The sequence below is a fragment of the Durio zibethinus genome, chromosome 12, assembly GCF_047325235.1.
Source record: "Durio zibethinus cultivar Kanyao isolate XHJ-2024 chromosome 12, ASM4732523v1, whole genome shotgun sequence".
In the NCBI taxonomy this organism is placed as follows: Eukaryota; Viridiplantae; Streptophyta; class Magnoliopsida; order Malvales; family Malvaceae; genus Durio; species Durio zibethinus.
Genome location: NC_143173.1, coordinates 8,185,559 through 8,257,647, shown reverse-complemented (window position 1 = coordinate 8,257,647; position 72,089 = coordinate 8,185,559). Strand labels below are relative to the sequence as shown.

At 29.2% G+C, this 72,089-nt stretch overlaps 5 protein-coding genes and 2 pseudogenes across 6 annotated transcripts; 5 read left to right on the top strand and 2 right to left on the bottom strand.

The window, feature by feature from the left end:
• The first annotated feature begins 15,154 nt into the window (after nucleotides 1–15,154).
• LOC111297100 (P-loop nucleoside triphosphate hydrolases superfamily protein with CH (Calponin Homology) domain-containing protein) lies at nucleotides 15,155–24,069 on the top strand. The gene is made up of 20 exons (XM_089740504.1): nucleotides 15,155–15,440; nucleotides 15,612–15,702; nucleotides 15,917–16,074; nucleotides 16,167–16,313; nucleotides 16,418–16,667; nucleotides 17,172–17,263; nucleotides 17,378–17,449; nucleotides 18,046–18,147; nucleotides 18,717–18,791; nucleotides 19,386–19,467; nucleotides 19,899–19,994; nucleotides 20,080–20,253; nucleotides 20,349–20,455; nucleotides 20,689–20,869; nucleotides 20,986–21,148; nucleotides 21,307–21,557; nucleotides 21,765–21,928; nucleotides 22,437–23,110; nucleotides 23,363–23,544; nucleotides 23,669–24,069. Exons 2-20 carry the CDS (start codon nucleotides 15,636–15,638, stop codon nucleotides 23,749–23,751), a joined length of 3,120 nt encoding a protein of 1,039 aa, XP_089596630.1. The 5' UTR covers nucleotides 15,155–15,440; nucleotides 15,612–15,635; the 3' UTR covers nucleotides 23,752–24,069.
• Nucleotides 24,070–26,590: 2,521 nt separating this feature from the next.
• Nucleotides 26,591–29,536, bottom strand: LOC111296912 (xylan glycosyltransferase MUCI21-like). Its single transcript, XM_022891390.2, has 3 exons — nucleotides 28,599–29,536; nucleotides 28,443–28,520; nucleotides 26,591–28,188 (listed from the first exon to the last, which is right to left on the bottom strand). The coding sequence occupies exons 1-3, from the start codon at nucleotides 28,798–28,800 to the stop codon at nucleotides 26,858–26,860; spliced, it is 1,611 nt and encodes a 536-aa protein (XP_022747125.2). The 5' UTR covers nucleotides 28,801–29,536; the 3' UTR covers nucleotides 26,591–26,857.
• Nucleotides 29,537–36,858: 7,322 nt separating this feature from the next.
• Nucleotides 36,859–38,469, top strand: LOC111296206 (uncharacterized; annotated as a pseudogene). Its single transcript, XR_016325837.1, has 2 exons — nucleotides 36,859–37,025; nucleotides 37,606–38,469. The product of XR_016325837.1 is annotated as an uncharacterized LOC111296206 (transcript).
• Nucleotides 38,470–40,341: 1,872 nt separating this feature from the next.
• Nucleotides 40,342–46,233, top strand: LOC111296205 (transcription initiation factor IIB-2). Its single transcript, XM_022890365.2, has 7 exons — nucleotides 40,342–40,953; nucleotides 41,955–41,979; nucleotides 43,641–43,770; nucleotides 43,863–43,993; nucleotides 44,167–44,255; nucleotides 45,469–45,545; nucleotides 45,793–46,233. Exons 1-7 carry the CDS (start codon nucleotides 40,601–40,603, stop codon nucleotides 45,924–45,926), a joined length of 939 nt encoding a protein of 312 aa, XP_022746100.1. The 5' UTR covers nucleotides 40,342–40,600; the 3' UTR covers nucleotides 45,927–46,233.
• Nucleotides 46,234–48,764: 2,531 nt separating this feature from the next.
• LOC111297497 (zeatin O-glucosyltransferase-like) lies at nucleotides 48,765–50,305 on the top strand (annotated as a pseudogene).
• An 8,972-nt stretch (nucleotides 50,306–59,277) lies between these two features.
• Nucleotides 59,278–62,222, top strand: LOC111297221 (Mitochondrial glycoprotein family protein). Its single transcript, XM_022891871.2, has 3 exons — nucleotides 59,278–59,458; nucleotides 60,599–60,927; nucleotides 61,693–62,222. Exons 1-3 carry the CDS (start codon nucleotides 59,345–59,347, stop codon nucleotides 61,856–61,858), a joined length of 609 nt encoding a protein of 202 aa, XP_022747606.2. The 5' UTR covers nucleotides 59,278–59,344; the 3' UTR covers nucleotides 61,859–62,222.
• A 465-nt stretch (nucleotides 62,223–62,687) lies between these two features.
• LOC111297219 (UDP-URONIC ACID TRANSPORTER 1-like) lies at nucleotides 62,688–67,437 on the bottom strand. Its single transcript, XM_022891870.2, has 4 exons — nucleotides 66,809–67,437; nucleotides 65,263–65,366; nucleotides 63,881–64,109; nucleotides 62,688–63,078 (listed from the first exon to the last, which is right to left on the bottom strand). The coding sequence occupies exons 1-4, from the start codon at nucleotides 67,280–67,282 to the stop codon at nucleotides 62,932–62,934; spliced, it is 954 nt and encodes a 317-aa protein (XP_022747605.2). The 5' UTR covers nucleotides 67,283–67,437; the 3' UTR covers nucleotides 62,688–62,931.
• Nucleotides 67,438–72,089: the final 4,652 nt, after the last annotated feature.

Genomic DNA, 72,089 nt, shown 5'->3' with positions numbered 1-72,089 from the left:
GATTAAGAGGTGATAGAGTATTACAATAACATAAAAGCATTATGAAAAGAGTTGGACTTCTACTATAAAGAAAAGTAGAGGTGTGTAGATAATAGTGTGAGATACATGAAAAGGATGAAAAATAATAGAGTATATATTTTTTTGGTAGGGCTAAACAAGAACCTAAATAAGGTCAAAGGCTGAATTCTTGATAGAAAACTATAGCCAACTTTTCGTGAAGTGTTTGCTGAAGTAAAAAAAGAAAAAGGCCAATGAAAGGCGATGTTTAAAAAGAATAACAAACCTTCTACTAAAGCTTCTACTCTCGCCACTAAGACCTAATCTTATGCTCAATCTAGACAAACACGATAAAATAAAAAGGCAAAAAAGTGTGGTGTGATCATTGCCACAAGCCATGATACACAAGAGATACATGTTGAAAACTACATGAAAAACCATAGAATTGGAAGCTAATATCATCCAATCATGAATCACGAGCATTTTTCATAGGTGTCAAGGAACAAATTAATCTTAATGGCTTAGGAAGAACCACTAAGACATCTTTTTTTAATAAGGAATAGTTAGACCAGTTATATAAACTATTTCAATCCATACAATTCTAAAACAATGTGTCTTCCTCTTGTTCTTTAGCTAAAAAAGGTAATCATCTTTAAGTTGTTGCTTTTAATGTGTCCTCCATTACTAGTTATCCACAAATCATTGATTCTAGTGCAATGGACCATATGATAGGTTGTTTTAAATTGATTTTTTTCTTATAACCCATGTATAAAAAATCAAAAAATAAAAATTATTGATGTTCCCTTTCAACAATTGTTGGAAAAATATCAATAACTATGTCAAAATTTCTTGTTCTTCATATTCCAAACCTCTCTTGCAATTTTTTATCTATTAGTAAATTAATTCGTGATTTAAAATATTGTGCTAAATTTTTCTCAACAACTGTGAATTTCAAGAATTGAACTTAAAGAGGATAGTTAGAAATGCTAAGAAAAATGATGGACTCTATTATTTTGAAGATGGAAACACCATGTATGGATAAGCTTAAGTGACTCGTCTTAGGTCAATCTCTGTCTTTAGTAACAATGACATAATATTGTGACATTTTAGGTTAGGCCATCATAATTTTCACTATTTGAAGTACTTGTTTCTAAATTTATTTAGTAATAAAAATCCATATTTTTTCAATGTTGATATTTGTCAAACTGCTAAGCATCATCATGCATCATTTTTTATTCAGCTTTATAAGTTTTTTAAGCCATTTGCTCTTATTCATAGTGATGTATGGGGTTCATATAGAACACCAACAATTTCTAGAAAAAAATAGTTTTTAACATTAATTGATGATCATAAAGGATTTGTTAGGTTTATCTACTTAAAGAAAAATCAGATGTTAAACATGTTTTCAAAAATTTTTATAATATAGTTTAAACACAATTTCAAGAAAAACATCAAGTGTTTCGAAGTGATAATAGTAAAAAATACTTTAATCAAATTCTTGGAACATATTTTTTAGAAAAAGGAATTATTCATCAAAGTTTTTGTATTGACACTCTACAGTAGAATGGAGTATCATAAAAGAAAAATAAACATCTCTTGAAAGTGGCTAAGTCTTTAATGTTTACAACTAAAATACATAAATACCTATGGGGCAACTATTTTTATTGCTACTTACCCGATTAATAAAATACCATCAAGAATTTTGAACTTCCAAACACCATTAAAAATGTTTAAAAAATGTTTTTCAATATCATGTTTAGTATCTAATTCATCTCTTAAAATATTTGGATGTGTTGCTTTCATGTATGTACATGACTATAATCGTAGAAAATTAGACCCACAAGTTATAAAATATGTTTTTATTGGATACTTTTTAACATAAAAAGAGTATCGTTATTTTCATCCTCAAACAAAAATTTTTTTTATAACTATGGATGTCACTTTTTTATATTCTCAAAGGTTTTTTTTTCTACACTTCTTTTGAAGGGGAGAATAATTGTGAAGACTTATTCTTGAAACTTAAAAGTAAAAACACAAAATTTATACTACAACCAAATACTTTAATCAATTTGGATTTTGGAGTTTCAAATCTAAAAGTGGGATAGCTTACTTCACTACCTATAAGTGAAATAGAAATTAGAACAAAAAATAATTCATAAAATAAAAAGAAAGCTTCTAAGCTTATTGTCTACTAAAAGAAAAAACAGATTCAAAAGAAATATGACATCATAACCTTACAAAGCCAAAAATCTAATACAAGGCCAGATCCAAATAAAATAGCTTCTTCAAGTCCAAATACCTCTTCTGAATTTGATCCTTTAAAAATTGATATTTTTAATTCTATTGGTATTTTGATTGCTCTTAGGAAAGATGTTAGAACATGTACTAAGCATTCAATTTCCAAGTATGTGTCATATAAAAATCTATCACCATTCCTTCTCTACTTTTAACTCACAATTGTTTAATGTGGATATTCCTGAGAATATATAGAAGACTCCAATTGTTTCTGAATGGAATGAGGCTATCTTTTAAGAAATGAAAGTTATGGAGAAGAATGACACATGGGAAAAGTTTAGTTTGTTGAAAGAAAAGATGCCTATGAGATTTAAATGGGTGTTCACAATAAAATTCAAATCAAATGAGACTTTGGAATGTTACAAGGCAAAGTTGGTAGCTAATGATTTTACATAGACATATGGGATCAACTACAAGGAAACGTTTACTCCAGTTGCAAAATTAAATATAAAAGCATGTATTTTCATCCATGGTTATGAACTTAGACTGGTCATTACAACGATTAGATGTTAAGAACACATTTCTTAATAGTAACTTAAAAGAAGAAGTCTTTATGGATGATCCACTCGGAATTGAAGATAATTTTTGGTCTAAAGCATACAAGTTAAAAAAGTCCTTATATGGTTTAAAGCAATCTCCAAAGGCATGGTTCGAATGATTCACAAGGTTAGTCAAGAATTAAGGCTATAGTCAAGGATAAACAGATCATACAATGTTCATGAAGCATAAGGAAGATTGCAATTTTAATTGTCTATATAGATGACATTTGCACTAGAAAAGACATAGTAGGTAATAACTTGAGCACCACAAACCAAAGAAAACATGATACTTTCGGTGGGATTTTAAATAACCACAACTACAAAACTCAAACAAGCTAAAGGAATCGAAGTTAGAATTTAACAAGAAAGATTTTTTTAACCTAAGAACTTACCTAAATTGTCATGCTCTTACACTATTCTATCATATTTTCTTGGTGTTAAAAAGAGACCTTCCAATATAAAGCACGAATCTTTTAGCAAAGACACCTCCTATTCAAATAGATCTCTCTTGAAGAAAATGCTCTAATTATAATGCTTAAAGTTACCATTCGATGAATATTCAACCACCTTTTGCAACTTTATCTACAATTAAAGAAAACAATCTTAGGAAAACCTTTTTTAATAGTCTATTAGTAACCCACCTATATACTAGAATAAAACATCCTTTCTCAACCCAATAATCCACCTACAAGACTCTACTCTAATAAAGTTTTTAAATTTCTTCTCGTCTGAAAGATTAACAATCTTTTGCCATGCTAAAACACTTTTCTTCTGTTTTTATCAGCGGCGCCCATCTCTTACAACTCTCCCTATATTTGGCAACCATGAGCTTTCTTCATAAATCTTTCTCATTAGCATATCTCCACCACTACTTGGCCAATAGAACATAGTTCTTAATATGAAGGTTTTATATCACAAGACCATTGTCCTTTCTAGGTTGACATATTTTTGTCCATTTAACCTTTAACATTTTCCTTTATGTTTTGGTTTCCCCCCACAAGATGACACTCTTTACTTTATCGATTCTCTTAATCACTTCTTTAGTAGCTTTAAACACTGTCATATAATATATTTAGAAACATGAAATGACAAAAAGTTTTGTTTATGAGATAATGCCATTTTGAATTCTATTATATAATACTCACTCATCCGTAAAATGATAAGAAGTTTCTTTTCCACAATGCCAATTTTAGTTTGATTCTTTCAATAACAACATCTCAAGTCACCAACCTCTTAGGACTAGCACCAAGAATGAGCTTCAAGTATTTGAAAAAGAACTATCACCTAATACATCCAAAACCTTGTAACATCTCTTTAGCCAAATCATATTCCACCATTACCATAACTAAAGAAGATTTGTCCCAATTCAACTTCAACCCAAATGCCAACTCAAAGCACTTCACTTTTTTTAACATTCTTTACCGCATCAATTTTGCTTTTAGAAACATAATAGTATATCTGTAAGCTGTAAATAAGATATAAAAAGGTTAACAGAGGCAAATGAAATTCCTTTAAGCAAGTTTTTTTCTTCAGTTTTCACCAAAAACAAGTGTAATGCTTCTAAAATTAATGTGTATGAAAAAGGCAATAGGAGATCTCCTTGTCGCAACCCTTATTCCAAATGAAATTATTTTGTAAATGCACCATTTACCAACATAGCCACCCAAGCTATAAAAACAAACTCCCATATTCATTTCCTGCAAATTGCCTCGAACTCCATTAATTTCATAGCTTTGTTTAAAAACTCCCACTATATTGAATCATAAGCCTTTTCAAAGTCTAGCTTCAAAATTATTCTACCCCTTCCATTTTTCTTATCCTTTTTAATGGTATCAATCACCTTATTTGCCAAAAAAACACCATATAAAATCTACCTACCAACTATAAAAGCACATTGTATGTCACTTATTAGCTTAGCCATCATCATTTTTAGCTTTTTATAAAGAATTTTTGCCAAAATTTTGTACAAAGAATTAATTAGTGAGATTGGCATATACTCTTTTAAAAATTTTAGGTTATCAAATTTACGAATAAGTGCAATGAAATAAACATTAATACCCTTTTCAAGTTTACTTGTATGGTAGAATTTCATCAAAAATTTCAATACATCTTTTTTTATATTTTTCCAACCTTTTTTTTAAAATACCAAAATTAAACCCATTTAGACCTAGCACTTTAGATCTTTCACAATTCCAGATAGGTTTTTCCATTTCATCTATGAAAAATGCTACCTTCAGACCTTTCACCTCTATTAAAGACAATATTTTAAACGAAAATGATATATTCACCTCCCACTCATGCTTTACTCCTTAAAGTTTATTTTAAAATTTTCAAAAACTAAACTCCTGATTTTTTTAAGAGAAAAACTAGCATCCATTTCTAGATAATCCCAGGATAAAGTTTCTTTTGGCTCTAACATTCACATGAAGATGAAAGAATGGCATGTTCCTATCCCTCTCATTTAACCATAACTCTCTAGATTTTTTTCTTCAAATGGATTCTTTGCATCTTAAAGCATCCCATTATTTTTGCACTATTTCATTCTTATCCTCTAGCTCTGTTGGATTCAAGCCCTTACTATTAAAGATATTATCCAACTATTCAATTTTTTCCTCTAGTACCATAATGTTTTCATTGATGTCACCAAAAACCTATCTAATCCACCTCTTAAAAACACTCTTAGATGGCTTAATTTCTTCATCAAACAGTAACTTGGCCCCTAAAACCTTTTTGTTAATCCATTCCTTCTCAATTTCTTAAAAAAAATTTTTTTTGTCATCTAACAATTTAAAATTTTAAAAGGTTTTTGTCCTTTATTTACTAACTTAAATTGTAACAAAAATATAACAAGATCGAAAATTAACCTTTTTAGCCCTCTTTAACATAAATCTCTAAACTTATTAACCCATTCTATAGACACAAGGAACCTATCCAATCTACATCTTTTTTACTACCATATTTGAACCATGTAAAGCTCTTACCATTAAGCAATATAAAAATGAGTTCACAAGAATTTATAAACTCATTGAAATCCAAGATCCTAATTTCATCACTAACATAGCCTATCTTCTCCTCCTACGACCTAACTGTGATAAAATTTCTCACTATACACTAATTGATTTTCACTATCTTAAGACACTAAAATATTTTATCCCATAAATTCTTTTTGTCATCTCTATCACAAGGAGCATACACATTACATAAAATACAATCAAAGTCAATCCTAACCTAAAACCTTACCAAATATAACATATTTCTCTTAGAGACATAATTATCCTAAAAGTTTTTTTATCTCATATCATTAACAAACCACCTGAATTACTAGAGGTAGAAAGAAAAAAAAAAAACACCAATCATAATTACCATTTAGCCATACCCTTTTTATCAACCTATCCAACACATCTTCAAAATTTGTCCCTTAAATTAATGCCACATCAACTTTATGCAAAAGCATGAATTTTTTAAGCACAGTACATTTTGACATACTACCTATCCCTTTTATGTTCCAAGATAATATTCTCATCTTATCTTACAAATCCTCCTATTACTCATAAACCCCTACCCACACAAAAACTACTCACCCTAACATACCTGACTTTTTAATCCCTTTTCCAATCCCGATCTTTAAACTTTTTTAGTTTTTCAATCATAAAGTCATATTTGTTGCTTGTCAACATCCTAAAACTCTTCCTTATTTCCCACATTAATCTTACCTTTTTTCATTCTAATAATTTTTTTTATTTTGAAAATATTTATCTGATAATGAGGTGTTTGCAATTGGGCCTTCACTTTCTTCGCAACTTTACAATTCCTAGCAATTTTTTACTTTTTCCCCTCATTTTTCTTTCATAAGATCTACTAAGGATCTTTTTATTAATAGATATTAATATTCTATCTCTTCTTTTTTTTTCTTTTATTATTTTATATTTAACCTTATAGTTGTTTGAATTTTTTTTTAGTAAAACGTGATTGTCCTTCAAACCCAACAGGTAACTATTTTTCTTCATGGACTCTACATAGTTGGGCTCATCATAGTCAGGCTTAAAATCCCCTTTTAGGCCAACTCAAGATCTATTAAATCTTTGTAATTACTGAACTAGTTAGGCCCAATGCACTGTCTTTGACTGGACTTTTTAGTACACTTTCACATTTTCCTAACTCTTTCCCACAATGACTTTTACCTTATAAAACCTCTCACATCTTTACCTATCCCACTTCCTTTCAAAACTAAGTCAACCTCGTTCAGAATGACCAATCTATCTCCATCCCAACATTCTTTTACAATTTTTATTTCATCCAGCCTATCAATCTCAGGCAGATATTCATTTTCGTTGAGTACCAATATTATTTCCTCAGACTCAACCATAACTTCATCAGATGCAATAGATGCATCATCTATTTTTTGTCTTTCCATGATCCCATGCGATTATTCATCTCTTTTAACCTTAGAACTTTCATGTTTTATATTTTTTTATTGATTAGAATCACCATCGTTGCCACATTTATTATTGAAACCCTTATAGCAACAACAAAACAATGATAAAAACTCCTTGCCAACTTTTAAAACTCCAATATGGTAAGTTTTTTCATTGCACTTTAAATCAATTTTCTAATCTATTTTATCAAGATGGTCAGTCATCAAACTCATCGTACCCCAACTAAAATCTTTATACCAAAGGGTCTTACCATTAAAACTTAAGAGCTTTCCCTCCTATATTCACAATATTCTTAAAAGTTGAGTAATTCTACACATGCAATAAGACTCCAAAGCACTTAACCTATGTTACTTAATGTTTTCACTAAATCTATTATGTCCATGGCTATAGGCTTACAAACCATTCTTTCAACCATAACCAACCTAGATTTCTCATAGTTTCATTGTTTTTAGATCTTCAAACTTAATAAGTACTATTTCACTGAGATTTTTCTTTTTGTAATATCAAAAACTCTGTTTATTTTAAAATTCTCCATCAACCTATATGTGTCATAGCATACCATTTAATTACACCAATCAAATACTTTTCTAATCTCATAATTGTCTCTTTTTTTACTACTCCATAACACCACCTTACCTATGCTAAACCCACACCAATCTTTTTAGGTTGAACATTCCTAATACTTCATTGCCCTCTTAACCTCCCATTTTATTGCTCATCAATGCCTAGAGATAAGTTCTATGTCTTCAATGTACATCATTACTCACATATTCTTTATTATTACTCCCATTTCCTGTTGACTTTCATTTTTACCTTAGTCCATTTTGTTTTTTTTTTTTTTATTTATTGAATTATTTAGAAACTAGAAACTTTAGGCAAAACACTAGTGTATGATATTGACTAACACAAACAAATTAACAAAGATGAAGAAACTTTAGGCAAGACACTAATTTCTACACTTATATGCAAATTAACTCTTGAAAACGTTATCTTCAAGATACATTATCTAAATCCTAAATAATAAGATTTCACTTCAAATGTTTTTTTAACACACTTAAACCAAACATAAAAAATGAATATGAGAAAGAATAATTTAAATCTTCAAGTGATTGCATGTAAAATTATGTTAAATGAACACTAATATAAGTATTTATAAGTTTAATCGATGTTTGAAATACTCTTTTATGAATAAATCTCGTAGATGATGGAGTATATCTTCATTTTTTTTACCACCACATCTAAGACATGTATGCTACATTTTAAGCATAAGATTACTTGAAGGATAGGATATTAATTATCTTATCACATGTTTGTTATACACTTAAATAAAATGATTGGATTATTGAAAGGATTAGATATCCTATGCCAATAAGATAACTCTATCCTTCGAAAAAGTAAATGATTGTTTTCAATCCATAGAATTAGATAGTTTATCCAAAATTTTAAATAATAAATTTTTTGTTCTACTCTTAAATTTAAAAACTTAAATTTTAAATTATCAAATATTTGAATATATTATCCACTCTCTAAATTTTCTTCGCTTTCCATCAATGGAGAAAATCCATTTGTTCTCTACAAAAAAAAAAATACTCTATTTTTCAAACTTTCCAACTTTGCTAATTTGTAATTTATAATTTTTTAATTACAAATTTTGTAATTAAAACTTTGGTATTTTTTAAATTATAAGCTATAAGCTTTTTAATAATTTTTTAATATTAATAATATTTAATTTTATTTGAATTTATATTTATTTATTATTTATTTGATGTATTTATTTGTTTATTATGAGTATTTTTTACGTCAAATTTATTAAAGAAATTTATCAATTAAAAAGGCATTTGGGTAACTTTTAATTAATTGATAGATGATCTCTGGAAAAATTAATTGAGACGTTATATCACTTGTGACTACATCAAAATCAATTTAATATATAAAAGATAATTTTAACCAATAAAAAATGTCAACCTATCCTAATCTTAATCTTGCACATAACAAACATGATAAATGATAAAATAATATTTTATCTCGTTATTAATCTTTGCATACACAAAACATGGCATAAGATAATTTAATTTAATTTAATCCTATTTATAATCTTATATTAACTTATCCTATCTTAATTGTTTACACCAAACATAGCCGTAATATTACTAAGCAAATTGATATTTGATATAAGCTTCCCTCGTTGAAATGCAATTATGGCACCCAACCGAAGAAAATTACAAATTTTAAAAAGAATATCGAAGTGCCAATTAAGAACATTGCCAAATAAAACTTAATGAAGGAGCACGTGCCTATTAATGTCAACAAATTATATGATGATTTATGTAAGAAAAGCGTTAGAAGAACAACGCCAAAAAGAACTATCTTCCCTTTAATTAACAAGTTGCTTGTTGCATATTAACAAACCTGATCTAGGATGTTTTTTAGCAATTTAGATAAATGTAATTATTATCAATTTGGAGCCTCCAAGTACTCTAAAGGCTAACTTAAACAAAAATATTAGGTTCAATATATGAATTTTAAATAAAAATATATTTAAAAAATAAATCAAATCTTTATTTTAATATTTAAGACATGAATCCAATCAATTCGGCATAACAATTATATAAGAGATATATATATATGTATATATGTATGTATTATTTTTTATATTTATATTATATGAAGTATAGGTAAATATAATTTTGTTGTATAAGTACTAAAAAATGTGTTAAGCTATTTATGTTTTAAAACCTTAATAAAAGAATCCTTAAAAAAAAAACCTTAATAAAAGAAAAGACAAAAATATTAAGATTAAATAAAACACACCATGAATTTATTGTTTTAGAAAAACAAATTCTAAACGACATGAACCGTATTATTTATTAAATGGACAGTCCTATACAAAATTTAAGGTTCCAATTTTTTTTTTTTTATAGTGAGGTTCAAATTTTGGTTGAGTTAGATTTATTAAACAAATTTGTAAGATGTGATGCCATGTTTAAGTCTGATTCACTAACATCTCTATTTACAAAATAATAAATGATAATATAAGGTAGTTTGAAGCAAGGTATATATTAAATATCAAAGTAATAAATGATAATACCCTGTCGAGTGAGCAATATTGAAAGGATTTTTAAATTGGAAGAGACAATTTTTTACATAATTTATACTCCTATTTAATATTTTATAATATTTAAGATAATTTTTATTAACTAAATAATTGAAAAAATTAATCAAATTAATTTTAAAAAATTATCTCATATATTGTTGGTAAAGTTTTTAAAATTCATTGAATTAAAGAATTGTCACATATGCTATTAGGATATATTTAAAATAATAAATAAATTATTATGCTAAATAAGATTATAACAAATTTTATAATTTGAATTCGATCTTTATAAATTATCGATGGAGTTTTTAAATTTCACTAATAAAATTAAAATATTGACATGTGTACTTTTTTATTATATTAATTTTATTTTTTCAATATACCTTAAAAAAGATATATATATATATAATATTTTAATGGGTTAAATATAAAATTGATCCATAAACTATACATTTTCAGTTAATTTGTTACTTAGAAAAGTAAAATTATTAGTTTGATATTGTTAGCTTCATAGATAAGATGGTGATCAAAAAGAGGGGGTGAATTGGATTTCTTCAAATTCTTCCCAAACAAATTATTTCAATATAATTGAATGAAAATTAAAACAATAAGCACTTTTAATGAAAATATAATGCTAACAATAACAATTAATGAATCTAAAATCAAATATAAGCAATAATAAATTGTAAGGAGATAGGGATAGAGAAATCAAATACAATGATTTATAGAGGTTCGATCCTTCTCCACAAGACACATACGTCCTTTCTCTTGGTTGTCCATACCAAGGCTTCAATCCACTAATTGAAAAAAAAATTCTAACAAGATATAAACCTATCTTGTACTAAATCTTTATCTTTTTTTCAAGGCTTAAATAGCAACCTCTACCCTTATAATATCAAAAGGATATACCTCACCTCTTGTTCTCTTCCACCCTTGTGTATCAAAGATAATTTTACAAGCAATAGAACAACCTCTCTAAGACTAAGTGTTTGCTAAGTTTAAGTATAATAAAATGATTAATGAACAATAAATATAATTTGGATACAATAAATACAAAGATATGGACTTTGAAGCTTTAAAAACTCTTGATTCTTTGAGAGAATGAAAATATGGCTTATTGGCTCTTACTCTCTTGATTCATTAATCCTCTTGGTGTGTTATAGTGTCCAATTTATAAAGAAATTGAAGAAGTAGCTGTTGGGGAAGCTTGGAGTGAAGAAATGCCCATTGGAATCATGAAAAAGTAGCCGTTGGTGTGCTTGTGCCAAGAACCGATCGATTCCTTGCTTGAGGGGATCAATTGGTTCATGTTTGGAACCATTTTTTACTTGAAAATAGCCTAACTGATCGATCCTTTTTTGTAGGGGATCGATTGGTTAAGAGGGTGATTGATCTCCTATATGGGGAGATCGATCCCTTTTCTAAATTTCAGTCCTATGAGCATTCTGTATGAAAAAGCAATCGATCCCTTCTAGAAGGGATCGATCCTGTCCATGCTAGGAGGTAGTTTTTCATTTTGCACTCTACTTACTAATTTCATCATAACTTGAGTTATACAAATCCAAATCACAAAATGTTTGAAGATTTAGAAACTAGACTTAAAGGGCTTTATATCCATATAAAGTTCATCACCTAATTCATTGAGTATGAATTATAGTGAATTTTAAAAGTTACCCCTTATGCAGTTTTTTTGATAACTATAGAGTGTCTAGTAAAAATTCAAAATCTTTTTTTAAAAAATTTGAATTTTGATTTTGCTTAATCCATTAGAAAGTATACTCAAAAAGCTTTCCAACCATATAACATTCAAATATTAAAAAATTTTGAATTAATACAGAAAAACAAAATAATTTCAATGTTGAAAAACTTTGTTCTTGTAAAACAGCTTTTTTAAGTTAATCTTTTTCTCAAAATCAATTTTATCAAAATTGTATTAAGTTCAAAATAAATAAATTCACTTTAAAAACAATAATTTGACTTTTCATTTAAGCTCAAATAAATAATTCTTAAAGATAGATTTGGTTTAAGAAATATGAAACCAAAAAAGGTTTGTTTTAAACTTTGAAAATCATATTATTTATTTAGTATCAAAATATAAAACTTAAGAACATGTACTAAATAAATCTTTTTTAAAATTTTGATCAAGTTTATTTATCTTTAATGTTTTGTAATTTCAAAATAAAGATCGATTCAAGGCTAACAGATATTTAAACTTTTATTATGTTATTATGTTAGTATCTTAGACTAATGACATTACTACGAAATGTTAATGTGACATAAACATCAATAAGATACCATATTATCAATGCCATGTCAGCATAAAAGATTTTCAATTTTAAAAAAAATTTTAAAATTTTTTTAAAAATCTAAAAAATTCTAAAACTTCTTCGAAAATTATAATTTTTTTCATTTTATTAAAATTCAAAAAAATTTAAGAATTTTTAAAATTATAAAAAACTTAAAAATTTTTAAAACTCATAAAAATTCTAAATTTTTTTTTAAAAATAAAAAAAATTCTAAAAAGTTTTGAAAATTTTTTAAAAATTTATAAAATTCTTATAAATTATAAAAAAACTATTTAAAAAATTCTTAAAATATCAAAAAATTCTAAAATTTATAAAAAATTCTAAAAATTTCAAACTTTATAAAAATTTTTTAAAATTTTCTACAAGCTTTTCTGAAATTCTAAAAACTTAAAAAAAAAAAAAAACTAAAAATTTTTAATTTTTAATTTTTTTGAAAATTTTAGAAAATTTAAATTAAATATAAAAGTTTTTTAAAATTTCCAAAAATTTCCAAAAATTTTTTAAATAATTTCAAAATTTTGAAACATTCTAAAAAAATTTTAAAAAATAAAAATTAGAAACTTTAAAATATAATAGAAATCCAAATAATTCAAATAATTGTTTTTGAAAAATTCAAAAAATATGTAAAGAATTAAAATTATAAGATTAAAAAGTGAAAATTTTTAGAATTTTTTTAAAAAAATTTTAAATTTTTACAAAAAAAAGTTTAGATTTTTTATTTTAAATTTTTTTAAGTTTTAAGATTTTTTATAAAGTTATGAAATTGTATTTTTGTTAAAATTTTCATTTTTCTGAATTTTTGGAATTTTTTGGATTTTTTTATTAAAATTTTGTGTTTTTTATATTTTTATTTTTAAAAAATATTTTTTTTTAATTTTAATTTTTATTAAAATTTGATTTTTTTTATTTTGGAGAGTTTTTAAGAATTTTTTTAAAAAAAATTTTAGAATTGTTTTAAGTTTCAAAATTTTTTAGAATTTTTAAAAAGTTTTAGAAATTTTTTTTAATTTTTTTATAAAGTTTTAGAATTACTTTAGAATTTTTTTCTAAAATTTTTAGATTTTTTTAGAATTTTTAGAAAATTTTTTAATTTTCTTTTTATATTAAGATATTATTGATGATGTGGTGCTAATTGAACTTTTTGATTCATGTCAGTATCTTATTATATATTTATGCTACACTAGTATTTTAAACTAACAACGTTAGTCTGAAATATCAATGTGATAACAAAATAAAAGTTGAAATATCAAACTGATAATTTTATTTTTTTATATACCAAATTGACAAAAAAATAAAGGATTTTTTTTATGGCTTCGTTTAATAACTAGAAATTGATCTCCTAATATATTTTAAAGATGATTATTTAATATATATTAGAGATTATTTAAGATATTTTTTTGACTAAAAATAATATTAAAAAAAGTTTTAAATAATCCATTTTATTTTTTTATTAATGATATTTTATAAATAAAAATAACAATCAAATATAATATATATTTTTTTATCGCTAAAAACATCATTTGTCGTTTAGGTATTTATTATCCATAAAAGCTAATAAAAAGTTATCATCATATATGTTATGAAGATTATAATAATTATTCAAGAATTAATATATGTAGATTCTTTCAATTAAATGAATAAATCTGAATATAAAATATCTTGAAAATAAAAAAAAATCAAATATCACACTTTTTTAAAATCATATTTTTTTTAGTCTAAAATTTTAGAAACCAAACTTTCCTTAAAAGATATTTTTGTGGAATACGTGTTTCAAAGAAAAAAAATATTTTTTAATGTTGGATGACATTGAAAAAATCATTTTTTATTGTTTGGATCATGTTATGAAAAAAAAATTACACCATGGATAATACACATGAAAAAAGAAAATTTAAATCTGAAGCAGAACTTGGATATGGAGCAAGAGTTCTTTATCCAAAAAAGAAAATATGTGAAAAACAAAGAAAAAGAGAAGAACAAAGAAAGAAAGAAAGTGAAGAATCAAAGGAGATTTGTTTTTACAAAAAAATCTTTAAAAAGATGAATAACACTGACAAACACGGAAATAAATCAAACGATGGCCATAAAGAATCTCAAAAGTTGTTTTGCCCATTAAATGTTAATAATAACTAGAATATATGAGTATCCCTAAATTGTTGTACTTCATATGCATGTTAACACCATACTTACCTCACGCGTACATACGGTTCGTGTCATATACGAACATTAATTCATTAGCGAAGTGTCCTCCACGCCCTATCGAAATTGTCGCTACATTCTAAAAGACAAAAATCGCCAAAACAAAAAAGAACACAATACCAAAAGCCCCATTTTAAAGCCCTAAACACTTTCCATTACACGATAAATCCTATCCGTCGATTCAGATCTCGCACGTGGCGGAACAAACGGATAGGATTATCCCCCGCGTGGACCTACCCATTTGAATTCAAATTCTGCTCATAAACATAAAGTTAACGTTACGATTTTGAAGACCTCAGCTTCGGATCCGAGCCAAACACCGAATCAAAGGACATTGGAAGGAAGAACCAAAAAAAACAAAACTGAAGATTGCAATATCAACGCAAAGCCAAATACCGAGAGAGAGAGAGATAGCCCACAAAAAAGAATTAAACAGCCTTTGATTTTGGTCGTACTTTGACTGTCGAGTACAATATTTTCTCTCCCGAAATCCCCTTCCTTTCTGGGTTTTCTTTGGTTTTTTTTTTTTTCCTTCATTATTTTTCTTAAAGAAAGATACCCATAAAAGATTACCAAAGTATGTTCCTTTTCTCAAGTTTTTTGGTCCAAGTTTTAGTTTTTAATGTATTGGGAGATGAATGGGATGATGGGTATTTATTGCATTGTCATGATATGATTTAAAGGTTGGATTTTTTCTTTTTCTTTTTCTTTTTACTTTGTTCTGATAAGTTTATTTGATATTTGAAAGGAAGAAGAAGGTAGAGGGGTTTGAATGGAGTGTGTTACAAGAAATGGATTCCATGACCTCAATTTGGCTTCAAGAAAAGCTGAAGAAGCAGGTTGGTTTTCTTTCTTGTTTTCTTTTTATGTTAGCAAAGGGAAGGAAAAGAAACAAGAAAGTAAATTTTCTATTTTTCTTTTTCATTGCAAATAAAGTTTCCTTTTAAAAAAAATAAAATGTATGCAACTGCTTACGGCTTTAGTTCTTTCTTCTTTCTTTTTTATATCGAAGAATTTGTTCAACATTACCATTTTGTTCATTGGTTTTTGTAGCTTTAAGAAGATATGTGGCTGTTGCTTGGTTAGAAACCTTAGTTGGTCCACTGGGGATATCAAGCCAGCCATCAGAGAAAGAGTTCATTTCTTGCTTGAGAAATGGTTTGATTCTTTGCAACGTCATCAACAAGATCCACCCTGGTGCAGTTCCCAAGGTACCATCACATTTGCTATCTTGGTTTCACGTATGGTTAAGCCTCACTCCTATCTTATAAAATTTACACTTTTTTTTCATATAAATTTTAAGGTTGTGAAGAGTAATTCACATGCACAATCACTCACTCGGGAGTTCCAGCCACCACCAGCCTATCAATACTTTGAAAATGTCAGGAATTTTCTTGTTGCCATTGAAGAGCTAAAACTGCCAGCCTTTGAAGCTTGTGATCTCGAAAGAGTAAATTCCCAATACTAAATTGAACAATATTAGTAATTTCTTGTTGCAGCTTTATGTGAAAGTCATCTTAAACTAAGTTAATTCTTGGCTTGTAATTTTTGAAGGATAACTTGGAAGCAGGGTCTGCAGCAAAGGTTGTTGATTGCATATTAACTCTTAAGTCATATCATGAATGTAAGCAGATTAATTGTGGGAATGGAAATGGATACTATAAGCTTACTAGGTCCCCCATGGTTATGCATTCTGCCACTAAGATTCGCCCAGGAGCCTCATCAGAATCTTGTAGGCGCTTGGACATGTCTGCTGCTTGTGATAAACAACCACCTGCCAATGGCGAAATCCATAAACTTGAAGGTCTTATTTTAATGTATTTCTTTCCCCATTTTTATCTAATATATGAATAGTAGCATAGGTTTTTTTATTTGCAAATTAGCAACTAAACATGAAATATGCATTAGACAATTTAAGTTGGTTAAAAATGCATTCTGGTTTCATTTGGATTTGAATTACCATTAAAAGCTTTCAAGCCTTCTACAGCAAGATTACTTTTGAAGCTGTTGGCAATTAATGAAGTCAAATATTGCATATTGGTATGGTCACTTTAGGAAACCACTGTGCAATGGTTATTGGTCTATATTCTATATGCACATAATTAAAGGGAGGCTTATTTAACTACTAGCTGCTTAGTACTTTGTTTCTTTTTACTTGAACATATGCATTCCTCAGAGACAATTTTGTTCTTTGGAGAATGTTAATCAAATTCCCCATTAATTAAATATATTGTTCCTAATGATCTTCAAACTTTTGTTTGGCATTTTACTTTTTATCCTCACTCTATGTGATGCATGGTGTTTGTAGATACAATTGTGAAGGTACTTGCTGACTACATGGTTGACACAAAGGAAAACATTGATGACAGCCTTTTGGGTTCTTTCCATAAGAAAAATTCGGTAATATTAATTGTTTTTGTATATTAACCTTGTTCTTAACCAAATGTATGTATAAAGAACTAAACTTTGGTAGATATTTATGTTTCTTCTGTACTTATTCTCTTCTGCTAACAGGATTCAGTCAAATTATTGAGCAAGATGATTTCAAGTTGTTTGGAGGAACAACATCAGAAAAAGTTCCCTGAGGTGAGAGTTCACTGCAGCCAAGAAAAAATTATCATCTTCTCTTGCAAATTCCATATAATCTATATTCCTAAAAGATATTTCCTCCTTAAGAATGCTTTATCTGGAGGAAATTCTAAAATTATCTGTCAGAGTAAGCAGCTGAGCAACGTTAGAAGGTGGATACTTTGAAACTTGTTTCCTCAGTAGTCAGTACCAGCTGATTCCCTGTCTTTAATTTCATCCTTTTTCTTTAGTAGCAAAGTTCAAAAAGTAGCTCTCACACATATGTTAATAACTTGCTTAAGGAAAACCAATTTAGTTGAATGAATCAATAGTGTAGGTCACATATCATTTTGCAATCAACTAAAAGTGAGCATCCTATATAGCACTAAGCTTTGGCCCGATCTTTTTATCGCCCTGCCTTAAATTATATATTCTACTGCCTAGATATCCCAACTCCAACTCACGGTTATATGGACTCATTGTGTACTTGAGCAGATCAAGATTTACGTATTAGCTTTTGAACAAACTTTTCTCTATTTTTTCTGCTCATTCTTATGTTTTTAATAAAATGATCTTTAACTAATTATAGTCATGTCCTTTGCATTCCAAAACAGCTGAAATCAGTGTTTAAAGATTTTCTAAAAGAAAGAAATGGCTCAACTGTTCACTCTACTCCTAATCCTCTGGAGGATGTATCATCATTTGGACAATATAAGGTATAATATTTTTATCCTCACCATCTACTTAGTCTTTTGAATTTACCAGACTTACAAATTTTTAGTAATCATCTGCTGGAAAAAAAAAAAAGCATTTTGACTTTGTTTGAGTAAATAATTTTTTTACTAACGTTACCCTCAACTTAGCTATCTATTTAAGCAGAAAAAATGCTAACTTTCCCAGGTAAATGGTAATTTTATAAACCCTTTATTTAGATATGACAGCAAATAGTTTTACTTGTTTATAACTATAGTATATGACAGCAAATAGTTTTACTTGTTTATAACTATAGTAATAGTAATTTTTCAAGGTAAATAGCTTTTTATTCCAACTTTGTAAAATGAAAGAATTCATATGTACATGAAAATATTCATTAAAAGTTTGTTGGTAGTTTTGCTCGAGTATCATTATGTGTAAGTGACGATGTAGATATTTAGCTCTCCTTCACCTGTTTGGTGTCAGTCTATATAATTTTGCTGTTCGCAGATTTGTTTATGTGCAACTTTGGCAGTAATAACTATGTTTATTGTTGCAAAATATGATGAGTCCTACATCATCTTTTTTACAGGGATCAAGAGCTCCCATGAAAAGGGCTAATTGGAACAACAGGAATTTATTACAAATGCAGGAAAAAGAACTTTCAGTATGTATTTGCTTCGCCTATATTTTACTAGTTGCAATGTAACATTATGGAAAATGTTACATTCTACCACTAGTTGGATATCCCAGTTAACCAAAATGGCAAGGATTCATTCTCAGTTTTGGATTTCTCTAATATATGAGGTGCCTTAAGTTGCACCTGCTGCTTTTGTTCTGAAAGTCCTTATCCTAAAATCTTGTTCAATAAAAAGAATGATGTCTAACAGTGATGGAGATGGTCAAGTATACTGAATCATTTCACTGTTTTAGCTGAAAAGTACTAATTAAAGTTATACTACTCTTCAAATTTATTTGAGATTAAGTTGCGATAGAGCATCATGTAGGTGAAAGTGAAGGTTTTTTGCGAACTTCAGTTCAAGATAGCTACAGAATCAGTTTGCATGGGTTTGGCTGCCCTTGGTTTTGTTTCCATAGAGAATTCCAAACATCCAATAAGCCGATGACTTTAGATCAGTGAACAGGAATTTTGGAAAGTAGAGTTATTTAATATGAAAGAGAGAAAAAAAGTGTCTTATAGTTTCTTTAACTGATAACAAGAAATGTTCATACTATTAATGGTAGCTTTGTTTATTTTCAGGTACTCAAGGACTTGTTGTCAACTACAAAGAGAGAGTTTGAAGACTTACAGTTACAACTGCAAATAGATTTGAAAGATCTAGGTATGTTTTGTTAACAATAATCATTTAGCAAAGTTGAGTAACCCTTCTTCAGATTATGAATGTGGTCCATTTCATGATTTTACCTGCTTTCTCATTAGATTTCTTCTAAGATTTTATGGATTCTACTGAGTCATCTTTTTCTCATCAAGAATTCAGCTAAATACTTTGGAATCCGGAAAAGGCAATAAGCAAGGTCACTTTGATGCTTTTGTCTGCATAAAATAATTGTATCAAGAATTGTACTTCCTAATTTCTGTCTAACTGACAGGAACCTTTTTCTTTTTATACATGGACCTTATAAGATAAATGTGTGAATTCTTCTTCTCCGAATTGGTTCCCATCTGTAAATTCACATTATCATTATGTTTCAAGATTTTATTGATAAATTTCTAGATAGAGTTAAATGTGTCCGTTCTTGTGCATGGGCTCAGGAAGTCAAGTAGAAGAGATGTCCACAGCTGCACTTCAGTATCACAAGGTGGTGGAAGAGAACAGGAAGTTATATAATATGGTTCAGGATTTAAAAGGTATAAAATAATGGTTTACTCTATGTCATAGTTTAATTTTTAATTTGGAATCTCTCAATCATGTTCTGATAAAGTTTACCTTCAGGAAATATTCGAGTTTTCTGCAGAATTAGACCTGCTTTCTGTGCTGGAACAAGAAATGCAATAGATTTTATTGGAGAGGATGGTTCACTTGTGATTTTGGACCCGTTGAAACCCCAAAAGGATGGAAGAAAAGTCTTTCAGTTTAATCGTGTTTTTGGTCCAAGTGCAACACAAAGTAAATTATAACAAAATTAAGTCAGTGTCTCTTAGTTCGCTATGCTGTCTTGTACATGGATTTTTTATTCTTTATACATATGACTCTTGCTTCAGATGATGTGTTTAATGACACTCAACCTTTGATTCGATCGGTCATGGATGGTTATAATGTTTGCATCTTTGCATATGGCCAAACTGGATCAGGCAAAACGTATACAATGGTAAGACCTTTAATTTGCTTCATATAAAACAACTTGAACAATGTTTAAATAATCCATTTTCGTCTGGTCTTGGCATTCAATAATTTGGTTGCCAATTGCCTTACAAATTGAAAATATTTTGTTTTTTATTTTTTACCTTTTCTTGTGGTAAAAGATAAAAGGTAGTTACATATTATGGATACTTTCCATGGATTTTAACTTATGTTTCATCTGACTTACCTTTATGGTGACAGAGTGGTCCATCAGGTGGATCAACTAAGGACTTGGGGATTAATTATCTAGCTCTCAATGATCTCTTTGAAATTTCTAATCAAAGGAAGGATATTATAAGTTATGAGATTCAAGTTCAGATGGTAGAGATATATAATGAACAAATCAGAGACCTTCTTTCAGAAGATTCATCATCCACCAAATATCCTTTCTTATTGATTTTTGTTCTTACAGGATAATTTGCCTTGTTCAATGTTATCAGTTCTTCTCTTGCAATTTTTGAGCATTAATGTAAATGCTTTTGCTTAATGTGCATAAATTAGAGATTCGTAGCTGCATTAGTGACAATGGCTTAAGCCTTCCAGATGCTACAATGCGTACAGTGAAGTCCACAAGCGATGTGCTAAATCTAATGAAAATTGGAGAGGTGAATCGTGTTGTCTGTTCCACTGCAATCAACAATAGAAGTAGTCGCTCCCACAGGTCATTTTCTGAGGAGGATTTTTTTATATATATAAAAACTTACATTTTCTAAATTATAGTGAAGAAGATTGGTTTCCATTTAATAGAACAAGCAATGGTAGAAATTAAAGGTTGTTCAAGTTGTTTTCGGATATTGACTGTGTGATTTAAATTTGCAGTATCCTAACAGTACATGTGCATGGGAAAGATGCATCTGGCAACACTCTTCGTAGTTGCTTGCATTTGGTTGACCTGGCAGGAAGTGAGAGGGTGGACAAATCAGAAGTTACAGGAGATAGGCTAAAGGAGGCTCAACATATTAATAAGTCTCTTTCTTGCCTCGGAGATGTCATCACAGCTTTGGCTCAGAAGAATTCTCACATCCCTTACAGAAACAGCAAACTCACACTTCTTTTGCAGGACTCATTAGGTTGTAATATACATTATAACCCCTTTTTCCCAAAATCTCCAACTTATTATTTTCATATGTTTTTGTTGTTTTAATATTGCCTTTCTTGCATATTGTGATTGGAGATGTAACAAGCTTGAGAAGCTTCCTTCCAGAGTGAAAGCTAATTGTTTTCTGCAAAGATTGTAAGAGTTTCATACTGATATGTTTTTTCATGGAAATGTCAAGGTGGACATGCTAAGACATTGATGTTTGCTCATGTGAGTCCGGAAGGAGACTCTTTTGGAGAAACAATTAGTACTTTGAAGTTTGCTCAGAGAGTTTCAACAGTGGAACTTGGTGCTTCTCGTTTGAACAAAGAGAGCAGTGAGGTTATGCAACTCAAAGAGCAGGTAACATCCATTCAAGCTTTGCTTTTCGTAATTTCTTTCTCACCTAGGATGTGTAAATTATTAATTGCATCAATTACTTAAGCAGTTCAACACTGGACATTTTGGTTTCGGTTACACAAGTCTGCTACTCCAATAGCCTTCGTGCAAAATATATTCAATTTAAATGATTAAGATGTTAGGTTGATCATTCAGGTTTCTTGATTACATTGTTAGATACAAATATTTTAAATCTTACTCTCCTCAAGGGTTCTTCTCTATTTGGAAATCATCCTGTAACTCAACAAAACTTTCGAGTTTTCTTTTATGAGTAGGCATCTCATTGCTTAACAAATCATAAAAAAAGCGACATCTCATTTGCTTGAAACTAGTTCTGATTGAATGGTTATGAACAGATGAAACACTTTAGTTCGGTGAAAATCATAAGAATGAGAAATGGCTGTTATTGAGTTGAGCCTTCTTATTTTCTTTTGAAGACACCCTTTGTAACTATTGCAGAAATTTTTTGTAGATTGAATACCTCAAGAAGGCAATGGCAAACAAGGAAGGACAGAATACAGTGTCCCACAAAATGAAGGAACCAAAATCTCCATTTGACAAACAAAAGGTAACAATTGAGAAAACTCCCCCACGGACTCGAAGGTTGAGCATTGAGAATGGTAGCAACATGAAGTCTGAGAAGAAAATGAACCTTGAAGACAGGAAAGGACCAAAAACCCCATCAGTTCCAACACAGGCAAGGAGGTTGAGCTTGGAAGGTTCAAGAAATGGTAAGAAGGACAACAGTCAGTTAAAAGTATCTGAAGATGTTAGCAAGTCCTTGCATGCTGGCACAGTGTCCGTACAGAAATATAGTCAATTCCATGATGCAGAAGCTGTTACAAAGCAGTTTGGGAATCTCAGCAATGGCAGCTCTATGATGGAAATTTATCATTCTAAATCTCCTCGAAGTCCTACTAGTTCTTCCTTTCTAAAGCAAGCACTGAAGACAGATTGTCGGACACAAATTCCTAGACTTCAGCTACCAAATACACCTGAACCACAACTACTTGCTAGAAATGACATTCAGAATATCATGCAAAGTGTACATTCTACCGAGTCCCGAACGGCAAATGGGAAAGGATCTCAAATAAGGAAATCCCTGCGATCAACCATCGGGAAACTGATTAGTGGCTCTGAGAAGAGGTAGGTGAAACTGATTAGTGGCTCATATAGCTGGAAACATACTGAACATAGATCATAATAAGGAATGCTGGCATATTAGGACTTTTTTCTTTTTTCAAGCCATCCTTTTAGAAGAGTCTAATATTTTATGGCAGTTATGTCAAGGTGTGAAACCTCATTTTAACAAGCATGATTTGATGATGCTACTAAATTATCAGCAAAAGTGCCTTCTTGAATGTGCTCCAACCTGAAGATCTCTGCACAAAATTACAGGAACCTACAGAACTCATTGGAATTCAAATCACCCATCAGGGGGGAGGGCAATGTCAATGATTTGAAGTCACCAGTCACTGCTAATGAAAGAGCAGTACGTAGGCAATCACTTACCGGTTCCCGAACATCAGGACCAGACAGGTCTCGAAGATCTTCTCTTGGAGGGAAGCCGATTGACTCAAGTAAGCAACCAAGTGATACATCATTCTTGCCTGACTTTGTGTTGTCTATTTTTAATTACTAGATTTCTTTCAGCACATGTTTTGTGTCTATTATCCATGTTTCTTTCCTTCTTTTCTTATGTAGGTACAACTATGAGCAATAACAGGAATGCCAAGACTCCTCCTCCTGTCCACCCATCAACAAAGACAACAAAGCGGTGGTTGTAATCATCTAATTGTTGAATGAAAGGCTCCAGTGATGCTTTGACTCGAAGCACACTGAGTTGTTGACATTTTCAGAAGGCCTAAAGAATAGCCAGAGCAAATTGGGTATTAGAGTGAGCTAGCCTCTAGTTCATGTACATAGGAAACAATAGAATGTCAGTTGAGGCAGGTTGATCGTAGAATGCCAACTGATTCATAGCTGATTATTGTTGCAAACCCCAGTTTTATCTGCCAGATGAGGCAAACTCTACTTCATTTACTGACTTTGCTATTTTTCATCTATTTCTTAATAAAGTTTGGGTCCATTCAAAGATATCAAAATTTCTTTGTGCAACAAACATTAGACTGGCATTTCCTGTTGGAAATAAGTGTTGTCCACGTTTTATAGTGTCAGACTATATTTGGCTTATTGCTTTCAATTTAGTTCCCTGTCAATACTTGTCAATCTACTTCATCAAGCAGAAATCCAAAGAAATAAAAATTTTTTGTAAAAATTTTGTAAAGGTGCATATTTCTCATTGCTCAGCTGATATTTTTGGCCTGAAGGCTGAGATACTTTGTGAATGTCTGCATACATTTCCTATTGGCTAAATACTTAATTTGAGATTAAAATTTTGAATGATTGTTTAATTCATGGTTAAATATTTTAATTTATATAAATAAAAATCAAACATTTTTAAAACAAAATTTTAGTTGTGAAACATACGTGTTATTATCAAAAGAATAAATTCAAAATGAGTTGATTTTTTTATTGTGATTAAGTGTTTATTTAGATTTCATCGTATTTTCGATGTAATATAGTTGTACTCATTGCATCATTAAATTTAAATGTTAATTTTAATAAAATTTATTTAGTAAATATTTTTTATTGAATTTTTTTTAATAGGATATACAGTAATTTTTAAATTATAATTATAATAATTTTATTTTTTTTTAACATCCTTGCCTATTCAAATGAAGCTTAAATCAAAGAATGGCATGTACGATAATTATGTTCTTACTTTCTCTCTAACAGAGTAATCAAATTTTCTTTTCTCTATAAAATTACTTTTCAGTCCACCCTCAAAACTCAAATTCTCGCTATTGTCCTGTTGCTGTACTAACCCTGATTATGTTGGCTACTAGAGCCACCAAAAAACAGAACTTGAGGAGCTGAGATCTATACCTTGATTATTGCTGACGATGGTGGGGTCGGCACATGACAAAAAGGGCTTGTAAGAATCACACACACCCACTTTTCCGGGAAAGATTAAGACATGAAAATAATTCATTTTAAAATTAAGATTCATTTCCTATCGTAAATATTCACTTGTAACATATTATATTTTAATAGATTAACGTAATTTTTTGACTGCATATACATTCCCAAAATGATGTTATTTTTTTAAAATCAAATTTTGTTGTTCAACATCTTAAGTTACCCATCCCTTAGAAGGTATCGTTAAAAGATCATCACTTCCTAATGAAATGAATGTAACAGTGGCTTGCTGGAAACCTAGAGTTTTTACTTGATCCAAGATATGTGATTTATATGCCATTCCAAAGCGATCTATTAATCTGCTAATAAGTCGTCAAAAAAAACCAAGCAAGCCAAAGGTCCTCACACCAACTGCTACGATTCTGTAAAGAATAAGAGAATTGAAATGAAATGAAATAGGCAAAGAAAAAGAGGCAAAAGCTTTTTGAGAATTGAAAACTTAATTTCACCTCATTTTTATTAGTAATGATTTATAAATTTAATGGTATATATTTTTTGCAGAAAAAATTTTGTTGAAAAAAATCATATATTATTATAAATTGATAACATTTAATTTTTATTTATATAAAATAAAATGATTAATTATAAATTAAATAATCATCCAAATATTTAATCTCAAATCAAATATTTAACCTTCTTGATTTCCTCGACTGACCAGGCAACCCTTTTTATTTCTCTTTGGGCATGGTAATTGACAGTGATCACATTTAAAATATTGGAGTGAGCCCAAGGTTTAAGATTAACATTTGTCTACAAAATTCAAGTCCCTCCTATCCACATACATCCCTGTGATCTATTTTAGTTTAAAAATCAGGTAGAACTATTTTGTCTTAGACCCTTGGACTTGGAATGGAAGAATTGAAGAATACCAAAAAGGATGGTTTATTCTGTTTTTAGCTATTAAGAATATGGGGAGGTAATTACCAGGCTAGTTAAAATGATCCCTTTTTAAAGTAATCAATTTTTTATTTTCGAAATTGGATTTGCCGCCCATAATTCCTGGAACTTTTGTTTGATACAAACAGTTTTCATGTGCCAATCTTGACATGGAAAAGGACAATCTGTTGACAGAGACCATAGTTGGAGTAGCACCATGGGAGTTGCTTAAGCCTATACAACAAATTTGGCTGACCAAGATCCTAATTTAAAGTTGCGGAAAAAAATCTTTAGACAGAAATAGTAGTAGAGAAAGATAAATCTCCTCCAGGCAAAAACTCCATGTTAGGGTAACTTATAGTTTCAGTTTCAGGTAACAGTCCAAACTGATGCAAACCATGTGCCTTCAAAACCGGGATTGCAGAAGAGCCAAATACAGGAAATGCAACGCAAGAAACCACATGCAGTAGTTGCAGAAATCAGATAGGCATAATTTTCCGATGCCAATTGGCAGCACCGTAACTCAACAGTTATTCTTCCATTAAGCCAAGAGTAAGTAAATAAGAAGAAGAAAGAGAGTAATCAATTGTTTAATGGATGAAATCTCTACAAGTATCAGCGATCTAGAGACAATGAATAAATTCCATGAAATAAAGCAGAAATAGAAAACACGTAGTTATGGTGCTGTAAAATGTTTTAGTCAACATATAGAAAGAACTGCTATAACATTTAAGCACAAAAGTTTTACAGAGTGAAAGAGAGGTCGCAATTCATGAATGTCCGATTAGCATTTACCAAAATGAAGTTATTTTTTTATGGTTTTTGCTGCCACCTCTACGGAACAGACAAGTATGTGAAGATTAACTCTCGGCAAAGGAACATTTACAAATTCTGATGTTGTGCTAGCCAATCTACAACAATCAAGTAAATCAAATAATAATCAAGTGCAAAGAATAAGTGATGATCACATTTCATTTATGTTCCATAAAGAAAATTACTGTGAGTGGAGATGTGATTGCGGTTGATTCTGTTGATATAGTCATAAGCATGAACCAGCCGCTTCCGAAATCTTACGAGATCTAATCTCACAGTTTGACCCTCAAGATAGATCTTCTTAGTGTATTGCCATCCTTTTTTGGTCAAATTCGAAGGATTTCTCAGAACAGGATCATCTTTCTCATATTCATCAAACAATGAGCTCTCTCTAAGCATGACTTTGTAGCCAATATACTTCAACCCAAGCTTCCTTGCAGGTTCCCCATAATATGTCTCAGCTGCCCAGTCTGTTCCAAGGGGAATAACTTGAATAAAAACAGAGCCAGGCATCATGAACAGAAAATGAGTCATGGCAGCACCATGTACACCAATCATGACATCACTTGAATTAAGTACCCTGTAAATCTTTGCTAATTCTGTTGTTCGTTCAGGCCTCATAACAAGAACCAGAAACCCAATTTCCTCCGCTGCTTTCACCAAAATGTTCTCATTAGTTATAGCTCTAGAACCATTTCGAGATAAGATAACCAACTTTGGTCTCTTTGCTTCATATGGCACCCTCTTTCCAATATCTAATACAGACCCTGATGTTGGGCGTAAAGAGACTTTCTTCTCTTGTGCTTCTCGTTCCTCATCCTGAATCAAATCTCTAATTCTAGGCCAGTAAGCTCTGTCAAGAAGATTTCGAAAATCAACAATACTCTTGCTGCTTTTCATCAATGAAGAGTCCACAGTGAGCTCATCATGGATCCTCAGACCAACAATTGCCTCAGTGAAGCAATGGGTTCGATTGTCTCCGCTAAAGTCTATTGTTGGATAATCCGAGAGATGTGAAAGGATGTCACCATACTTCGTAACCCACCAGTTATGATATTCAAGAATCACAAACACAACATTCTTGTTAAAATGCTGCGAAGTGATGTACAAAGGCATAATCCCATCATTAAACTCATGATAAACGTTTCCGGTATAGCCTCCAGTTGAGAAGACTACTGCTGGAACATTATGAATCACATCACAAAGATGGTGAACACCCAAATTTCCTCTCTTTGTGATAAGCTCCAATTCACCAATGGTGTCCATCACACTCCTTTCCCATTTTCGGGTATAAGGTTTGATCTTTTCATGTTGAAGTTCATCATCTTCCCCTTCTTCTCCATCATCAACAATACTTGAAACATAATTAAAGAAACCATTGCCTTGTTTTGATGAATAAAGGAATATTGAAGAGGAGGGAGAGTGTGTTCTTACGTCACCCTTCATAAAACAAATATCCGAACGAAAATGGCTTCTGTCACAGCAAATTGTACCTGTATTTAGCCCAGGAAGAACCATTAGATTCATATAAACAGTTGGGACATTGAAAAAAGAATATGATTCCTTTAAAAACAATGAATCAATTAATAACATATACTCCTGTAGTTCAATCTTGTGTTTCAAGCAAGGCAAAAACTATAATATCAAAAGATTTAAAAAAAAATCATTTACAGGCAACCCATTTCCTGATATGAAAGCTAATGTTAGATTATTCCAAGAAGCTGCAAAGAACAATAAAACAACTAACCATTAGAGATTGAAGAACAAAGAGGAGCATTTACATCCATATCACCAACAAGGCCTACATTTCGTACACCAAACGAATCTGCAAAAACCATATAAGAGAAATCAAAACGCAGAAACAGAAGAAAATAAGCAAAACCCAGGAAAGAGAAGAGCTTACAGAGATGAGATATAGCAGAAGAAGAGCTAAAGAAGTGAGGACCCAATATGAAGCTACAAGAGATAAGAGAAAGTAAAAGGACAGAGAAAAGTTTTGGCCTTCTTCTCCTGTAGTAACCAGGGTTTGTCCAAACAAAAACAAGGGTCCCTGCCTCGTCATCTCCACCCTTTTTCAACTGATTATAACGCTGATGGTGCACCATTTCTTATGTTCAAAACCCAATTTAAAAAAATAAATAAATAAATAAGCTTGCTTTCTATGCTCCTGTTTGATCAGCTTTATTTGCTGGGCTTAGCCTTGTAGTTTGCACTACTCAACCCAACAACAAAGAGAGAGAGAAAGGAGCTTGGTTTCCATTCCAAGTATGGTTGGCCAGCTTGGGAACTAGAACCCCAGCTTTTTAAAAGAGAGAGAAGCACATGTGGTCTGAGTTTCTTTGCCTTGGGGAAGCTGTCCTTTTTTTTTTTTTTCTCTTAGAAAAAGATGGAGAAAAGAAAAGAAAGCTGTAGCAGTAAGTATAATAGAAAGATGGCAGAAAAAGAGAGATATTTATATGAATTGTCCTGTTACACGGCAAACAAGCTTTGTTGAATGCATATAGCAGGCAGCAGCCCAGCAGGGAGAAGAACAAGGAATTAGAAATAAAGTAAATCACTTCATACTTAGGAGGCTTTGAAGACAAGGTTTTCGTTTTTTGGGTTTGTCAAATAGGAATTGCGTGTGGAATCAACAAATAAAATAGTTGTGAAAGAGAAAGAAGAAGAAGAAGAAGAAGAAGAGAGTTGAAAGAAACAAAGACTCTGTTCGTTTGGTTTGGTTCCCTGTTGGCTCCTGCTTTGAGTTTTGGCTATTCTGAGGCGATTTCAACTTTCAAAACACTGTTTGCCTGCAAATTCACGCGACTTTCAAGGCTGCTGTGATTTGTCCCATTTGGTTTCACAATAGCCTGCAATTTTATTTATTTTAATATTTTAAATCTTGTGTTTATTCTTTTTTTAATAATTAATAAACCTAATATTAACGGATTATCGTCAGAGTGAAATCCGGACTTCTAAAGATGACATCTTTCGATTAGATAAAATTAAAAATACAATTAACCCAGTAATAATAACTCACTTTTTTTTTTTAAGTTTTTATCTTAAATTATTTGAATATATTTAGAGATGATAAAAACTTTCAGACATAACATGCTACGGCCCATCCCGACTCTAATTTTTTTTTAAATCAAAGTTTATGACAGCTTAGATTTTATCTTTAAATAAAATTAAGTTTGAGAGAGGGTCAAGGATGTTTTGTATTGTATTGGAACATATATTAAAATTATTAATATTGTATGGGATAGTAATTTTTTTTTAATATGATGTATATCTGTATCAATTATTTTAATATATTATTTTAAATTTTTTATTTAATACAAATATATTTATAAATATATATGAATTTGAATATTATAATATTATTAATAATCTATAAAATAATTATATAATATCTTCAAAAACTAAACAAATAAATTTAAAAATATAACAAATACTATCATAAAATTTTTATAATATTTATAAATACTTAATCTGATCATATGATGTTTAAATAAATTTTTTTATTTAAATATTAAGATAAAAATAAAAAAATAAACCAAGGTTTTATGATTGTTAAACTTTATAAATGGAGCATAATTATTTTTTTAAAAGAGATTAAAATATTTATGAAATTTGACTTGAAAAATAAAATATAAAAGAAAACAAGTCATAAAAAAATAAAAGAAACTTAATTTTTAATGATTATTTTATCAATTAATTTTATTTTTATTAGATTAAAAATAGTTAAACAACAAAATACAAATTAAAAAGTACAAAATATATTTCACATTTATATAGGCATTGAAACATGCAAATACATTTAAATTCATCGAAACCAACCGAAAATAACGAAAATAATCGGTATTACTCAATACTAAATTCAGTATAAAAAATCATCTTGAGGTGTATCATATTTTAATATAATTGAGTGTATCAATCGATACGATCGGTACCAAATTGAAATTAACAATTATGATAAATATAAAAATAATATATTTTTAATTTTTAATTTTATATTTAAAAATATGTGCATTAAATTAATAAATTTATTATTTAATGTATTAATTAAAAGATTAACTTAATATATAATGTATTTTATATGTAATGTACATGAAAATAAATTTAAGTTGGATGTAAATTATAAATATAAATTTTAAATCAATACAAGTAATGAAAATAATAACTTAATTCCAAGACAAGTTCAAGTGGATGTATTAAAGAGTCAAGTTGGATTCAAGACAAATAAAAAATCAACTCTCCTTACTTTGATGCTATGGTAGATGTACCGACCAAACTATGTTTGTGAAATAAAATAAAATAAAAAATTGAATCAAACCATTTTGTTAAGGATAATTTTATTTCATTGAGAGATTTATTACAAAAAATTAGTGAATAAAGTTAACGATAAAAAAAGTAACATTATCAAATATTTATTAGTCAGATCATCTAAATAAAATAAAATAATTTTTTTTATAAAACTATGTCAAATCAACAAAGAATGTTTTAACAGAATGTGCAACATTTTGTGATGTAAAAGTTTTCTTTATAAAAAAATAAAAATTCCTGCATGCAATAAAAAATCAAAGGTTTACTCTTAATTTTTTTAGTGAAATTTGTAAATTTATTTGGATATCATCTCAAATTTCATTTCAATTTTTAAATTCAAAAAAGTAAAGAAGCAATTCATTGAATTTTGAGGATAAAAAGGCCACATTGATTTTTTTAAAAAATATTTTTTATATTAATTAGTAACTTTTATACTTCTTCATTTAATTATTTTTGGGTCATGTGAATTTTTTTTATAAGAAAAAATTTGAAGTAAATAAATTATATAATTTTTCATGTCATAACAAAATATATTATATTTTATAACTTAAGATGAGTGATTATATGTTATATATTTAAGATAATTTTAATAAATAATCATAGAAAGAACTTAAATTTAAAATTTTTTTATAAAAAAATAAATTTTAATTAATTAAATTAATTATTTATTGTTGGGTCACGCGAATTACAAAAATGACTTAGGCCCCGCGTTTTCTGCAGCGCGTGAGAAGCGTGCAATTGCAAGAATAAAAGGCAATGGTGGTGTTGTGTGCGCTTCAAACAAAAGCTAAAAAATAAAGATTGCAGGCCATAACGTATTAAAAAATCAATTAAATATGCTTTTAATGTTAATTTTATTGTCAAAAGACAAGATTCTCGAGGAACATAAAACATTATAAGAAAATAAATACGGTATTCAAGAAAAGTGACTTTCAACGATTTTTTTTCGTCTCTATTCAAAGCAAATAAATTCAAACTTTGAATATTTTGGACGGAAAGAAAAAAATGATAGTATCACATGTTGTATGAGGACTGCAAGATTCGAGCAGCATTAATTATCTCCTTTTTCAAGTTTTTTTTTTTAAATAGCAATTGTCCGCTGATTAAGGCTTTATTTTTGGCAGCCAAATATTTTAATATTTTTATTAAAAATAAATTGAAATAAAAATATTAAAAATATTAAAATTTAAATTTCATAAGATATTACTTTTAAAAGAATGAACTAAATTAAATCTTAAATTTAATATAAAACATTTACCAGCAAATAATTGGTGTAATTGATTAAGGTTATTTTTTTCGATAAAAAAATTTTAGATTCTAGTTTTGTCAATGATAATTTATTAAGGTCATTTCAAATGTACAATCTGTAACCATTTGTCTTAAGCTATCAGATATATCACATTTTATCTTGATTTAAAGAATTGAACAATTTATCCCCTTCAAATTTTTTTTTTTTAAGTATAGAACATTTTATTATTCATGTTTGATATTTATTTATTTTTGTAAGAAAATAGATAATTATTTTTGCACCAAAGCTTTTAGTTTTGGGTTTTGTTAACGAATATTTTTAAGGTATTTTAAAAAATTTTTAATTTATTATTCATAATAATAATTGATAAAAAAGAAAAGGAATAACGAGATTAAAATCTACATTCATATATCTTTATTAAAGCTTTTTAATCACCGAATCAAGAAATTGATCGTAGACATTAAAAACTCATAGGTAAAGGCTGTTACAATGAGTCCATCATCTCTACTCCGCTTCCAGACACGTCACGCTGCGGTTGCGCCCAAACTTTAACGCTTTCAATCATTTGCAATGCAATGCGATCGACATAACTGGGAAAAAATTGGTTTTTTTTTTCTTTCACAAATTATGGGTTTTTGATTTGGATTTAATATTTGATATTTGGGTATTATCATTTTTTTTTTAGAAATTAATTGTAACTTGACAAAGAAAAATAAAAAGAGAAAATTGAAAGATATTGAAGTTTGTTGCACCTATTCATTTAATCAACAAGATTAATTTAATCCTCATAATCACTAAGTCAATACATGTCCGATTATTAAATTATCACAAATTAGAGTTTACATTTAGACTACTCATTATAATACGGGCTTTTCCTCATTAAAGGGATATTTGTTAAATACTCCACTAACATCATATTAAAATATCATTTTAAAATAGATAAATTAATCTTCAATTTATTTGAAATTATTAAATATAATTCATAATTATCACGTGACCCTTCCTCAAGCCTCATATACACTCACCATTAACAATTACTTGTTTTGATTATGTTACTGCTCTTTTCTTCTCATATGTAAGACAAATGGAGACCTAAGAACAATAGGAGCTAACAATCCTTTCCCTTTTGAGCTTCCTAAGTATTTGCGGTATACAATCCTCCTCACAAAAATCTCGTACATTTAATTAACTTAAACGTCAAAGTGCGTTACAAAAAACCAACTTTGGTATCTTTTTACCGTGCTTTTTTGCTGTAAATCTTAGCTGTCCTTCACACAATCCACCAAGCTACTTTCTTTCTAACTAACACCAAAAAACACCATCAACAAACTTGAATCATCAAATATTATTGATTATACAGAAAATTAATATGGGAGGATAAAAGAGAGAAGAAAAGAGTTAAGAGTTTTAAATTTTTTTTACAGCGGTCATGTCCCATGCACAAAAATAACACGTCAACAATATATTTCAAGATAAAACGTTATTAAATCTTATGGTTTGATTTAGCCAACTTCATAGCTGATGATGGGCTTATAACTTTATTAATGTGAAATCTTGTTAACCAAAGGCATTATTAAAAAAAATTCTCTTTAAAAACAGTTATTTTTTAGAAAAATATGAGAAAAAGATTTAATGAAAAAGAAAAACAAAGGGCATATGGACATGGGCACATGTTAACCCCGTGTTTGGTGTCAGAAAGCGCACTGAAAGTCTGGGTTGAAAAGAAAGTATGGCATGTTGTATAGTCAATTTTAGTTAGATTGCCCACCCCACCCCTTGCTGTCTACTCTTGTTGAAATGCTTCAAGATTTTATATCAATGGGATATCTCATTGCAAATTAACCTAGTGAAGGTTTTGTTTACAACTACATATCCATGTAGATATTAACAGGTTTCGCCGTTGCATGGACAGTTGTATTCTTTTTTCTTTTCTTGAGAGAAAGCTTCTTTTTCCTTTCAACTCTCCTTCTCTCTTTGTAACAACATTAAACATATTCCGGAAATATATTATTAATCGAACCAACATTACTCATATCAAACCCAAAACCTTTAAAACAGTGAAATAAACAAACTTATGATCTGAATGGCATGTAAGTTGTAATGCATTATTAATTGGTTTTTAATTAGTATTAAATAAATATAATTGAGTCAGGGAAGACTGTATGGATGGCAGTAAGATCAGAGGCTGTATCAGCTATACGCATAGACTACTATTGCCTATACCCTATAGAATTTAACCGTTATGACGAAACAAGAGATTTGGCAGTGACAGGAATGAAAAACAAAGGGATTTTATCCATTTCTACGTCCTTGGGTAAAAGAGGAAAGAGTCACATGCCACCATTTTTTCCTTTTGCTCTCATGGAATCACGTGCACGTTGTCTACTTACTTCCATGATGCATACTTTACTTATATATATATATATATATATTATATATAAAGATCAATTTATATAAGTATCAAATTAAAAAATTTATTTTTTTAATTATTAATTTTAATAGATGTAAAGATTAGAGAAATAAGTGAAAAATATTTAATTTAATCTCTTACATTTAAGAAAATTAATAGTTAAAAAAATATGAGATTAAATCATTTTTTTATTTTTATTTGTTTTTTTCATCTTTTGAATTTATTAAAATTAAAAATTAAAGAAATGAGATTAAATTATTTTTTTATTTATCTCTCTCATATTTTAAATTTATTAAAATCAATAATTAAAAATATGTAAAACTTTAATTTTTTTATACTGTATAAATTGATTTTTCCTCTATATATATAAAAGAAAATCATAGTATGGAGAAAGGGAGAAAGGTTATAAGTCCTAATATTCAAATTTTATACTTATTAAATGTGACAAATTAAGAGTAAATGTATGAATTAATTGCATTAATTTTTGAATTTATTACATAAATTTTTTATTAGAATTCATAATGCATAGTTTATGCAAGGCAATTCTTGTGAGTGCAATGAATTCATCAATTTCGAAGAATGATGCCCTTTCAAATTTCTTTTTTTTTTTTTTTTAATTTTGTTTATAAAAGAAGTTCTAATTTAAAATAAAAAAAATTATAAATATCAAAATTTAAATTTTAGATATATTAAATGTTATTTTTTTAAAAAATAATTATATAAATGATGAACAAAGCTAAATTTCATATTCCCTTTTGTTTCTATATTTAAAATTTTTTTTATTCAAAACATTTGATTATTTAATCAATCTATCGTAAGATTAAACATGAGGATAATGAAGCCATGTTATGCGATATTAGTGTAAATAAAGCATAAGACAAAGGATATGAAAGGGCCAATTTAGCTCATATTTAGTATAAGGGCAAAACTTTACTCATAAATGTTTGGAATAACTTGCAAGAATGATTAAAAAAAAAAACTTACAAGAATGGATTATACATGTAATGGTGAATGAAATAAAATGAACAAAATTAACATTAAACCATAATATAATAATAAATTAAATATTTTATCTAATCTTCTTGTAATTAGTAGTATTTAACATAAAAAAAAAAAAAAAGTTTTGAGAGATTAGAACTCCGCGAATCATGGATAGTACATTGGAGCCAATCACGATTTATTGGTTCACGGCAAAAAATTCCTCGGAATTGGCAATCCCTCGATTTCGGCTTTATTTTTTGAAATGAATCTGTCGTTGACTTATCAACATTTATAGAGGATTTTTTTCATTAATTAAAAAAAAAAAGAAAATAAACTTTGTAAAGATCCTCTTTTTCTGTCATTTTTTTACCAACTGGGAAAAATCGACGTTCAGTAGTCATGCGGTGGCGTATGACAAATTTGAAATTTTTAGATTTAAATTTGAGTAGGAATTTGATTATATCAATGCAAGTATTATACTCTTATTTTCTTTTTTATGCTTGAATCAAAATAATTAATATTTAAAATATTTATTTTGATCCAAACTTAAGGATAAAATATTATAATATTTATACTGTATAAGTAGATTTCTCTCTAAAATTTAAATCATTAATATTTTATTATCTTACTAATTATTTCTAATATGTTGACAGTAAAAATTTTTAATTTTACAAGTGAATTTAAAGTTTAACACATGTTTATTTAGGATGAAAATTATTATTTTATACATTAACAATGGAGATTTTTAATTCTACAAGGAAAATTAAATCATTGGCAAATGTTTATTTAGTAATTATATTGATGGATTTTGAAGGGTTCCATTTTGTAATCTGAAGCCTCTATTTAAGATTTTGACATATGGATGGATAATGTTGATGTTCCAATCTTAAAGTCTATTAGGTTCAAATTCTAAATTTTCATCCCAATGAGTAGATTATATGAAAATTTTGGTTTCAACTTAATTAGGGTAGGGTGTCGCAGAGATCCTGCGTTTGAACCATTACAATGTCGCTGAGACTTTTTTTTTTTTTGGTTGATTATCCAAAACAAGAAGTTACTGTGATTTAAAAAAAATTATATGTTTGAGCCCCGATCCACAAAACCCAACCACATTAACCTGTATCTGCAGTAAGCGGTGGTCCGCGGACTTGATTTGGACTGAAGGATAGTTATGTAATTGCAGTGAAAGACCAGAGGTTCCTTTTGTGTTCATTTCAAAAAACTTGGCTGGCCGATTGCTAGGCTTCTTATTTTGTATCCGGGAAGCAGGCGTTGAAGGGTTGTTCCTGTTAGATAAGCTGTTCTCCCTTCTTCTAATTTCCGATATTTCATCGAACAGTTGAAGGTTTAAAAGCACCCTACGACGCCATGTACGGATCCAGAGGGTAAGTTCGTCAAAACCTCATGTTAATTTTCTTGAATGGAATTAGGGCTTTCTGTGCTCAGTCTGATTTTGTATTGAGTTTGAAAAAACAATTAAAAGAAATTGGAGATAAGAATTTCTTCACTTTCTATGTATAACGTGCCTTAGATTCCAATTTTATTCTAAGGAGTAATTTCAAGGGTATGATGAATTTGCTTTTGTTTTATGAAATGATACATAAGAATATGGAAACAGCTACATTAGTTTGTAGCATGATCACATTTGGTGTCTGTATGATTCTTAATCTTTATGCTGTAATGAAACAGTTTGGGTAAGAGTGAAAAATAGAATTCTGTTCTCTGTAAACCAATCTGTTTGTAAAAATAACTTACGCCACGTGATTTTGACTTTGCCGCATGATTTATTTCTTTATGTTTATGTTTTAAGGAGGGTGATGAATATGAAAATGCTATTAGAATATATATTAATGTGGGAATTTAAGAAACTAGGTGTTCGGGAAGTGTGGGTTGGGTTTGGTTTTATTAACAGGTTTGGTGGGGGACTTATTTTGTTTTTTGCTTTTTGGGTATGGATAATTGAAGGGCAATGTTGGGAAGCCGGGGAGTTTCCGACGGGTACGTGGTCAGCTCAAAGAGATAAAGAATGATGGAATCAAATCCCTACTTGGCAGTGAGCAGCTATTAACCTTACAGTTATGGTTGTGGCTGCCAGTCCCCTCCCTTTCCTGTGGTACGTCTCAGGGGTCTCCCCTTCAACTGCACTAATAATGACATTTTCAAATTCTATGCTGGACTGGACATTGTGGACATTTTGCTGGTCAACAAGAACGGAAAGTTCTCCGGAGTGGCCTTTGTTCTCTTTGCTGGGTCCATGCAGGTTGGGTTTGCTTTGCAAAGAGATCGACAAACCATGGGATGCCACTATGTGGAAGTGTTCAGGTGCAAGAGGCAGGATTATTACCACGGTGTGGCTGCTGAGGTGAATTATGAAGGAATCTATGATAACGATTTCCATGGAAGTCCTCCATCATCTTGAGCGAAGAGATATAACAATAAGGATCAAATTGAATACACTGAGATACTGAAGATGCGCTTCCCTTCTCGGTGAAGAAACCTGAAATTGTTGAATTCTTTGGAGACTTCAAGATTGTGGAAGATGGGTTACACATTGCATGTCTTTTTATGGGCTCGTCTTTACAGATCGACCAAAATTTATGGGCTCGTCTTTACAGATTAACTGTTGGCCCAACGAAAAACCATTTGGAATTCATGCCCATAAACGTTCGAAACGAAATTCTTTACTCCTTCTAGTCCAAATGGCCTAAACTCTGATGATAAAGGCCTAAATATCATTGGGCTTGCCCTAAATTAGCGCTATGCGTAAATCTAATTATGTTCATTAAACACCGTTTTATCGGACAATTTTAAAAAAAATATGTTTCTATTTCTGCATTTAAAATTTTATTATTTTTTAAATACTCCCCCAACAAAATTAAACTTGAATTGATAAAGAAAAAAATAATTAGTCTTTTTATCAACCGAATTAATAAACACATTCTTTTCCATTGAACTTGATTTGATAAAAAAAAAAAAAACCCTTTTTACCAGCTGAATTTTTTATTGCCTTTGGTTATTATAGATGATAATATAATATCTACAATAACCAAAGGCAATAAAACAAAATAGATGATAAAAAAACTTTATAAAAAATCATAATTTAAAAGTAAAAAATTATAGAAAATAAAATTTGAATTATAGACTTATTAAATATTATTTTTTAATTATAATCAATTGATGTAAACTTTTAAATCAATAATCATTATTTCATATATTATACACGTATAAATTTTATATCTTATTAATAAATTAGATGATAATATTTTATTAATAAATAAATATTAATTTTTAAAATAAATTTACATATATTAAAATTTTTAAAAAATTTATTTATTAAAAAATTATTATTAATTAATTTAATATATTAATAAATTATTATAATTTATTTTACTAATAATATATAAAATAACATCTCAAATATAAATTTCATATATAAATGATGCCTATTCGACGACCGAAGCCGTGGCACAACTAAGATTCGGCCTGCCCGCCCTACATAAATATTCCAAACATCTGGCAGCCGGACACTAAAGCCTTCAGCGTTGAATGTTCAAAATCCCATTCGATTCTCTGCCCCAAACATCGTAAAATACTCTTCCATCTTAGCTGGAAACAATCCTCCGTCTGTCTCCAAACACCGCCTTATGTTTCTAATCAATCATACATTATTAATGCCGTTCCTACCAACTCATTACATATGTTACTTCAGCCACGCCCAAAGATTCACTAATCACGCCTCCTCACTCATCCTTAAATGAACCGCAATTAATCTCATCCATCCAGACAAATGTTTTCTCGCTGATCCCGCAAATCCAACGGCTGTTTGGTGGTTAAAAGAATTACCCAATTCTTTTAAAAAGCCTATCATATTTTTAATTTTGTAACTTTCTTTAGCTTTTAATATATACATACATATATATATATATATATATATATTAAAACACTGACCTATTTGTAGTAACATATAATCCATCTGTGGTTATGATTTGAGCTAAATTTTTATAATAAATATTAATTTAATAATTAATTACATTTAAAAATCTTGATTTTTTTTTATAAATCATAAAATTACATTTTTTTCTACTTTTTGTTGATTGCATGAAGAAAACTTATATGAATCCACAATGTTTAATCTAGTTTGTAGAGAGTGAGTTTCCTTATTGTCTATAAAAGCTTAATTTTTGTGAAAAAAATTTTTAAAAATAAAAATTTTAATGCATCACAAACATATAAAAAAAAAATTCTTAAATTATTCAAAATAAAAAAATAAAATCAAACAAAACTAATATTTACAATATATATCTGCATTATAAAAAAAAAAAACTAATTTTTGGGTACAATATATTTTATTTAGTTTAATTAGTAATACTTTTTATACTCCAAAAAAATATATCATTATTTTTTAAATAAAAGATATATCAATTATTAAATTAATATTAAATTAATTTTTTTTAAAAAAATTAAAGATAAATAAATTGCTTAGTACTTAACTCATAAAAAATATATAATATTTGATAATTTAAAATAAATGATTCATATCATTTATTTGAGATAATCTCATTATAAAACTCAAATTTAATATTTTTTTTATAAAAAAAAATAAATTTTAATAAATTGAACAAATTTCTTATTAATTAAATTGAAAACTATATTGACGTGTTAGCAGAACAGAATTTAATAATAGTTCCCTAGAACTCGGGTGTATTGTATCATTTTCTCTTCACCTACGATAAAGTGAGTCCGACTCTCTAACTTTCCGGTTGTTCTCTTCGTTTCGGTTCGAAAACACATTTTCCTGGAAACCAGAAAAAAATCAAAAATAAAATCCGACAAATTAAAGTATAAACATGGAGATTTTAACCTAGCAAGCTTTTCTATATAACTCTTTGAATCAATTTGAAAAACAGAACTTAAGACAAAAAATAAAAACAGAAAACAGAAACGGTTAGCTGCTCCGAAAATGGCGGACGCGTTTTGTTCGGACTGCAAGCGGCACACGGAGGTGGTTTTCGATCACTCGGCGGGCGACACGGTGTGTTCCGAGTGCGGGTTGGTGTTAGAGTCACACTCGATCGATGAGACATCGGAGTGGAGAACCTTCGCCAACGAGTCGGGCGATAATGATCCCGTCCGTGTCGGTGGTCCCACCAACCCACTTTTGGCGGATGGCGGTTTGTCCACCGTTATCGCTAAGCCTAACGGTGCTTCTGGAGAGTTCTTGTCGTCTTCGTTGGGTCGGTGGCAGAATCGTGGATCGAATCCGGATCGTGGGTTGATTCTCGCTTTTAAAACAATTGCTACCATGTCTGATAGGTATTTAATTTCTTTTTTGTTGGTGTTTTGGATGATTTTTTGGAATTGGTCTTTGGTTGGTATTGCGGAGGTTGTTTAGTTGGTCAGAAATTATGGGAAAATAATGGAAAAGTGGATGTTAGGGTTATGGAGCTTGGGTGAAATTATACAGTTTTGTTTTATTGAGCTAAATGAATAAAGTGAGTTTGCAATGTCCATCGTTTCTGGAGACAAATTAATGGAAATGCCTAAGGATTTTGAGGGATTTTGATTTGTTTCTTAATATGGGTTGGCAGTTGGGAAAGGAGATTCTTCAGCTGTTGGTTAAAACTATTTATTATGAGATTATTGTTTTCATATGTCTACTTGCTTGTGCTGGAGAAAATTGTGGAACGAAGTTTGAGGGCTGATTCTAGGAAATTTAGAATTGATTGCCATTGTAATTGATTGGAAAGTGGGATACTTTTGAAATTTATTTTTCTTAGGAAGAATCAAACTAGTATTGAATTGTATGAATTAGATGAATAAGCTGTTCTCTGTTGAATCCAGCTTTATGCGATCCAACTGAATATTAAGATAAAACATTGATGTTTTTAATCTATGATTACTATACGGGCAGTTTAATACTGGTTTTCAATTACTATTCTTTTCCCTTTAGGCGTAAAGATTTGGTCAATTTAGCCCCTCTAGTATTATTTTAAGGAATTTAGTCCTTGTAGTATTGTTTTTTAAGGATTTTAGTTCAATCATTAACAATTCTCAGTGACTAAATTCCTTAAAAAATGATATTATAGGGACTAAATTCCTTAAAAATAATATTACAAGGACTAAATTCCTTTAAATAATACTATAGGGACTAACTTCTTAAAAATCAAAGAGTACAGGGACGTATGACATATTTTAACCTAAAGATTTGCATATTTATTTGCTCCTCCTCCCCTTTCTCCATTATGCGAAGTTTTAGCTTGAGAGATAATAATTTACTATGAAATGTCACTTATTTGGATAAGTTTGTGTTTCAGGTTGGGTCTTGTCGCAACCATCAAGGTATGCTACCCATTTCAGTGTAAATATATTTTGAATCAGATATAGTGTTTCAGTCTATTACTATGGCTGTGGCATGCACATATATGCATAGACTTGGTCTACTCCTTTATTTTAGTGTTTCATGTGTATGTATTATTTAGACTAGTTGGCATTGCTGCCATAGACCAAATAAAGAGTTTATGATGTAATAGACTATATCATGTCATCGACAATACTAAATTGAAACAAAGTTAAATGCGTAGCATGGCAGGCCTTATAAGAATGATTTGTTTGAAATATAATGTCTTAAGTGTAAATACTGATAAATTTGTGATAAATGAGCCAAATAGAAAGAAGTTATAAATATGAAATTTCAATCTTGTGCATGAGTTGAAAGCCTCAAATACATAAAAACATTACCATAATGGCTGCAGCTTCCTTTCCCAATATGTGCAAGAGCAGAAAGGAGTTATAAATTAAAACTCCAATCTTGTGAATGAGTTGGATACAAGATCTCTCTCTCTCTCTCTCTATATATATATATATATATATATAAACATTACCATAGCTGCTGCATATCCCTCTTAGAGTACCAGTGTGCAACAAAAAGAAGTTATAATTTGAACCTCCAATCCTCTGCACGAGTAGAAAGTAGCTTCCCCTGCTCTTAATCACCTTCCAATGAGGAAAAAGAATAAGGTTAGGGTTGGTAGCTGGGCAAGAAAGCATCTTGTACAAAATTGTTGTTAACTGTGATTCGGTAAATAGACATTTAACTAGATCTTAATCATTAACAAATAAGGAAAAGTTACTAGAAAATCATACACTATTGTTCAATTTATTTATTTATTATTTTACTTATTATTTGAATGTCTTTATAACAGATAATGATGTAGTATTTCAGTTGTGTAAGAACAAAGAATTTATCCATAAAGTATACTGGCCGCCAATAAAACTTGATGAATTAAATAACCAAAGAAAGTTGGTACTGCATAGAAGGCTAGGATACTCTATAAACTTTGAAAATTTTAAGGTAACAAGGAGGAGAGAGAGGGAGGGAGAGACATCTAGTGATAGTTTCATTGCTTTGCCTTTTAATGAGTGACTGAGCAACGTGCATTTAACACTAGGAAAATGGATGAACATTCAGTTCGCATTTTAACTTAATTCATTTTTTCATAGGTAGTGATATGTAAAGTTTTTTAAAATATCAAAATAATATGGTAAGGATGAACTCTGCCAGGAATAATTCTTACATTCTTAGCAATGGTTGTGAATTAGAAATTCACTTTCCTCCCGACTTTTAAAAGCTTTTCTTCTTTTATTTTGGAAAGTTTTTTTTTTTTTTTTTTTTAAACTAGCTTCATTTTCAGTTATATTTGTTTTCTTCATCTGGCCACTGAAATTTTCTTGGAATCACTACCCCTAGTAATCTACTTCTCAATGATTTTCTTCTACTAATCACCATTTACTTTTGAGCATGTTTATGCTTCTAAAAGCAAATTATTTTGTATTTGAAGTATTTGTTTAAGCTAAATTGAGAGTTTTCCTATTCATGGCTGGAGCATCTTGTGCTTTACACTTAAATTTTAGCTTGATGACCTTTTCATTCTTTATTATTTTTTGTCTTTTATCAATTTTCATAAGCATGTGATTTATGGGGCTTTTGCCAATGATTGAAGGATCGAGCCAATGAGATATATAAGAAGGTGGAAGACCAGAAGTCTAGTAGAGGAAGAAATCAGGATGCGTTGTTGGCAGCTTGCTTGTACATTGCTTGTCGACAAGAGGACAAGCCACGCACTGTCAAGGGTACAACCTAAGATTCTTTTAACATCTGGATGCTTCATGATTTATCTTTCCTAATGTGTATGAGCTTCCTTGAACCTGTGGATTTCAAATAGAAATTTGCTCTGTCGCCAATGGAGCCACAAAGAAAGAAATTGGTCGAGCAAAGGAATACATAGTGAAACAACTGGGATTGGAGACTGGTCAGTCTGTAGAGATGGGAACCATACATGCTGGTGACTTCATGGTAAGTTCTCTTTTTTTCTTAAAAAACTTGTCTATAACAGTGCTTTCTGTAAACAACTGTGTTTTTGTTTGCCGTATGCTTGGAAGGTTGCACTTCCATTATTGAATATTGTATTGTTCATTTGTGCTAACCATTTTATGGTTGCCACTGACATTAATTTCTTTAATTATCAGAGGCGTTTTTGTTCCAATCTTGGTATGAATAATCAAGCAGTTAAAGCTGCCCAAGAAGCAGTTCAGAAGTCGGAGGAGTTTGATATAAGGTATTTATTATTCTATTTCCATCATGAAGCTGTGAGCCTAAACTGGTTTTTTAAGCTTTTTTCCTTTCAAACAAATTTTAATTTAATGTCCCCTATGACTTGGATAATTCTGTCTGGACCTTTCCAGTTAACAGAATGCATGACTAGGAAGTGGGTATTTAAGTTGATCAATTGACATGATTAGGAAGGAATTAGAGTGTCTGAATTATTGTTTGAATAATGACATGAAGAGAAAGAAGCTGATCAAGTGCTAAAAGACAATTATGGTATTTTGAAATAATTGCCCAAAGTTTTTAAGTACTACTATTACGGAGGTGGATTTTGAGTTATTGGTGACTGAGAGGCAAAACCATTTGGGGATGTGGATGTTAATAAGGATCTTGGTGGTATTCATTTTTAAGTCATGCTTCAACTTCAATGACAGTTTTGGTACTCCATCTTCTTGCAAATTAGTTAGAACCCTGTGGTCAAATTGTTTATTCAATGTGATTATTTCACTTTGAACATTTTGATGACTTTGAAAGAAAATAAGAAGAACAGCAATTTAATGCTCCTTCCTGACATTATTCCATGACTTATTATGTCAATCATGTTGCTTTGCTGCTGTTTGTCTCATGCAAATTGTGTTTCAACATAATAGTGAACATCTTGCTTGCTGTAAAAATGAACTTTCTTTGTCACAACTTTAATGCATATTTTTGGAATGAGTGAATTCTTAGCTTGTAGAATTCTTTTTGATTTCATTGTTCTTTTATTTTTCTTGGAAGCCATGAAATTGAAAATAATTTAAAAAAGTTAGTGGTCGGTTTTTCCAAACACTTTTAAGCATGTTATTAGTGGTTTCTTTGGACGGCTTTTGCAAAGATATGATGGAAAACCAGAGTTTTGTTCCGGATCTTTTCCAAGGTTCTTCTCTCTCTCTTGAATACCCCTTCCCTCCCTTGCCTTCCCTCTTTCTTTTTTCTCCAGTTCTTTCCACCCCCGTTTGGTTTTGGGCTAGGATTTAGAAAGAAGAAAGAAGTTAACTTTATCGAAGGGAGTTCTGCCTTTTAGCTCTTTCAGATTTGTTAATGAACTCATTACTTGAGAGTAAGGATTGTTGTATTGAGACATCTGAAATCTCTTTTTTATCATCATTTATCTTCTTTAATGGTTTTACTCACTTATGGCTTTGTATAGGAATTTGCTAACAAAATTTACAAAACTTTTGCAGGCGAAGCCCTATATCAATTGCAGCAGCGGTTATTTATATTATAACACAGCTTTCAGATGATAAGAAGCCTCTTAGAGGTATGATATTTCCCATAGTACTTGTTAAGTAAAAGATATTTCAGAAAAAACTGTAATGTTACCTATTTTGGTTCTTGATACTGTGCTGATTATTGAAGTTTAGGGTCCATGTCTGACTTAACCCAACATGGATGCTTATGGAATGTGTTTGTCCATTAAAAAGAAAAAGCAAAAATAGTGTCTAAATTTTTTGAGCTGTATGAAAAATGCACATATTTTATTATAGAAAATGTGTGGGATGCTGCAGATATTTCAGTTGCTACGGGAGTTGCAGAAGGGACAATCCGAAATTCATACAAGGATCTTTATCCCCATGTTTCAAAGATAATACCAAACTGGTATGCCAAGGAAGAAGATCTCAAGAACCTAATCAGTCCTTGAAGTGCAGATCAAACAACTGACAAGAAAAATGAAAAATCAAATTGGCTGATGATTTTTCTTTTCTTGTTTCTTTTTCGTTCTCTTACAATATAGAGACACAGGAGGAAATCTGGAAAAAGAATCTTCAATCCTAATTTATGTTTCAACTTTGCAGCAACATTTTTGAGTGAGTATTGATATATAAGCGTATGTTGATGCACTCTGTCTCTCCATAAATCAAGGAGTGGAAAAAGGTTCTGCTTGAGAAATATGCTGCTCTTTGAGCAGACAATTACTTCTATGGAAGACTCTGACCTTTTCCACTAAATTCTAGTAGCATAATAATTCTTTCACAAACTCATAAAAGTTTTTTATTTTGATTGTTTTAAAAAACCTTTTTATTAAGGTGACAATTATCTTGTAATTTTAAACACAATATGATAACTAAATAAGAAAAAATCATAAAATTTAAAACTTAAAAAAAATTATATATGACATGACATTTTTTATGTTTTATGTGTTTGAGATTATATGAATACTATATCTAAATTTTAAATTTTAATAATTTTGGTGTGCCATGTGGCACTTGCCATTTTTTTTGCTTTTCAGTTTTTTTTTTTTAATTTTTTTAATATTTATTTTTTAAAATATTAAAAAATTTTTGTGAAGCCCATTTTATACCAAACTTTTCTGTAGATTTACTTTTAAAAATTTTTAATAAGTATTTATTTAGATTTTAATTCTTCCTATGTAAGGCTCATTGGACATCAAGGGTATGCTATGTATCTACTAATTTTTCCTTTTTATTTTTTCTATTATTTTTCTTTTTCATATATTTAATAAATACCTTTTTAGATTTTAATTTTTTTCGTGTGACTCATTTTCTTTTTCTTTTTTTTTTTAAATTTAAAAACCTTTTTGAGAGGAAGTACTATTTAATAAATATTTTTTTAGATTTTAATTTTTATGTGTGACTCACTTTCTTTTTTTTTTTTTATTTAAAAATCTTTTTAAAAGGAAGTATTGTGTTTTTCTTTTATTATTTTAATTTTTATATCTAATAAATATTTTTAAAAAATTTTAAATTTATTTTTGTCTCGCAAACTTGATACAAAGGGTATACTATTTGTTAGGTTATTTTTTTAATGATTTTTCTCTTTATTTTTTATTTTTTTCTTTTAAATATTTATTTTTTATAATATTTTAACTTTTTAGTAAAATCTAATTGATATTATTGATTAAAAATTATTTTTTTATTTTTTTTAATTTGATAATTTTTAAGAAAAAAAAATGATATTTGAAAAAATTCATCATTGCAGATGTTGCATGCCAAATCAACTTTTTTTTTTTTAATTTTAAAATTTTTCTACCTATATTTTTGAGTTAGATTATTTTATTTAAAACAACGTGTACAAGTGACAACAATTTATTTGTTTTAAAATTTATTTGTTTTAATTTTTTTAATCAAATAATTTACAATAAATAAATCAATAAATAAATTTTTTAAAAAAAGTATCAATGAAGGTATGGATAACAAAATAACTAATATTTTATATTATAAATCCTAAACCTAATAATAAGTTTCTATTTGTCTAGATCTTATAAGTGTGTTTTTTTATTTGAGATAGAATTAAAGGTTTTTTTTTGTTTTTTTCAAAAATTAAGGTCAAGTTAGAAACACATTTATGATTTTCTATTTTGCCTTGATTATATATATTAAATTTTATTTTTGATTAATTAATTAATTAAATTTATATATATATATGTATTTTATTAATAAAAAATTATTTGATATATTAATTTAATAAAAATATAATATTTATACGTAATTAAGATGTGATCCATCCATTATGTTGATTTGACTCGTTTTAACTTTTGTTTAACCCTTGTTAGTGTCTTGATGTCTTACCTCCTATTTTTTCTTTTTTTTTTTTATTTTAGATAAATTTTATGAAAAAAAGATATAAACGTCCATGTGGAACCTCAATTTGCTTTTTTTTTTTTTTGCCTTGTGTCTTTTAGTTAAATAAATTTTGAAAATCAAAGGAATTGATAAATAAGAATGGTAAGACAATTCGTCTCTTGATAGGTTCCCACTCAATTGGGATGTTTATGTAATACCCAAATGAGATTCTTTTTCTTTTTTCCTTTTTTTGTATTTTTGTCAATTTTATTAAAGTAATTTTATGAAAAAAATCTAATGAAGATATCGATGTGGCATCCAATTTAGTAATTTTACAACAAATACTATCAATTGATAAATATACAAAAATGTTTGATATCTTACCGATTTTCAAATCATCTCAATTTGATAAGAAATGAATTTTTAAATTGAGATTAAGGTGAGATGGATCAAGTTCTTTAAAGAAAATTAAGTTTGAGTCAGAAAATCGTATTTAGAGTACTTTACCCTTCTTATTTTGAGTATATATATTTTAATTTTATACATATATATGTATTCTATTGATAAAGTTATTTTTTTTATCTTAATTTAAGAAATTAAAATTTTAAACTCAATATGTGATGTTAATATAGAACTCTCTTTGAGTCTTTTTTTTTCTTTTTTTTTTTATTTTCATTTTGCATTTTTTTGATTTATTTTTTATTAGATAAATTTTATAAAAAATGTTAATTAAAATATTCACATGTCATTTTTTTATCTTTGGTTTTTAATTAAATAAATTTTATAAAAAAAATATGGTAAATAGGGATTACAAAACAAAGAAAAAATTTTATATTATTTTTATATTTTTCTAGTAAATATAAAAATTATTAAAACTAACTGATCCAATATAAATTCTAAGAAACTATCTCTATAGTTTTCACCCTAAATTGGGAACCAATGCTAAAGACGTGGGAAACAATCAGCCCTCAAAATATTTTAAAAAATACAACCACATTCCAAGTCGTATGCTTCTTATATATAACACCAACTCCGACACAAGACGAGCAACTTATCCATATTCCTCCAACAACATTGGGAGAGAGAGACTGATTCCTCCGGCATCTTCCCTATAATGACAAACCAAGAAAACTCGGTGGCTGTGGTGATTGTGCCATTTCCAGCACAAGGCCATCTCAACCAGCTGCTTCACCTCTCTCGGACCTTCCTCTCGTATGGCATCCCGGTCCATTATGTTGGTACGTCCACACACAACCGCCAGGCAAAGGTCCGAGTCAACAGTTGGGACCCGACGGCTGTTGCCAATTTCCATGTCCATGACTGCCAAGTTCCTCCTTTTCTTTCCCCTGCTCCAAACCCCAATGCAGCAATCAAGTTCCCTTCTCATCTGCAGCCATGTTTTGATGCCACCTGGCATCTTCGTGAGCCTGTCACTGAACTGTTACACATGCTTTCTTCACAAGCAAGAAAGGTCATTGTAATTCATGACTCTATGATGGGGTCTGTGGTTCAAGAAATTGGTTCAATCCCTAATGCAGAGTCCTATGCCTTCCACAGTGTTTCTGCTTTTTCTGTCTTCTTTTTTTTATGGGAATCAATGGGGAAACCACAAGTTAATGCAGAAATGCCTGACGATGAAGGTGACGTTCCTTCTCTTGAAGGATGCTTCACCAATGATTTCTTGGAGTTCATCGCGTTTCAATACCAACATCTCAGCGTCAATGCTGGGAGTATATACAACACAAGCAAAGTGATTGAAGGTGCATACTTTGAGTTGCTTGGAGAAACAATAAGACAAAGCAACATTGGGCTTTAGGGCCATTTAGTCCGGTAAGAATAGCTGAGAAAAATAGCTCGGCTACGCGGCACTGCTGCTTGGAATGGCTTGACAAACAGGATATGAACTCTATTCTTTACATATCTTTCGGGACAACAACCGCCGTGGATGACGAGCAAATCAAGGAGCTGGCGATTGGTTTGAGGAAAAGCAATCAAAAGTTCATTTGGGTATTAAAAGATGCAGACAAAGGAGATGTTTTCAACGGCGAAGTTAGAACACCTGAGCTTCCTAAAGGGTACGAAGATTCAGTGAAAGATATTGGTTTGGTGGTGAGAGATTGGGCACCTCAGCTGGAGATGTTAGCCCACCCAGGAACAGGTGGCTTTGTGAGCAACTGTGGCTGGAATTCTTGCATGGAAAGCATTACCATGGGAGTACCAATAGGGGCCTGGCCTATGCAGTCTGACCAACCAAGAAATGCAGTGCTAATCACAAAATTGCTCAAAGTTGGCAATGCTGTTAAGGACTGGGCACACCGGGTTGACAGTTACAGCATCAATAGTTGAAGATGCTGTAAAACGTTTGATGGCTTTCAAGGAAGGAGATGATTTAAGGAAGAGGGCAGCTGAACTAGGTGGTGCCGTGCGGCAGTAGGTGGGTGAAGGTGAGGTTTCTCGGAAGGAGTGGGACTCCTTCATTACTCATATCACTATCTAGGTTTATCCTTGTAATTACTAAAGTACAATATCAAATTTCTTTCAACTAAGTATTTCAATTTCAATCTATATTTGAAATAAAATGCAGTGACTTTCCTTTTCGGTCTTTAAATCTGTGAAAAAAATTTGTGGAAACGAAAAAAGGGAAAAGAAAATTGTTATGCCCAATTCCACCGTATTCATCATACATAAAATATGTATTTTTTATCCATCAAATATGTATAATTTTGAAATTGAATATAATTTGTTCATACCATTATTCTTGAAAGATGATATTTAACATGTATGGAGTTCAAGTCTTATTGTATATGTGTTTGATTGTTCAGTCATGTTATAATTTGTTAATTGATTATTCAAAAATTGTAATTTGATTATGTAATAATTGTTTATTTAATTGATTATATAAATATAATAGTTAAATGTAACTTTAAAAAAAAATATATAAAAAATTTGAATTTCAATACGTGTAATTTCTTTCCTTTTTTTAAGTTACAATCTTTTTTGTATATATATATATATATAAATTAGTATGTTTTAAATTATATTCAAAAATTGAAATTTTATAACATCTATAACATTTTACATTTGACTAACTTGTCATAAATTTTTTTAAAAAAAGCAAAAAAAATGACTTGTTTTCACTTTACAATAATTTTATATACATTACAATTGGATGGCTTATAAAATGCAGATGATTGAACACATTCTTTATTTGCAATAATAGATATACATATAAAATTTATATTAAATAAAAATAAATTACATATCTTTCTTAAAAGAACAAAAGCATATATATTATGAAATGATAAATTAAATAATAAAAAAGTATAAGCATATTTTCACTTTGTAATTTTTTTCAAATTACTATAAAAAATATAAAAAATATTAAGAGATGTGTGAAAAAATTTTAAAAAAAATATTAATTTCATAAGAATAAACTTGCAATAGTAATAGAATACACCTTGAAAAAAGAAAGATAAAAACCGAAAAAATAAATTGTAATAGCAATAGAATTTCACAAAACAATAAATTTAAAAAATAAAAAAAAATGATACAATACATTACATTTATAATTTTTAATTTGTAGAATAACTCTTAGATGAAATTTATGATTAAATTGATTAATTTTCAAATTAATATTTAAAAAAATTAAAATGATATAATAAGTGATAAAAATTAAATAAATTTCTTACCTATATTTTAAATATAAAATTTATAGTTAGGGCTAAGATGGATATAAGTCTTATTATTTAGAAATTTGATATGTAAAGACTATTTGAATTTTTAATATTTTACGTAAATTTTTGTAAAAATAATTTTTGTTTGATACAAATTAAGATAAAAGAATATAGTGAGTCTTTGAAATATTCAGATAAATTAATCTTTATAGTTTTAAAACATGATAAACTATTTTCATGATTAAATTATTTATAAAATAAGGTTATCTAGTAAAAAACTAAAATTATTCGAATAAAATCCATATTTCAAAATTTTAATTTAAAAATATATTTTAGATTAATTTGATTTGCAATTATAATTTGAACAATTTTATTCAAAATTATTCAATTTGTAATTAAAAGAAGCTATACTCTTTAAAAAAAAGGCTAACTGCTCAAATAAGGATCTAACATGTATTTGTTTCCTCCATTAAAGATCTCAGCCTTAATTTGGTTCAACGTAGGATATAACCTTTCAAATTTGCTCAAATAAAGGTTATGTTATAGCTGTGGCTTACATGCGCAAAAACAAAAAAAAAAACATGAATCACTATTTTGTTTACTAATAAACAGTAAAAACATGGTTTAACTAAAAGTAAAAATAGCCATTGAAAAAAAAAACACCCAAATCGACTATGAAAAAGGGATTTAGGGTTTCGCAAACAAAAATTCCTCAAATCAATCTTGAGTCTTTAAAACAAGATTAAGGAGATTAAAGAAGAAATCATGATTCCTCAAAGCAATCATGATTCTTCAAAGCAAGATTAAGGAGAAATCAACTAGAATCATGATTCACGCTTAGGTATCCATCAATTTTAGGGGTTTGCTGATAATTTTTGTGGTGCAAAGAATGAGTCTAGTTTCATTAAAGCTTTAGAGCATAAAATCAGGATTCATGTAAAGATTGCATGGGGTATATGGTTTGAATCCTTTCCAAACCAAAAATTCAACCTTTCATCTCTCCTCCACCAATTTCAAGTGCCACAATAAAGTTCCCTATTCATCCCCGACCATCATTTGAAGCCTTTTTGAACCTCGCTTGCCCATTGGTGCACTTCTATAGCAACATTTTCAATCAGCTAAAATTAGAATAACCATTATCCATGATAGCGTAATTTAGGCTTCCATAGTCTAGGATACTGGTTCTATACCTATTGCTGACGTTTGTACTTTCCAAAGTATATTTGTTCTACAAAACTAGCTCCCATCCCTTTCAGCTCTGAGTTCATAAATTTTGTGACTAATTACCAATGTTAAGTCAGGAATTTTCAAGCTCGAGAACTTTGTAAAACTTATGGTACTTACATTGACCTTCTAGCAAAACTACAGACCAATAAAAGATAGAAAAACAATGGGCAATTGGGCCACTTAACCTTTTAAGAATCCATGATCAAAGCAACCCAAATAGACATCACAAATGCTTCCAGTAGCTAGACAAGCAAGCACCAAAATCTTTTATTTATAGATAAGAGATTTTAATTTAAAAATAAGAAAACAAGTTTGAAATTTGAATCTTAAACATTTTTTATATTATCTTTTAAAAATGATTTCATAAACCAATGAATTATTCTTCATTTATGTTATAAATTTCTTAGAGTGCTAACGACTATTTTTATTAATTTGATATACCATAAATTTCATATCTTGATTTAGGTAAACAATTGGTAAAAAGTGTCAACTATTGGCTGGATTTCGAAAAATGATTGTCCATAATGAAATGAAATTGCATATTCATTATGAAACATGACATAAAGTTCTACCAGAAGTAAAGACTAAACTTTAAACTTTATTGATGTATTAATATAATTAATTAAATTAAGATATTAATTATTTTAGAGTTGATAGATTGATTGTAACTTTTCTTTTTGTATTGTCACAATCAAGATTTTTACTTGAAATACCTACTCATTTGTGTTGAAGTTATTGGGAAAGAAATAGAAAGGCTAAATGCTCAATTAAGAATTTTAACGTTTGTAAATTTTCTCAATTAAAAACATCATCTTTAATTTGGTTTAATTTAAAACTAAGCATTTTCGATTTGGATCAAAATAAAACTCTATCATAACCATGTAGTTCACGTGCCATCAAGTTCAATATCCTGTAAATTTTGTTGTTAAAATCCTCTTTTATCCAAAAACACCTAATTATTTAAAATTTTAAAAAAATTAGAAATGTACCCAAAATTTTATGTTTTTTTATTGGTTAATAACATCGATACTTACCAAATTTGTTGCTTGTGGATAAAAATAAAAAATAAAAATCTCTCTTTAGGCCATCAATGCTTCTTCATCCTATTCTTTTTTCTTGCCTTATTTCTTTATGCTTTATTTTTTTATGGTATAGTTGTGGGGACATAAACAAAGCCATTAATTGAATCGAATCTAATTTTTCAGTTCAGTTAAACTTTAATTTCTTGAACCTTAATAGCAAAACTAGAAATTTAGTGCTTGATTTCAACAATGAAATAAGGAATTGAGGAAGCTTTGAGTCAAAAGAAAAGTTTGGCTTAATGGTACAAGTCTTCTTTTAAAGAGCAAACCAAGATAAAGAGATAGGGCTAAGTTTGGATTAGAACGATTATTGCTGAAGCCAGATAAGAGTGTAAAATTAAACTTTCTTTCATCATTCGAGTAGCCCATTTTCTTAATTTCATATCAATTTGATCTAGATCTAGATTGCATATTTGTTAAATAGTAAATATTGATCAATCTCATCTCTTATTCCCTTAAATATTTATTTTTTATTCAAAATTTTTGATAATTATGTCTAAGTGGATGAATCTAAGGTGAGTTTTGTGATTTCTTGTTGATGGATAGGAGTAGATTTTTCGTGCTATGATTATGACGACTTTGGCTTTGGGTAAATCTGATTTTTATGATCTTTGTGTGTAATTTGTCATGCTAGTAAAAGATGAATATGATAAAAGAGTTATATATATATATATATATATATATATATATATAGAATTTAGAGATTTCAAGGTTTTTCAAAATCTCATGCTTTCTAAAAAATTGAGCATTTAGGCTTTTTTTTTTTTTTTAAGTTTGATTCTTTAATAAGATTGATTACATAATAAAATTTTATTTTTGGATTTAAATTTTTTTTTTTTAGTTTTTTGATGAATTTTAGGGTGTTTGAATATTGAGAAAGTGTGAGAAAATGATGGATTGGTGGAAGTCTCTTAAGTATTAATCTTTATTTTGTTCCATATTAATTAGTTGAAATTTTAAAATTTTGCTAATACCTGTGTTGCTTTTTTATGAAAGCTTCAAAATTTGAAAAATGTTGCCTTATTTAGCTTAGTTTTTAGAAAAACAAAAATGGCAGATTTTTCATTTTAAAAAATTTTAAATTTTTGCATTTTTTATGTTAAAAATAATTTTTTTTAATGTTTAATCTTTGTTTTTAGAATAAATAATTTCACTTTTATATTAAAAATACAATTTTATCCCTATTTTCCCTTCAACCAAAGACATATAATTTGTTTCATTTTATTTTTCTTGCTATAATACACATTTATGATGGAATCTTATTTTCAATCAAACCAAAAACATTTAATCTTATTGAATCAAATTAAAGATGATATCTTTAATTAAGAAAATTCAAAAACGTTAAATCCTTAATTGAGCATTTAACCAAATGAAAAAACTATAAGCATAATTTGAATAAAAAGTATTTTGATCAAAATAGTAATGTAGATGCGACAATGGAAAAGCTATCCCATTGTGTAATCAAGTGGCAATATGAATACTTAGTTAGATTTTGATTCTCAAGGAAAGAAAATGTACTAATTTAGAATTTTTAACATTATTTTTTTTAATACTAAAAGTGTTTTATGTTTTTAGTTACTAATATTTGAATTTTTGCTCTATACACAACGCAATTGCTTTACATGACAAGAAAAAAAAAGGATTGGGGTTGTTAGTAGAAAGCAACAAAAATATAGTCATACAAACAGATCAAAAAGTTTTATAAGAAAACAAAAAGAAAAAGTAAGTTAAGCTTGAAAAATGTTACATTTTTGTGTTTTTAAGAGTTTTTGTGCCTTCAAAGGGTGAAATTATAAATTTTTTGCTATATTTCTATTTTAACAGTTTAAATAGCTCTAATACATGATATTAAACTTGTCCGAATTGTTAAATTTGATTGCCACACTTGATATATGTGAAAATATTATGGTTTATGTTTTTAGCACTTTTTGTACCGTTAAAGAGCAAAAATGAATATTTGCTTCTATATTTCTATTTTAACAACTTAGATAGCTTGAGTACATGATATTAAACTTATTCGAGTGGTTGAACATAGTTGCCACGCTTGGTATATGTGAAAATATTATGATTTATATGTTTTAGGGACTTTTTATGCTATAAATGACTTTTTGTGCCTTAAAATAGCAAAAATATAAATTTACTGTTATATTTCTATTTTAACAACTTAGATAGCTTGAATGCATATTATTAAATTTGTCTGAATGGTTAAACTTGGCTATCATGCTTGGTATATGTGAAAATATTATGGTTTATGTATTTTTGGGATTTTTTGTACCATAAAAGGGCAAAAATATAAATTTGCTATTATATTTCTATTTTAGCAACGTAGATAGCTTGAATATATGATATTAAATTATTCGAATGGTCAAACTAGGCTACTATACTTGATATGTGTGAAAATATTACAGCTTATGTGTTTTTAGGACTTTTTATGTCGTAAAAGGGTAAAAATATAAATTTGCTGCTATATTTCTATTTTAATAGCTTAGATAGCTTGAATACATGGTATTAAACTTGTTTGAATGATTGAACTTAGCTGTTACACTTGATATATGTGAAAATATTATAGTTTATATGGTTTTAAGACTTTTTCTACTGTAAAATGGTAAAAATGTTAATTTACTGCTATATAATAGCATAGATAGCTCGAATAAATGATATTAAACTTGTTTGAATGATTGAATTTGGCTACCATGCTTGGTATGTGTGAAAATATTATGATTTATGTGTTTTTAGAACTTTTTATGTTGTAAAAGGGTAAAAATGTAAATTTGCTACTACATTTCTGTTTTAATAGCTTAGCTCGAATATATGATATTAAATTTATCCAAATAGTTGAACTTGGCTACCACGTTTAGTATGCATGAAAATGGTATGTGTGAAAATATTATGGTTTATATGTTTTTAGGACTTTTTATGTCGTAAAAGGTAAAAATGTAAATTTGCTGCTATATTTCTGTTTTACAATTTAAATAGCTCGAATATATGATATTAAATTTGTTCGAATGGTTAAACTTAATTGCCACGCTTGATGTGTGTGACAATATTACAGTTTATATGTTTTTAGAACCTTTTGTTATTGTTTGTATGTGTTTTTATGTAAGAAATTGAGTGTAGTGAAAAAATTATGTGTGGAACTTTTTAAAATAACTCACACAAAAAAAGATGGATTTTACTTGAATGTCAAAATGCGAGAAATTGTGGTAATTTCTTAAATTCATTTTATGCAAACAATAAATTTACTTTTTCAAATATCTTAAGATTAATTATTAAACTTAATAGTTTTATTTGATTAATTTACAAGAAAAAGTGAAACAAAAAATGGCTGTTAAGAATGAAGCATCATCCGATTATTCTATTAACATTCAAGACCTTGAAAGTCGGATATACACAAAAGTTGTTGAAAAAGAAAGACATAGACAAGTTCAAAGCTTTGGATTGTGTCTAACACTATCTAGCTACTATGGATGTAGTTTTCAATAATTTACATTCTTAGCAAGTTAGTCTTCACAAAATTTCTCCATATTGAGAGATGGATTGCAAACTATGTAACTATATGTTGAACAAATAAAAGCACAAAGAAAAGTAAAGCATGTTAGACTAGAAGATAAGCATACTAGAATGGATCATGATCATGCAAGATATTAGCAATTACATGAATGATTCAACACACTAATGAATTTTGCGTAACAATAATTTCTATGAACTAATCCTGATGGTCCACCAACCACCAACTCAGGTATTAAATTTAGTAACTATTTATATATTTTAATCCAAAATTTATTATTAAATGTAAAACTTATTTTACTTTATTCAGTAAGCTCTTGAACACGCTAGTGATCAAGTGAAAAAAATCCTTTATCAAATAACTGTGCTCCAATTGCTAACAGTCATTAATTTCATTTTTTTAAAATTTTTATTTAATTTTATAATTGGAAAATTTTTAATTTTAATTGTATTTAACTTTTTAATGTACTAAAACAAATTATGTCTAAATATTTAGATGTTTATAATATTTAGGTTATGAATTTTAATTAAGTTTTATTTGTTTCATTTTTTTATATAATTATAATAATAAATATTGAAAAAAAATTTAAATATAGTAAATTTTAGAATTTAACAACATTTTAAATAATAAAACACCACTAAATTATAGAAAATAGTTGCATTTATAGTAAAAAAAGCTGCTAAATGAAAGATTTCTAGTCCTTTGGAAACCCTCTAAGCATTTGTGAAACCCTGCTAAAGCATAAAAAATGTCACTAAATTTGATAGTATTTGTTTCGAAAATGCTACTAATAAATTAAAAGCATTTAAATGTTGCAAAATTTAGTGACGTTTGACTCCAAAACACACATTTGTCTCTAAGACGCTACTAAGTTGGTAGTATTTGTGTCAAAAACGTCATTAAAATTTTTGATACAAGTATAATGATGTTTATAAACGTCGCAAAAAATGCAAATAAACATCGCTGAAAAGCCTATTTTACTATAGCTACATTATTATATCCCAAAATTTTTCATTAAACTTAAGTGTATTTTAATGTGCAATGTGTTTTAAAAACAAGTTAAAACTATGTAAATTAAAAAGGTGTTCCGCACGTTGTTATGTGTAGACTTAACAATTTGTGTATTCATATTATATAAAATCATGAAAATTCATGTATTCATATTGTGTTTTATACAAAAATTATCTATCATAATTTGTGTCTACAAAAAGAACACGAAATAAATTTTTATTTATGTTAAATCCATATATGTTTTTGTTAAAATTTTAACATGTGTCCTTTTCATTTTTTTGATATTGTTTTTACATCTTGTTAGTAATATCTTGTTTTGAATTGTTTGATTTAGCTGTAGGTAATTTTTTTTATTTTACCATATTTATTCATCGTCTCTTTTTTTTTTTTTGCTACAATTTTTTTAAATAATTTTACTATGACTATTGTATGTATATTCTATAACATTAACTAACCTTCTTTGCTTTAATAAAAATTTCACTTGTCTATTTTTAAGATTCAAATTCGATATCTTTAAATTAAATGATTTTATGACTTTTAGATTATTAGTTTCAAAATATTTTGGTTGCTTCAAATAGGAAAATTCAAAATTTTTAATATTTTTCTATTCAACATTAAAATTAATATATATATATTTAATTAAGTTTGATATCAAGTGACACACCAAGTTAATTGAAGAATTCATTTAAAAATCAAATTAAAGTTACAATCTATAATAAAATAAAATTAAAAGTATTTTAAAATCATTTAAAAATATTTTTATAAGGTAATATTTTAAAAAATAAGCATACATTTTAAAGAATAAAAAAATTAATTAAATTTTATTTACTTATATTTTGGTGACAAAAAACAGTTTTTTAATTAATTTTTTATTTTAAAAAAACTGACTGGGCCACTTGGGTGGGATGTAAAAGCGGATGATGGACTCCAGAGTCCAGTGATCTTTGCACATCCGCCGAATACAACTATAAAAGGGCAAGGCCGAAACAAAAGAACGGAGTTTTGATTGTTGGAGAGGAAGAAGAGAAAGACAAATGCGGAGGGGGACTCAAATCTTACGCAAAAGCCGCAAAGTTGTGGAGGATCTCAACTTGCTTAAAATCTTGCAATCTGAAATATCCCACGAACTCACCTCCAATTATTTCCAGGTTCTTTTATTTTTCTTTTTCCTTGGTTTTTTCATTATTCCTCAAAAAACAAAAACCATAAATCTTAATGTTTAAATTTGATGGCTGATTCATTTATTAATGGATTTGGGACTTGTTTGGTCGATGAACTCGCTGGGAATGCAATGCGTAATTATGGGTTTGATTATTGGATAGGCGTTTAGTCCTCACACAAAAGCTCTGTTTCTTTGTTCATTGATTTTTAGGCTGTGGAGTTTATGGCCGAAATGGGTTTACTATAAAGTTCAAGATTATTTACTGTGATTTCATTGTTAATTTTGCTACTCGCAAAGCTTTTTGCTTACCAAAGCAAAAAGGACAAGGTGCATTTGGATTAGAATGGCAATTGGAGTATCCATGTCATGTTTATTTCTTGTCAAACACATGTAAAATATGGAAATTGTTGTGTCACAATTCATGCTATACGCCAAACACGAAACACATTTTTTTTTGTCAAATTCATATACAGTTTTTGCTAAAATTTTTGAACCATGTCTCTTTAAGTTTTTTCTTTTTTTGTATTATTTTTATATCATATCATCGTATCATATTTAAAGTTGTTGGGTCTAATTTGGATAAAGAAAACATATGCTAATATTTTTGAAGAAATAAAAAATAGTAGTTATTTGGAACACAGAAAACATGTTACCTTTATGTAGAATAATTTGGTAGAATTAATATATTACATTATAGCTATATTCTTTTTAACCAATTGTGATTTTGCTTTCTAGCATTTTCTTTTGCCTTTTAACAATTTTTTAGGAAGTAAATCCCAAATACCAAATAAATGCCTTGCAAAACCAACAAGCCAGTAGAGCATTCAGTTTTAATACTTGGAAAAACAGTGCCTTTTTACCCTAAATGCTGTAAACACAAATGATTTTGCGGAATCTGGTATTACCTCTTATCTTTTAGTTATCAGTCTAGACATTATATGGAAGTGAAAAAAGAGAAATGAACACAACGATATTGTTCAGGTTTCTCACATAGCAGTGGGGTTAGATCATGTTGTTTTGATGATAGTTTATAGTTTATCTTGACGTTTAAACATCTTAAAACTTATGCCCAGCAGTTCTAGCATTATTAATTTGGTCAAAATGGGCATGTTCTATATTGATTCAGGATAAAGAAAGCGGTTCTCTAGGAGATTTTACACTGGAGTGGAATTCATCGCTGTCACAGGATGTTGTTTTGCAGAGAAAAAGTGAGTCCGGTGAAGAGATTGCTGTTTCAGCTTTGTCGGGCCAGGAGACATATGGTGAGGGTCAATTTCCAAGGGAAGTTTTAATGAAGGTTTGTGTAAGAAAGCCCGGCTTGAACTCCATGTTGCAGTTTGATTGCGGAGTTTCTGAGAAAGGTGTTCATGGATCTCACTTCAACATCCATAGTGCTTATTATCTTCAATCGTCAACCGTTCCTGGTTCTTCAGTCTACAGAGGTCCTTCCTTCAGGTGAATATTTTTTGCTGTCAGTATTCTACTTATCATATTCTACATGTTGTAAAGAATGCTACTTATCATTCAATAATGATTGCTTTTCTATATTCCTTTAGGGTTACTATTGTGAACAGCCCCTGAACTATAATAAAATGCTCAATGTGATACTTGAACTTTAAAAATCTCTAATTTGATACATTAACTATAAATCTATTAACTAAAATGGTATTGACCTCTAACGTGGTTAGCTCCAAATGATGACATATGGCAGACACACAGCCTTTCAAGTATCACATTAGTTAATAGATTCATAGTTCATGTACTACATTAGAGATTTTTAAAGTTCAGGTATTATATTGAACATTTCACTATAGTTCAGGGGCCATTCGTGACATTATCGCTATTCTTTTGTTTCATAAATGTTAGTTCATTTTAAATTTATATCATTTCTTGGTTTAATCATTATAAAGGGGAGTGGATAAGCTAATGTGGTCTTTAGGTCATTCCAGCAATTATACTTCCGCCTTCCCCCCATTTTTGTTGACTTTATTACTTGGGATGTTATGCTGGTTAGAGTATGTGATTGAGAAGGGGACTCTAATAACTAAATCCAACTAATTTTGTGATTAAGACTAGTTAGAAGTTTGGGATTAAATTAACAATAGAAGTCAAAATTGTTAGCTTTCTTTAATTTTCTTTGGGTACATTATGGTATACATGATCATTAGAAAATAATTATCCATCTTACTTTCTCTTCAATTTTATGTCTGCACTCTGCAGCTCTTTGGACCCTCAATTACAAGATGCACTCAAGGAATATCTTGTAGCCAGGGGAATTGGAGAAAACCTGACCAACTTCCTCCTCCTCACCCTACATAAGAAAGAACAAGGTCAATATTTGGACTGGTTAAGGAAACTTGAATCATTTGCTGCAACAGACAAGTGAGATAGATTATTGCAGGCAGCAGGTTGAAGTTATACATTGCTTCCACATTTTTGCATCACTGATGCTGTCTTATGTTGTAGTGGAAAAGGTATGTTGATCAAGTTCAAGTGCCAGTGCCGTTTAGGCCCTCGTTGGGGTTTTGGCACAGCACAAGTCACTTCCCACCAAACTGGCTCTTAGTAATTAATTTTCTTACTTGGCTGGAATGGTACTTTGGAGTAGTATAACTTATATTATGTAGTTATCATGGAGCATTTTTACCTTTTTCTGGAATTTTCATGTTTTTAATGACATTAATAGCCGTGAATTAGAGAAAATAAACATATATTCCGAGGCATGTTTAACAGCTGGATATTCATAGCCATCCTGGTTTCAACAGTAGCATTTACGTGGTCTTAGGATTTAGGTAGCAGCATTATGGCAGGCAGTTGTGTCTAACGTCCAATAACATCGATACAGTCAAGCTTTTAGATACCACTCTGGACAGAGCGGCACTTTATATCAGTATCAGTGTAATTTAAGGTCTTAACCGATGCATTGGCTTTTTATATTTTGCAAACTTAGAATTGATGGGACATAATTCTTAATATTGCTTTGGCAATGAATTATTGATTTACAAATACTGGTGGAATGTGAATGTACAAGGAAATGAAGCCGCCCTGAAAAACGTTCAAAGACAGATTTCTCTTGTATACAATCATTGCTTAAGGCTCCCACTGCATCGAAAGGGGCCTTTTTCTGACATCAAATACGTGCATCCGGAATCCGCATATCTTGAACGGAAATGTAACAAGTGCTCCATGCATAAAAAGCCAAAAAGCATAATGGATGAAGCTAACGAATAGGAAGGTTTCCCAAATAAATAAGAATAGAGCATCTGATACAAGGGAAAATATTCCTGTGTTGGCGATTAAAGTAACATTGCAGGATAAATTAGAAAATCTCTCCCTCTCACACATTCTCTACTAGATGTTTTTTACCAAGAATCTACCGTTTAACTTCACTATGCTCTTCATGGAAGCACGATATTCGCAGGTCAGCTAAAAAGAAAATTGGTAAATATGATGAATCACTTATCTGAACCGACGCTTTGCTTCTCCATAAGCAACAACACCAAGGACGGTCATCATATAACCAGCGATGCCAACAACCGTGACAGGATTTCTGAACATAAGTATTGAGATAGCAACAGCCACAGCACCTTTTGCATTGCCTAATACCTGATCATAATATCATCCCAAAGGAAGATGAGAAAAATGCAAGAACCGGGTGAAACAACAATGTTCCATATTCTTTCAGGAGAAATACGAAAGGAAAAATTTCCAATCGATTACAAGCTTTTAGTTGAGGTTTCAGCCATGTAGATATTATACGAAGGAGTGATTGAGTAAGGATATAGAAGGATGACAGGGAATGAAGTGCGTTTCTCCTACCTGGGATTCTTTTCCAAGCCACTTGAGGATATAAAGGGTTAAGTTTATGTTATACCCTTTAGTCCAACCCCATCAGACACTAACATTAGTGAAGGCATTATTTTAGGTCCTTGGTCGTTAATATATCCGATAAAGGACAACCAGTTCCTATGCAATAAAATGCTTTCTTGAAAACAAAGTATGCAGTTTCTTGGCTAGGTACCTGATTAACGCATTGGTTAACAAGACTACAAGATGATACAAATGAACAAGCTTGTATAACCTAAAGACTGACAACATTTCAGGAGAGTAGAAATGATTGTAAAAAAAGTCATTTTTGTAAAGTGACCTAAGCCAATCATCGGGGATAGGTTTATTGTACTCAAGTCTACAAATTATAGCTATACTAGTGCTTCTACTTTGTGAAACTGATAGAAAGCAGTTAATAACATCAACTTAATGAGAATTTTATGATGAGCATATCAATTTAATGAGAATCCCTTGACGAATTGACTTGGGGCATTGCTTAGTGCTGAAGGTCAATATGTATACCATAATCCATGGAAGTAGACATTAAAAATAAACTAGAGGAAGGCAGAAGAGATTGAACCTGGAGTGTTAAAGCACTTGTATGTTTAGTCACCAAGAAGTTCGACAAGTTAGCTGCATATGCCATTGTTGAATTAACTAGAAGAAGCAGCCACATGTACCTATGCTGTCTTCCAAGTGATAAGATGACTTCTAACACATTGGGCTCCATTATGAGTGCCGCTGGCACTAAAACTAGAACTGCAATTGGGGACATATAGAGTAGCAAATTCATCGAGTTCAACTTTTCCCTGTAAGAATGAAACAACATCACAAGAAGTTCTGTTAAGAGGGAAAGACAAAATAGAAATGCTTATAGGAAAAAAGAAAAAGACCGTAGCAAGTGGTTGGGGAGGAGAGGAAGAAGAAGAAATATTAGATATTCATGACTCACTTTGAAATTATAGTAAAAGCTACCGGCACTAATGCATGAATAATTAGTTTGGGAATAAATTTTTTCATATTAAAAAATGAAGGTAATAAAAAAAAGTATATTAGTATCAATCGTTACCAATAAAAATTGAAATATTAAGAAATATTCAAGGTCCAAATATTTGCTCTAATTAATTGCTTGAGCTGGAATGCCAACGTTAAGAGCACGTTAATTGTGAGGTTTCTTTTAGGTGTTGACAATGACATGCAAACAAATTAATTGTGGAAAGTTATTGTTTTTCTTATTCCGCAAAGTACCAATAAAGCAAATGTGATAATCAACAACCAATGACACTTATAAATGAACAAATTGTGGAAAGTTTTTGTTATTCCACTAAATACCAATAAAGCAAATGTGGTAACAACCAATGAGAATGACATTTAGAAAAAAACTAATTGTGGAAAGTTTTTCGTTTCATCTTTATTGTTGACAATGTCCTCCTTGCCAAAAATCTGGCTACCGTCCTTGCTGTCCTTTGCTTAAGAAAGCAAAAGAGGAAAAGAAATATCTAAATCCAATTCGTCAGGTTTTTCAGCCACTTATTGACCCATACCACAGGCTTTAAAAAGTTTTCCTCCACTTAATCCTTTTTCAGCCCCAAAATTTCGTTTCTATAAGGGACAAATGGAAGAAATGCACCCCTCATAGTGGCTGGAGGTAGAATTCAACTAATACATAATATCACAGTTCATTCTTTTTAGTGGATTGCAATGTTAGACAATGACAATAAAATAAACTTAATAGCAGCATTTGTCTACATGAGTGGCACTAACAGGAACTATAAGGCAACTTAACTTTGGTTTCAAACCCAAGTGACCACTTCCCCTTATCCACCTTCTGGTGAACCCCCCATAATCAGGGAAAGGATGAAAAAAACTAAATGCATTGACTTCTGTGATAGAAACTATACACCAACACAAAGAAATGTGCCAATTGCAGATGATTAACTAATAGAAATAAAAGTGTTATACCCTTCCGAAGAAAGCAGGATACCCTGAAGAACAGACTTGAAGGCCCTTGCAGCAGTTGCACTTATGCACATAATGAACCCAAACCAGTGAAAACCTGGTTCACCCTGCCACCAATAATCAAATTCAAAGGTAAAGTCTCATTAAACCAAATGAGTTTCTAAGGAAAAAAGAGGCAAAGGTCCGTTAGAACGGCAGAAAGTTACTTAGAATTCTTTGTCTCTTCCGTAGTTAATAAATCATGAATGGAATGATAGAGTTTTTGAAAAGTTTCTTTTCCACCCTTTATGAAAAATGAATTGATGACATGGTGCAAACAGCCAATTGAACTTGATTCCTAAACTTGACCAAAAACATGAAGATGGCATTATGGAATGAAGTAATGGTTAGGGTGTGTGCAGCCTGCATAGGCTATGGCTATGCTAGCAAGGCAGAGAAATGTATGACTATGAGCACTAAACCTGCCTTCACGTTCTTTTGGGGGGGGTCGGAGAGAGGGAGATGGTTGTACTTAAAACAGCTAAAAAAAGTTCAACAACAGGTTCTACCAGATCAATGGTCAATTATACATCAAAGAAGGCATTACTGATAAACAGATTTGAGACCTCAAACCAGTTTGCTTATTTTTTGCTTCTCTCCATTTGTTTCCTCGGCTAGAAAGTCTTGGACTCTGAAGCCAGTTTGCTTGTATGAGCTATGAATTTCATGCTATACTCTGGATAAGGCTAATCACAATGCAGTCAGTGTCTCTCATAAACATGCTTTGGTCCTGATTACAGTACAAAGTAATTTACATCTTCACTGCACACCTATTGCAGAAAATCACCATGCATATTGAATTACCCTCTAAATTGCTCAGTGCAGGTCAAAATTAGCTCTTAAAGGTCTTGGCATAACTAAATAAGGCCGCAAATCTATAGTTTATCATCATAAGGGACGTAAAACACCATCCTAAAAAATAAACAAATTAAATAAGTGCAATGACTGAGTTCTGAGATAACAGCCAACATATAACTTATACGTAGCCAAACCCACCTCTATTTTTAGTCAAGTTTGCTCAGATTTCTATAGTTTCAAGATATCCCAGTCTTCTAGCTGCAGCTGGATGCATAATATTGCGTAAGATTTACTACGACTGACAGAACAAGGACAGTCCTGAAATACGTAGACCCGGAAGACACCAACACATGTAAATGCTACAAATCTTTGCTGTTTCTGTTGTTTCAACTTCTGAAACAAAGTACTCATCTAAGCACAATTTGGACTAATTAATAGAAACAAAGAGGTGGGGGATTTTTCCTATAAATTGACTGAAGCATTCCCCTTGTTAATCTCCTACTATTACATTATATCTACACCACTGAAAAATCTGCTTATGATTAAATGATACTCGGAGATCAAGGCATATATTTACAACTAATTACCATTGACAAATAACATCAATAAAATTTCAGATCTATGGTCTTGTCATCACATAACATTACACACAAACAAAATTATAGAATGAACCTCAAAGCAAGGATAAAAATAAGAAGAAAAATAAACATACCCCACTAGCAATGACAACCCCAGTTACAACAGGAACAAGAGCAGCATAAGTAACCCAGGCTTCTCTCTTGAAAGTCATCAAGTAAGCAAACAAGGCAGTGAAAAATGGTGTGGTAGCACCAACAGCCTGGTTAAAAGACACAGGGAGGTACCTTAAAGAAATGTTACCTCCAACAACTGAAACACAAAAGACAACACTTAGAGTTGTAATTTTTAAAAGCTGAGGCCTGGATTTAATTGGTTGAAGAGGGACGAGTTTCATGAACACAATGGAGATGTAACTGAGGAAAGCACAAGCTGACATGTGACACATCGTTAAAAAGATTGGGAATTTGAAACCATAATTCGAAAGTAAGTACTTGTTTAGGAGAAGAACTCCAATGTTTGAGGAGTACCATAGGATTACAAGTAAAGCTATGAAAAGGGTTTGTTTTCTGGATGATGAAGAGGATGATGGCTGTTGGGTTGATGACATTTTTCGAATTTTGAAGGTTGGTAGGGAAAATGGTTGGATCTGTCGTCGATGAAGTTGATGAAGAAGATGAAAGACAAGAAGAAGAAGCTGTCATTTGAACTTCAATGGAAATTTGGTTTTTGCATTTTCTTCGAATTTTGTTTTTGTTTCTTTATTATTATTATTATTATTTATTTTTATCAACCTAGTCTTTGTTATATATATCTTGTTAATATTTATCTTAATTTAAAATTAGATTTATAAAAATGGAAGATTTTCATTTTTTTTTTCAATATAGTGTCAAAATGAACCAAATATATTTTTCCACTAAATTAAATGCTCACATTGTTGCTCTTTCTTTTTCCTGTTTTTTTTCTTCTCTATTTTAAGACATATTTGTTTGATACGATCAACCATGGTGGTTGTTCATCTTTCAAAATCTTAACGATTGATAGTAGCACCCTCGAACAAGATATTCATGTTAATAAATTTTTTAGTAGTACATTTTGATGAATAATTTTCCTATTTCTCTTACTTCTTTGTGATTCATGAATAAAAAACTAGCTAATGAACATTGATTAATTATTAAAAAAAAAAAAATTTGATTTCCATGTAATAAAAATTAGTGAGTATTGGTTAACGTACCCTTTAAATTTTGCATATTGCCATCGTTTACTTTTATACATAAATTTGTTTAAATATTTTTATAATAAAATATATTATTGAAATTAAAATATATTTAATTTAAAATTTAATTCATATAATTAAAATTAAAATATCTATTTTAAAAAATATCATTTAAGATTTAAATTTAAACATTTATAACTTTTTTTTTTTACTTTTGAATTCTAAATTTTTTTTACAAAAAGTTGGAATATACTAATGTGAGAATAAAAGATATTCAAATAATTAAATTGATGTAAAAATAAAATAAAAAGTTCAATATCTTTTTCATTAAAAAAGCCACCGAAAAAGGAAAATTCATTAAAAATTAAAGATTAAAAATACTTACCAACAACTTAAATAATTATTTCTTAAAAAATGGTTAAGACCGCTTTCTGATTATGCCTCTTTGGACGACTCCATCTAATAACATGATTAACGTTAAAAATTTGGAAAAATGTCAAGAAAAGAACAAGATCAACGGCGGCTCCACTTGTTTGTGTTTGATTTTAACGGAATTGCTGGGGAGTCTGCCACTTGTAATACCCAGCTACACTTGCTCAGTTTCTGTCGGTGCTCTTGCTTGGTGGGACGCGCATTTTCAACACTTCAAAAGATGACAATTGATTGACGTCCATTATACAAGTGTCGTACTGCTAACGCCGAATTTAATAAAGCCTACGAATTCCCAACACCGCCCTGCCACTCTCCTTGGAATTGAAACTTTTTTTTTTTCCTATCGTCATGTAATATTTTTTACATAAATTAAAATATAAAAATAAAATAATTATAAGTTTTGAGATTTAAATATTTTATTTATTAAATATTAGTTAGCAAGTTTGTGTAATATGACATATTTGTTTAAATTATAATTATAAAGTATTTTTTATATGATAAAATTTTATTAAAATTATAAAAATTAAAAGTTAAAATTTTATATATAATAAATTTTAATACAAAATCAACCAATAAATTTTCTTTTAAGAAATTACAATGATTAATTAGAAATTTAAACAAAAGCAAAGGCAACACTTGTAAATTGCCAAATCCAACATTACAATTTTTTTTTCTAGTTTTCCAATACGCTTGTAAAAATCGTCGTCTTCCTCATCGAAAAACACATCACCTGTTATAAGAAGTCACTTCACTTGTCTAGACAAAACATCAACTTAACTTTTTTAAAAAATAATTATCAATATCTTTTTCTTTCAATCTCTTTAGCTTTTAGTTCTCGAAAAAAAATCCAAAAATGGCAGGTTAGAGAATATGGCAATCGAAAGAGGAAGGTTTAAGAGAGATGCAGAGTATTAGAATAACACATTTTGCCCACTTTTGATAAGCCCTGTATTTGGCAACAATTACGACATTACAGTAAATTCCCTTATTTCAACAACTATCTCATTTCAGACATATCTCTCTTAAACCTTCCTCTTTCGATTTATCACTTGTTTTTAAGGCATATGTTCAATAAAAAAATGATTATTAATAGTATATGTTCAACAAGTGAAGTAATTGCTTTATTTTCTTTATTTCTAGACAAACAAAGTTGTTAATAGCAATCAATCATTAAGTTTAATAAGAATACAACTGCAACAATTAGACATTATTTAATGAGAGTTAGAGGAAACTAAAATGTGAAATAGAGAAAACAAGATACATACTCTAAAACTAATGTTTACCTGAACATTTCATCAAGAAGAAGACACAATCTCCAATCTGCATTTTGATATCTACAATGAATTGACTTATCAAACCTTAAGGAAGATAGAAAAAATGATCAAAAAGGAAAGTAGTAACAAGTATAAAGAAGAAAAAGATCAAATGAATTTAAATGAAAACCTACTTTTTGTTGGCAGTAACTCCACAAAAGTGTTGTAAAAGATTCTTCAAACTATTTATTTCCATTTTCAAGACCCTTTGAGGCTTGAGAACCATGAGAAAGCATAAGTCAACATATTGGTAGAAGTCCAACAAAAATTTTAACTTCAAATTTAAAAACAATCAAGTAAAAGGATAATAAAAAATATCAACATAATGACAAATGAGGCAAGAAGATTAAAAATATATATGTTATATTTTACCATAATGACTGGATTGGTGGATGTTATAAAATCTTTTAAATAGGTGAATTTAACAAGGTTTGTTGACTCAGAACTTGGTTTTCAAATTTCATCTTTGAAATTTTTTCTTCAAGCCTACTAACGAAAAAAATAATGATGGCCAAGAGAAAGAAAGAAATACAAAAAAATAAAGAAATGAAAAACCATAGCTTCATAAATATACAAGAAATCCATGCATGAAAATATAAAAAACTTACAACACAAACTCAAACCAATTTATGCTTAAAACACACCTTCATCCACATCAAACAAAAAGATAAAAAACCATTAGACAAACAAATCAAACACATCCAAATCCAGAACACATTTTTATACACTTTTTTTTGCATGTACGAAATCAAATTAGGCAAATGAAACAAAATTATAAAGAACAAATGAAATCAAATATCTGATGTCTTAAATAGATAAAAAATATTCATCTCAGAAAGACATCAAAATTAACAAAAAATTTAGAGTAAAAAAACCTTAAAAACATTGAAAAAAGAAAAAACTGAGAAATCAAATCTTTGATGCCTCAATTAGATGATAAAAAATCAAATAATCACTTGAGATAAAAACTCCATTCTATACCTAAAAAAATGAAAAAAAAAAATACTAACCATTCCCATTAGAACCGACACTGTCATATTTTCCCTGTCATGCCTAAAACTTGTCATAAAACTCAAACAAAAAACACACAGAAAAATGCAAAAACTATTGTCTTCACAAATTGCAAGGAATCCAACAGAAAAGAGAATAAAAGAAATAAAATAAAAGGTAGTTTCGATCAAATAGTGAAAGATGTGGATTTTTTGATCAAAGATTAGGTTGGTGAAGGAGGAAAAGAAAAAAAAATAATGAAGAAAAGAGAAAGATGAAAAGAAGAAAGGCGATGACCAGTGACTGGGCAAGGCTTAGATTTAGTTAAAAGAGAAAAATGAAAAGAATGAAGAAAAAGAAGGGAGAAGAAGATAAATGAGAAAAAAGGAAGGATAGGAAAAAGGAAAAAAAATGAGAAGCTTTTGGAGATCTTTTTTCTCAAATTTGCCCCCTAATTTTTTTTATGACATTAAAAAGTTGTTCAAGCAATTGCAATCTCGGGACTGCTTTTAATATAAGTATAGATTATTTAAAATTAATTACACAATTGAATTAAATTTTAAATTTAAATTTTTATTACATTGTTATGATATTTCATTTAAATATTTTTTAATTTGAGTATTGAATAATATATTATTTTTTATTTTTTAGATATATATATATATGTATATATGATTTCACCCATTATCATATGGGATTTTAATTTGAAATTCTTAAATTCAAATCTTAAAAGAAAGTAAAATTTAATGAATGAGTTGATTTAGATATAATAAATCTTTATATAAATTAAAAAAAATATTTCTTTAAAACAATGTTACCTTTTATAATTACCAAAACCCAACCTATTTTAAAGAATAAATGTATAATATTCACATATTATCAAGTTCTTCCATGTTAGACCAAACAATCTAAAACACCATATAGTGACACGACACATATACGATACAAAAATAGGACACGAATGTGACACAGCTTAAAATTGTAGCAATAATTATATATGAGTTTAACAAAACAAAAAATTATATTTTATATTTTCGTGTTGACACAAATTATGACACAATTTTTGTGTAAAACAGATATGAATATACGAATTTTAATATTTTACACAACACAAATACACGAATTGCCAAGTCTATTTCATATGCTTTACTCTTTTTTGGTAGATTTAACATAATTAATATAAAAATGATAAACGTATTCACTATAAGAAAATAATAAAAGATATTGCAAAGCCATAAAAAAAGGATGAAGGTCACTAATTCTCTTCAAACCATCATATCTATGATCGACGATTATATCTTAATGCCTATCATATTCACCTAAATCTCCAATAATTAATGCAGCAACTTTACTGCCAGTTAGAGGAATATAAATTCTATCTTTATATGTCCTTACTCCAATTAACCTTAGACTTATAGGAATATAATCAGAATCATTAAATCTATCTCTAATTGATTTAAAGACTT

Bases quoted from the DNA above. Each gene is read 5' to 3' on its own strand.
- LOC111297100 (XM_089740504.1), top strand. From the start codon at position 15,636: ATGGAGTGTGTTACAAGAAATGGATTCCATGACCTCAATTTGGCTTCA. The intron at 18,148-18,716 runs GTATAATATTTT...TCTTTTTTACAG, and splicing joins CATCATTTGGACAATATAAG to GGATCAAGAGCTCCCATGAA. The intron at 23,111-23,362 runs GTAGGTGAAACT...ACAAAATTACAG, and splicing joins ATTAGTGGCTCTGAGAAGAG to GAACCTACAGAACTCATTGG.
- LOC111296912 (XM_022891390.2), bottom strand. From the start codon at position 28,800: ATGGTGCACCATCAGCGTTATAATCAGTTGAAAAAGGGTGGAGATGAC. The intron at 28,521-28,598 runs GTAAGCTCTTCT...TGGTTTTTGCAG, and splicing joins TTCTGCTATATCTCATCTCT to ATTCGTTTGGTGTACGAAAT. The intron at 28,189-28,442 runs GTTAGTTGTTTT...GGCTAAATACAG, and splicing joins TTGTTCTTCAATCTCTAATG to GTACAATTTGCTGTGACAGA.
- LOC111296205 (XM_022890365.2), top strand. From the start codon at position 40,601: ATGGCGGACGCGTTTTGTTCGGACTGCAAGCGGCACACGGAGGTGGTT. The intron at 41,980-43,640 runs GTATGCTACCCA...CAATGATTGAAG, and splicing joins GTCTTGTCGCAACCATCAAG to GATCGAGCCAATGAGATATA. The intron at 44,256-45,468 runs GTATTTATTATT...AAACTTTTGCAG, and splicing joins TCGGAGGAGTTTGATATAAG to GCGAAGCCCTATATCAATTG.
- LOC111297221 (XM_022891871.2), top strand. From the start codon at position 59,345: ATGCGGAGGGGGACTCAAATCTTACGCAAAAGCCGCAAAGTTGTGGAG. The intron at 59,459-60,598 runs GTTCTTTTATTT...ATATTGATTCAG, and splicing joins TCACCTCCAATTATTTCCAG to GATAAAGAAAGCGGTTCTCT. The intron at 60,928-61,692 runs GTGAATATTTTT...TGCACTCTGCAG, and splicing joins TACAGAGGTCCTTCCTTCAG to CTCTTTGGACCCTCAATTAC.
- LOC111297219 (XM_022891870.2), bottom strand. From the start codon at position 67,282: ATGTCATCAACCCAACAGCCATCATCCTCTTCATCATCCAGAAAACAA. The intron at 65,367-66,808 runs GTATGTTTATTT...TATTGGTGGCAG, and splicing joins GGGTTGTCATTGCTAGTGGG to GGTGAACCAGGTTTTCACTG. The intron at 64,110-65,262 runs GTATAACACTTT...TCATTCTTACAG, and splicing joins ATCCTGCTTTCTTCGGAAGG to GGAAAAGTTGAACTCGATGA.